At 42.1% G+C, this 72,089-nt stretch overlaps 3 protein-coding genes across 3 annotated transcripts; all 3 read right to left on the reverse strand.

Moving 5' to 3' along the window:
* Positions 1-21,029: 21,029 nt before the first annotated feature.
* Positions 21,030-22,823, reverse strand: LOC308299637 (bone morphogenetic protein 10-like; the record flags this gene model as incomplete). Its single annotated transcript, XM_080743431.1, has 2 exons — positions 21,030-22,081; positions 22,463-22,823. The coding sequence occupies 2 exons, from the start codon at positions 22,821-22,823 to the stop codon at positions 21,030-21,032; spliced, it is 1,413 nt and encodes a 470-aa protein (XP_080599557.1).
* Positions 22,824-25,811: 2,988 nt separating this feature from the next.
* Positions 25,812-60,666, reverse strand: LOC308299638 (splicing regulator ARVCF-like; the record flags this gene model as incomplete). The annotated part of the gene is made up of 16 exons (XM_080743432.1): positions 25,812-25,904; positions 26,484-26,551; positions 27,844-27,928; positions 28,485-28,596; positions 28,960-29,152; positions 29,347-29,497; positions 30,131-30,258; positions 34,445-34,516; positions 34,936-34,953; positions 35,894-36,065; positions 37,431-37,548; positions 38,458-38,641; positions 39,462-39,940; positions 44,567-45,234; positions 52,904-53,083; positions 60,646-60,666. 16 exons carry the CDS (start codon positions 60,664-60,666, stop codon positions 25,812-25,814), a joined length of 2,742 nt encoding a protein of 913 aa, XP_080599558.1.
* On the reverse strand, positions 48,326-49,933 carry LOC308299060 (chloride channel CLIC-like protein 1; the record flags this gene model as incomplete). The annotated part of the gene is made up of 1 exon (XM_080742785.1): positions 48,326-49,933. One exon carries the CDS (start codon positions 49,931-49,933, stop codon positions 48,326-48,328), a length of 1,608 nt encoding a protein of 535 aa, XP_080598911.1.
* Positions 60,667-72,089: the final 11,423 nt, after the last annotated feature.

Below are 72,089 nucleotides of genomic sequence, written 5' to 3' on the forward strand. Positions count from 1 at the left end.
AGTCTCTGCTAAGGCTTCTGCTATCTCTCGCTCACTCTGTAGTGCTGAAAACTGAGCCGCTATATGTGCCTTTCTGATTGTCATATCAGCTGTTGCTTGTGCCTCTTGTGCCTTTAATTCAATCTCTTGCTGAAGGTAGGCAGCACGCGCTTTAGCAACCTCAAGTTTAGCACGGGCCTTGGCTGCCCTCCCACTGGCTGTGGTTGAGCCCGAACTGACACTGTCTTTATCATCACCTGTTGGAGGTGGTTGTTTCATGGCTGGCTCCCCTTTAGCTGACATGGTGATTGTCTCTGGAGGGTGGTCGTGGGGGAATGATGCAGACCAGAGCAGTGCTTCAGTATCCTGTTTTCTTTCGATGTAGCGTGCCCGCTGTGAAGACGTCTTTTTACTGTTCTGTCCTCAATGTGTGTGGAGGAGACACAAATAGACAGACAGCTAACAGTTGGCATGAAGAGATGGTCGGAGGCAGAGTAAAGTGTAGTTTCTTTTACTTCTCCAAACAAGAGTCAAGCCAGTTTGTAAAACTGCAAAATACAATAAAACAAAGGAAGCACCAATTAAAGAATGCTGACTGTATAAGGCATACATCCAACAAAACAAAAACAGCATGAACAAAGGCTACAAGCAGCATACATGTACCAGTGTAAATCACCCTTTTTAAATGACATGAAATGACCATACTGTAAATAGAATGTAAGTAGCCTGTAGGCTTCTTAATTGTTTTTAACCTATTTAAATGATACTGCACACTCAGGCAATATGAATGAATTGAACCATGAATTACAATGAAATATAATAATGAATTATGCTGCTGTCTGAATTGTTATGAAATTATGAATGATCAAACATGAGATACAATTATGAATTACTGTACCACACATGAATTGACACAATGCCAAAATGTTTCTCTAGTGGTTGCATGAAGCTAGTAATGTTGACCAACAACAGTGAAACTGTCACATATCAATGCACAAGGTGAATGGAACTAGCTTTAGCTTAGCAACAAACAATCCAGGAGGCTAGCATTATCAGCTCAGTACCACATTAGTTAAGGGGAAAGAAAGATAACCATGTGGTTACAAAATGCACAATACACCTTTGAAATGATTGCAATTATGATACTCACAGACGATACTTTCCAAGGCATACACATAAAGAGCTAAGGACTACTGTAGCTAAGCAGTGCTCTGTGTACCGCATGGTCTGAGCTTCACTTGAGAATGAAACCTAACTGCTAGGAAAACCCAATAAACCAGTGCCCACTAGAGGGCGCAAAAACACAAACAAAAGTTCAGTTCTGAATGGAACATGACAATGCATGATAATCATGTTTTAGGGGGGTAAAAAATCATGGCACTTAATCTTTGAAGAAGAGAGAACATTGATTCTCAGCCATTTTAATTTCAAGGTCAAGGATTCACAGTTTGATATTCATTAGGCTACGGATGCACATTTAATGCCATTTCTATGACTCCAATTTATCTTTTTCCTTTTATAGAAATGGCTAATCTCTCAGTCACAGTGGACGACTACAGGTTCCACCTGAATAATTATCACAATGCCACATACCAGGGCTCCACCTGGACAGCAGTTCCCATCCCTGCAAACGGCTACCCCTTCGTCCAAACATGGTCCCAGCTGATGAACTGGATCGACCAGGCGGCTGGTCGCCCTCCCTGGATGGCGCAAGATCCTCTCAAGATCCAAGGGGTGAGGGGTATTTAATTCAGGGTTCCCACAGTCATGAAATTCCTGGAAATATTTTGAAATTAGAAAAATATTTTTCCAGTACTGGAAGAGTTTTGGAATTTATCATGGGTCCTGGAAGAAAATAGCTATGCGTTGTCTTTGGTTATTGATTTTGTTAATACCTCTGAAATGACAAATTAAACATGGGCCAAATTGCATGTCTAATATATAAATGCCTTAATGGTCTGGCTCCCCCTCCTCTTATGGAATTTATCCATAAGAAGAGGGACATTGGACGCATTACTAGGTCAACATCCAGGCCAGGGGAGACTGTGAAATTGATTTTAGAGGAACTACCTTTAGTAAAAACGTTCTCTCCATAAATAGTTGCCAATATTGGAACCAATTAGAGAGATCCCCAAAGTCGGTGCTTTTAAAGGGCAGTTGAAGCAATGGCTAAAATGCTCACAAACATGTTAACACCTATAAGAAATTATTTGATGCCTGTACGAATTACTCCGCCAGGTTAGTCTCTCCTATGTGGTTTTTAAACTTACTTCTGGCACTAGGCACCGTGTCGCACTAGGCAAGCGGTTGCGCCAAGCACCTTGTTTTTGTTGTGCTGTTGTTCACCCTTTACTGTTCTGTTCTTGTTTTTGTTATTTCTGTTTTGTTTCTTGTTTTATGTCCTGAGGACAACGGATGAAATGTAGCTTTAAGCTAACTCTGGCTGGTTTACACTAGGATTTTTGTATGTTGTATTGTGCAATGTATCATTATCTCTGTGTTCATGAATTGGTGCTGTCCCGTCCAAATAAACAATAAACTAAACTAAATTGTCAAATATTAGAGGCAGAAATTGAAAATAGCCGATCTACATGCTCACAACAAGGCGTTGTCAGCATGTGCCGATCTACATGCTCACAACAAGGCGTTGTCAGCATGTAGATCAAGATCTGCTATTTTCACAATAGAACCGTGTTATACAAAATTCCTCAACTCTTAGTGCTCGTCAGGTTGGGGGGTCCCCAGTTAAAATATGATTATTTTGGGGGTCACAGCCTGAAAAGGTTTAGAACTACCTGTCTTTGGGCATTGCTCATAGGAGTAAGCGACTTGTTATTGAGCTGAATTATTGTTATATAGTCCTGGAAATTGGGTTAAATATTCTGGAAAAGTTTTGGAAATGAATTGGTAAAAATCTTTGGGAACCCTGTTAATTTCATTTTAGCTAACTTTGATGACGGTGAGGAAATCAATCATGTAAAAACCTTAAATTCTTTTTTTATATACTTTTTTTTTAACTTAAGACTGGCCTATTTGTGTGTCTGTCTCTGTGCTCTTAGGCGTCTAACTTGTCTATATGCTCTTGACAGTTTCTTGTTCCAGGAACAGCAGTTCCACATCTCTATGGCGTGGACTTATTCAACCAAAATGTTGTGGCGTCCATCTATCGCCAGCTGCAAGTCCCGCCTGCTCAAGCTGCGCAAGCAGATCCGCCCGGACTTTCTGTTGCAAATCTGGTAGCAATCCCGAATCAGACGCTGCATTTCACGCTCATAAGAGCCAGTTTTCAGCAGGTAAAAGTTTTGATAAAGTCTTGGAAATTCATTGGTTAAAATGTGTCAGGGGTCTTCAACAGGGCGTCCAGGACCCCCAGGGGGTCCCCAGAGTTACTACAAGGGGTCCGCCAAATATTTGTGATAGGATAATTATTTTAAATGAACAACTTTAACCCTCACATCCCTATTCTGAGGAGAACCTTAGCTAAAAATAGCAGGTCTACAAGCTCTCAACTCCGCGAGGCGTTGAGAGCTTGTGGATAGATTTTTTGGCAAATAGGTTTAGTTTAGAGGTAAAAAAAAAGAAAAGAAAACAAAGCAGACCAAGTACATAGTGAAAGGTCAAATTAACTAAAAACACGAATCCAACATAGACTGATGACAGGGCTGTCAAACATTTATACAATATGTAGTGGGGGTCCCTGCTTCATCTCTCAGCTAAGGGGTCCTTGGCCTGAAAACGTTGAAGACCCCTGCTGTATGTTATTTGTGCAGCATGGCAAAAAGCCCAGTTTTAAATCTTTCCCTGCTTTCCTGTGTTCCAGGGGCAGTTTCCTCCACCACCACCACGTGTGAACAAGTGAGCATATTATGCTCAAGGTTTTGGCCAAAACCACCCCCTAAGTTGACCAAATATTTTGATTCACCCACATAAAATGTTACTTTTGACATCTTAATGGTTTCTAACCCAGAGACACTATTGGTGGTAAAGTTATATTATTCAATGTTAAATGGTATGACTCCCTCGCATAGAGAAAATGACTGTATGCACACTTAAAGGTAGTGTTAAAAATGCCACATTTCAGTATCTTATTATTGCCTTTGGCAGTAATTGCACGTTGCCTTTGGCAGTAAATACACATTGTGTATGGAATAGTCATAATGACCTTACAAGCTTATGCGATGAGCATTGTGACCAGTTGTTAGCTTGTAGATCGCAATGCAACTTTTTTTTTGAAGACTTTATTAGAAGTTTGCATAGGAAAAGGTACAGTTTCATGACGGTACAGTTCACTGGTACAAGGTCTACTAAAAGGAGATCCATTGAAAGCCTAAGCTTATTTCCACTGGAAACCATTGAAGTATCTCATATAACATTGAATGACAGACAAATAGAACACAGTACTATGCAGTAGATATGTAAAAAAAAAAAAAAAAAAAAGAAGACAGTAAGTCTAAACAAAACAGTATATACACAAAAAAGGGGCAGGGGAGGGTAGGGTTGGGCTAGGTTCATTTTTTACCAGTTGCGAACGGTTGCTGCCTGTAAGTGGTTTTTCAGGGCAATTTTAAAGGATGCTAGTGATCCACACTCCTTTATGGCCTTCGGTAAGGCGTTCCACATTTTGGTGGTATAGCAGAAAAAAGAGTTTGACCCTTTGTTGGTTTTGACTCTGGGTTGAAAGTGATCTGTGGCGCTGCCTCTGGTGTTGTAATTATGGACATCCTTAATGTTTATAAAGTATTTTGACAGGTACTTGGGTATCATAGTGGTGTAGTGTATCTTGTACACCAGGCCCATTGCAAGTTGCTGTACTCTGTCATCTACTCTGAGCCACCCCACTCTTAGCTGGTGAGTAGCGGTGAGATGAGTCTGATAGGGAAGTTTAAGCAGGACCCTAATTAGTTTATTTTGGGCTGTTTGGAGTTTAGTTTTCAGGGCTTGTGGGGCGTCACGATACCATACGTGGACTCCGTAGTCAAAGAGGGGCTGGATTATTGCACCAGCTATGGTCTTCAGTGTGTTGAAGTTGACCATCGGGGCGATCCTCTGTAGGAAACGAGTTTGTTGATTGATTTTATTTATTACTTTAGAAGTCATCTTTTCACTGGAAAGATTAGCTTCAAGGATGCATCCTAAGTAAGAGATTTCGTTTTTTCGTGTTATGACCTTGTCACCCACTTTGATTGTGAAGTTATCGACTTTTTTGAGGTTATGATTTGATCCAAAGAGGATGGACTCCGTTTTTCCCAGGTGAATTGATAATTTGTTGTCGTTAAGCCATGTGCAGATCTTACTTAGTTCAGAGTTAAGTGTCTTTTTGACCTGCAAGTGGTCCCTGCCTGAGACTAGGAGTCATCCGCGAACAGGAACAGGTTGCAGTCGCAAGCAGATGCCATGTCGTTCACGTATATTAGGAACAACAGAGGTCCCAGTATGCTACCTTGAGGAACACCACAGCTTACTGGGAGGGGGGGGGGACAGGGTACCGTTAATCTCCACCACCTGTTCCCTCCCCACCAGGTAAGACTGCATCCAACTCACTGCTGCGCTGTCAAGACCGATGGCTTTTAGTTTCTCAATCAGAATAGAATGATTTACGGTGTCAAATGCCTTCTGGAGGTCCATCATGACCATGCCGCTATATTTGCCGTCATCCGCTTCGCGTTTGATTTGGTCGGTCAAATAGAGAAGGCATGTGTCGGTGGAATGAGATTTTCTGAATCCAGATTGGAACTCGTAAATCAGATTATTCTCATCGAGATATCCTGCAATCTGTTCGTAGACTATTTTCTCCATGACTTTGGATATGGAGCTAAGAATGGAAACGGGACGGTAGTTTCCAGGGTCTAGTTTGCTACCTTTTTTATGCAGGGGGGTTACTTTTGCTAGTTTGAAGTCCTGTGGGACATGACCCTGTTCGATGGAAAGGTTAATTATGTGGGTAATGATTGGAGCAATGGTGGCGGCTGAATCTCTGAGAAATCTAGCTGGAATTTTATCAAGGCCAGTGCAGTGGCCTTGTGTTGAGGTAGGGCGCTCAGTTTTTTAAACACTTGTCACTGTGGCAAGTTTAAAACTGTCTTTTCTGACGCCTAGTTTATTGTAGAATTTTTTAACAAATTTTACACCATACCGCCCAGATGGGGCGACCAGTCTTTCAACCAGTGAATGGGCCATGGTGGTAAAGGTTTTGTTAAGATGGGTAGCCACTTCACATTTGTCAGAAATGAGAGCAGCATCTGTTTTGATGTTTATGCTGTGGCCTATGGTTTTAGGTTTTAAGCCTAATGTGTTGTTAAGCAACTTCCATAGGTCTCGTGGTTTGTTTTTGTATTCGTCAATTTTGTCGTCGAGGTAGTCTTTTTTGGCGGATCTAATTAGGGCGATTGTCTGGTTTCTGAGTTTCTTGCACTGAGCAGTAAGATGTTTGATTTGGGTATTGAGGTCAGGGCTGAATTTTTTTCTAAGCTTTTTGCAGCACTTACGTTTTTCATCGTACTTTTTGTCTCTGAGTTTAGCTGATTCGGAAATATCTGAGTTATACCATGGCTCTTGGCGGGCTTTAACCCTGGTGGTATTCAAGGGGGCCACGATGTCTAGAGCATCGGTCAATTTGGTTTTAAAACCACACCATGCTCCTTCGACATTTGTACACTGCAGTTCAGTGGAAAAGTCTGTATTCGCTAATGTGTGATTTAAAGCCTCACTGGAGTAGTTTTTAAGGCTTCTAGCTACAACTGTTTTATGGCCACTAGCCTTGGGTTTGTGTATTTTACGCGTACAGTAGATCATGTAATGATCGCTAAGACCGCATACAATAGCCCCGCTAGCGGTGACTTTGGATTTGTCGGTGGTTACAATGAGATCTATGAGGGTTTGGGAATGCTCCGTCACCCTAGTGGGCACAGTAACAAGCTGAGTGAGGCCATATTGATTACATAACCCATTAAAGGACTTGAACAGGGGTGCTTCTTTACGTAAAGCATCAACATTCCAGTCGCCCAAAGCGTAGTACTCAATACCGTCCACCTTAGCTAAGCTCTCTTCAAACAGCTCAAAGAAATCATTCTGGTCAGGGGGTCTATAGACAGCGCATATTAGTATATTTTTAGCATGTTCAAAAATTATCTCGACCCATACAGTTTCAAGAGAGCTGTGGTGTAGGTCTGGGCGAATGATAAAATTTAAATCATTGTGAATATACATGCAAACACCACCTCCTTTCCTGTTCCTATCATTCCTAATGACAGTGTAATTGGCTATTTCAATGCTAGCATCTGAGAATGAGTCATCGAGTTTAGTTTCTGAGAAGGTTAAAATTTGGACCTTACCATCAAAAAACATAGCTTTGATTTGTTCCAGTTTGGGCTTCAAACTGTTGACGTTGAGATGGATCATTTTCAGTCCTCTTTTCACAAAAGTTGGCCATGTTGGTAATCTCACTGGTCGACAATGGTGATGATGAGTCGACCGTGGAGAGACCATCCGCGGCTGCGAGAACGGCGGCAAGTCTGCGAGACATCTGTCGAGTTGTAATCGGGCCTGGGTTCGTCTGTATATCTCCACAGAGAAGCAGCAAAAAGTAAATACAGGACCTTCTATCCATATTACTGCCAACTGGGGGTTTGTTCTTTGTTGAGATCAGCGTACCGAAGACAGTCATTCTCCCGTAGCCAAGGTGTTTGGACTCCGAGCCACCGTGAAGATAAAAATCGTTGTGTGATTCCTCTCTGTCCTGCACATAATCCATCTTATCCAAGTTATGTGGGATCCACGGTGAACTCAAGCATGAGTCGGTAAACCACACAAGAAACGTTAGAAAAGATAAAAATATCCATCCCTTTGTCCCTGGTGAGTAGCTTACTGGCGCTCGGCGATTCCGGCGGCGGCGGCGACTTGTGGAGCGTGAAAAAAAAACACGTCCGACCTGCATGGCTGCTGAACTGAGACTGCAACGTGCACTACTATTATTAGTATATTCCCCCCTCTAATGGATAACTTAGCCAGCCAAGTTCAGGCATTGTAATATTTCTACTGGGCAGATGTAACTCATGTAAGTGCTACAGATATTGATGATATTGATTGATATATTTGTTTGTGAACAGATGTAAAATGTGGGTGTTTTCTACAAATGCTTTTTTTTTTTTTTTTACCCCATGATTCCCCAGTCCCTCCCTTTAACTGTTTGGGGGGTTTGTTTGGGGGTGGTTTTGTGAAAATGTGATTGGATATGTATGGATAAAGTTTAATTGAAAAACCTTTAGCACGTTTATTTTTATTTCTGTTATAGTCTTTCAGAAAGAATCCACCACCATTCCTGAATGCCCGGGAATATCAGGCGCATGCTGATGGCTCCCTTCGCAAATACGGAAAACTTTGAATGGGAAGCAGACTTTACCCAATGGGCCGGGGCGTGGCAGGCTGGTGGGGCAGACCTGAACGTCACCCTGATCCGCCTCAATCAACCTGATCCTCAGGTAAAAATAAGATTTATCTAAATTATTATTATTAAATATTTGTTATTTGGAGGTGGAGACAGGGTTCCCACGGTCATGAAATTCCTGGAAATATTTTGAAATTAGAAAGATATTTTTCCAGTACTGGAAAAGTTTTGGGAATGATCAAGGGTCCTGGAAGTTCCTGGAAAACATAACTATGCATTGTCTTTTGTTATTGATTTTGTTAATTCTGAAATGACAAATTAAACATTGGCCAAATTGTCAAATATCTGTTAACCATGTTTGTTTAAAAAAAAAGTTCTATGTAGGCTGAGTGCCTTGATTTTATTGATTTCTTTTTTATATTTTGGAGGCTTGGGGTGAAATCAATCTGAGTAAATGTAATCTGAGTATTTCTGACATTTTCGAGTGATCATATTTTCTTTTACTCAAAACGGCCGGTAGAGAAGGGCTCATTTTAAACATGAACGTGATCTGGAGTTAGATCAGACGTGTCAACATTAAAGAGTTTGACATACGCACATGCCATGGGCATCCAGGATGTTAACATCAACTCTACCCAACGTGGGGTTCAAACTCACAACCATCCGAATATCAGGCACAGGCACTGACCACTACACTACGGCAGTCACACATAACAGACCTGTCATTTAAAAAAAAAAAAAAAGAAAAAAAAAAGTTTCATGTAATGTACTTGATGCCTTCTTTCAAAATGATATAGCGCCCCCCTTTGGCCAATTGGGGCAAGATTGGTTTCAGTGATATTTGGACTAACCCTCTATAGTAGTTCATCATGAAATTTTACTTTGCATGTATGTTTTAGAGGCAGAAGAATAATTTGCATAAGACTTGCAATGTTGATTGAATTATTAAAAAAGCACGTTTCAATAAAAAAAAAACGATCTGACAGATCTTTAGATATTGGTCCAAAGTTCATGTAAAAAAAGTTCTGTGCACGTGACGCGAAAGTTCCGGAATAAAAGCGGGTTTAAGTGTTTTACAAACTGCTCAAAATTGCGGAAAATCTAAGGGCGGAGCTTACTTAACAAAGACACAGATGTCTTCCGCTTGAGTCAAGGCACGCGTGTAAGCAAGTTGCATGTCTTCAAACGAAACGAGGCATGACTTATGCCCCTTTAAAGTTTGAGTTTTCAAACGCTTCGCATAGCGCCCCCCTTTGGCCAATTGGAGTAAGATTGCTTTCAGTGATATTTGGACTAACCCTCTACATATTTGCCAAATGCTATGAACGTGTCACTTTGCATGTATGATTTAGAGGCAGAAGAATAATTTGCATAAAACTGCAACATTGAGTGAATTATTAAAAAATAATGTTTCGCTTTAAAGAAAATCCGGCCGCTGTGCGATGACCGTGTTGGTCCAAAGTTCATGTAAAAAAAGTTTCGCGCACGTTACGCGAAAATCCCAGGAGGAGATAGATTTTGATTGTTTTTCATATAATTCAAAATTGTGGGAGAGGTAAAGGTCAGAGGTCAAAAGTCAGAGCGTAAAAGTTGTTCGGCATGAGGAGACGCATACGTGTATACAGGTTTCATTGCTGTACCTGAAACAGGGCATGAGCTACACCAGTTCAAAGTTTGCACTTTCGAAGGCTTCCTACAGCGCCACCCTTTGGCTGATTGTTGCGAGCTTCGCGTTTTAGCCGTTTGGCATAGTCCTCTGCCATACTGCCATGAACGTGTCACTTTGCATGTATGATTTAGAGGCAGAAGAATAATTTGCATGAAACTGCATTATACAGTGAATTATTAAAAAATAATGTTTCGCTTTAAAGAAAATCCGGCCACTGTGCGATGACCGTGTTGGTCCAAAGTTCATGTAAAAAAAGTTTCGCGCACGTTACGCGAAAATCCCAGGAGGAGATAGATTTTGACTGTTTTTCATATAATTCAAAATTGTGGGAGAGGTAAAGGTCAGAGGTCAAAAGTCAGAGCGTAAAAGTTGTTCGGCATGAGGAGACGCATAAGTGTATACAGGTTTCATTGCTGTACCTGAAACAGGGCGTGAGCTACACCAGTTCAAAGTTTGCACTTTCGAAGGCTTCCTACAGCGCCACCCTTTGGCCGATTGTTGCGAGCTTCGCGTTTTAGCCGTTTGGCATAGTCCTCTGCCATACTGCCGAGTTTCGTAAAAAGCGACTGCACGGTCTAGCCGCTAGAGAAAAAGTGGCGGAAGAATAATAATGGGAAAGTCCAATATCAATGAGTGGCCATTTGCCACTTCGTGGCCTTGGCCACTAATTAGGTTCTTATGTGGCCACACCCACCAGTTCATTAAAGTATGCCTGGTTGTCATGGTGGTGGGTGCTGGGTGGTGACCCACCATTTTGGGTGAATGGTTGATTCTATGATGATTCTACCCACAAGGTGGCTGCCTCCAGGGGGAAAAAAACTAAAGGGAATACACAATTGCACAACCACACCAGGGGTCTAATGAAGTACTGTCAACCTCATAGACACATGAAAAACAGAAAAAGTACAAAACTATGGCACCGCCTCTTTAATAATAAGGGTAATAATAATAATAATAATAATAATATGTAAGAAAAACAGGAAAACAGCATCCTCCTCAGACAATCAAACAATGTGTGCATGCTTGTGTGTGACTGTGTGTGTGTGCGTGCATGAGTGAGTGAGTTCAATTCAACATTGGAGAGAAAAATATGCTCTAATATATTTGTCTATAGGATGGAATTTGTGTATTCTCCTGTGATTTTCATAGAGCTCTGTGAATAGTAACCTTTCAATCCTTGCTATGTTTCTTGGAATTATGGCCATCTATATTCTCTAGAAAGATTCTCTAGATAGTAAGAGCTGTAGGCTATAGGCCGGACCTGGGCATTGTGCGGCCCGAGGGCCGTATGCGACCCCTTGGTTCACTCTGACCGGCCCGTGTAGGCTTAATGGCAAATTACAAAATAAACACATTTTCTAATTTTACTAAAGCTGCATTGCTTTTATTTTGTTCATTTTCTGCCTTACTGATCGATATATTATTATTAAACAACAACACCTTCTTATTCCCATATGAGATACAATAATCCATCACACAGAAATAAGACAGGAGAGTGATCAGAGTGAGAATGGTATGTTTACTATGGAGAGAGAGTATTCAAGACAGGTACAGTACAGAATAATCAATGGTTCGTGCTCTCTCTGACAAATTATGTTTTGACATGAGTATAAGTATGGTCATTTCATCAGTCAATGGATGACGTTTCAACACAAGACAAAGAGTCCATATACAGGGTTCCTGGGAGGAGAGATGTCCTTGCTCGTGTCTGGATGACACTGAGCCTTATAAACCAAAACAATTCTCATTGTTTTCGGTACAGGCTCCAGGCAGTTGATAAGGTCTGATTTCAACCAGACGGAGACCTTGTGTTGTACTGTACATGACATTTTATGACACAGTCACTGTGCCTTCAACTTCAGGTGGTCATCAATATGTATTGATAAAAAGATGATATGAACCATAACAAAATACCTATCAATTCCACCGGCTGGTTAATATTGATCTTTTTATCAAATAGATCAACAAAAGAAAACAAAATAGGCACACAGTGGGATGAAAAATGGTTAGGGTTAGGGTTAGGGTTAAAACATTTCTTCAATAGTAAAAGGACTGTAATTATCGTTAGGGTTAGAGTTGACATGACATTAATGACAAAAATGTTATCATGTTTACACATAAATGAAATAACCCCTTGTAATCAGATTGATACGTCAAGATTAGTTGATCAGTCTTCCCCTGCAACCTGTCAGGACAGAATAAAAATAAAAAGGGGTCCATAAGTCCATAAGTCCTCGATATGATGAGGGCTAGAGACAGAGCAAAGTCCAGGGATCGAGTTGAGGTCGGAGATGGGTTGTAGATGGGCGGAGACGGGTCGGAGATGGGTTGTAGAAGGGCGGAGACGGGTCGAAGAGTGGAAGTGGGTTCTTTAGGTGGGTTTCAGACAGCTCCTATGGACAGAAGCTTGCGGCAGTTCACTAATATCGATACAATGGATTCTTCAGTCATAATTATAGCGGCTTAATTCTTCGACAGTGCGATTTCAGAATACTCACAGGCCCGGGAGGCTGCAATAGCCCCCCGCTGTGATGATGGCGCGTTCGCACTGCCCTCTGGCCTCTGGTGGTTCCTTGGCACCGCCTGGCGTCCATCGGGCCTAGAGGATGACAGTGCTTGGCGGCAGATCACTTGTATTTCAACAATTTACAATCATAATTTCTCCACCTAAATGTTTTTCTTCACAGTGCATTTCCGTTACCCACCGACAACCAGAGCATAGCTCTGGTCCTGCGGTTGATTGGCTCATGCACTGGTGGCCCATCGTCTGTTGGTGGTGCCCCTTTTACTCTCCGCCCTCTGTCTTTTTGTCTCCGCTGTGGTGTTGTCATGATTAGCCCTTATAGGTGTTGAGTGGCTGTAAGCCATTCTGATAGTCTGTTTGTGTTGGGCAGAAGGATTAATGCACACAACACAAACATACTCAAAACATACTAAGTTTTAAAATCAAAAGTTTCAAAATCAAAATTAAACGTGAAAATCAAAGCATAAGCATACAGTAAAATTCAAAGCATATTCCAAACAATCAAGCATACTTCCCCCTCTTGACACAAGGTGTGTCAAAAATGATGTTGTTGATGTTTGGGGCTAAATGGTTAAAATAATAAAAATAAAAATACATTTTCAAACTACAGATTTACAATCTGTTCACAGTTCTTCAATTATTCTCCAACCTTCAAAACAAATTAAAAATGACTTAAAATCAGTAAGACGCCCCAAAGAGGAATTGGCCGTCCTCCTCAGGAGTGGGATGACAAGACATTGAAGGTTGTTAATTCTTAGTGTACAGAATCAGGTCAAAACAAAGGGAATGTTGATGAAAATGAAAGATAGGAGAACAAAAACATCGAACACTTTCTCACACATAAAACCCATGGCCATGGCACACAGTCACACGCACGCTCACGCACGCAGAGGCAGAGAGGGAGTAAAGTGTCCGAGCCTCTTCTGTAACAAAGGCACCGTATAAACAGGGCCCCTTTGACATCAGAACACAGACAGAAGGTTTAAATACAAATAAAAGATAATAATAACAAAATAAATAAAATATAATTAAATGGACACCAGCCCCTAGGGAAGCAAAAACAAAATGAACGGCTCCACCGGACATGGTGCCCCTTTCTCAACAAGACAGGAGGACAGAGAAAAACGGACAAAATCAAATGTAAATAAAACATGAGGTCAAATCCGTCCAGTCCAACCAAAATAAATAAACCTGTCATAAACAAAATGAAATGAACAGTTGACATGAATTTATATAGTTACTGTAAGACATGATGTAATATCATGTCAAGTGGTCACCTCATGGGCTGGGTTGACCTTAATCAGTGGACAGAACACAACTGAGTTGTTGACATGATGGTGAATCTTGTTGTTGACAGCTCTTGCCGTCACCCCATGAGGATAAAGATTGTTTACTGAAATATGGTTTACCAGTGAAATATCAGACACTTGTTGCCCATTTTGAGAGAGAGAGATAGAGAAACAGTATGTAACAAGTCACTTGAAGTTTATAACGATCCCCACAGTTTCTCCAAATAAAATAAAACATAGGCAGAGCTAGCGCAAGCAGCAAGCGTAAAAGCAGCAAGCCTAAATGCGAGCCAGCGACTCACACATACCGTACAGTACTGCACGGCCGAACACACACATATGCACCACTGCTCATGTTCATACTGGGTTTGATTTTTTTTTTTCCTTTTCTTTCACTCAATTGACCAGGGGAGAAAAATAGGATTAAAACACACATACATACAGTACATGTATCCATGTAGACAATTTCTCATACATTTACACACATGGGTCAGTCAGTTTAGAGGTCATCATTCAGAAGGGGGCTTCTTAGTTCTCAACACCTCAGCTGGCCTGAGATGGAATTAAAAATAATAATAAGACTAAAACAAAGACATGTAAGCATAACATAACCATAACTTCTCTCAGTAATCTGGTTAAATAAGATAGCTGAAAACCAGCTGTGTCGGTCTTATGCACTGGCCAAAACTTCCTACAGAACCAGGAAACACAATGCTGGTCTGGCGGTGAAATCCTGACTTGACTTAATTCACAACAGAAGGAGTAAGAACAACTTCTGTTGGAGTGCAACTCAGGAGACTTGACTAACTTCAGGATGAATGCAAATCTTAATAAAATGAAGTTTTGTGCTGCCAACGTAAGACCCACAGTTCCGGACCAACGGCTGTGAGGTCTTCAAAAAGCGACGAAACAATAGACTAAAAACAACATTAAACAATAAAACTGCAGCTGTGTTGAGAGCTAGCTAGACTCTCAAGACAGCAGGTACAAATCTTTAAGTACTGGACACCTCTGTGGTTTACAGTCCAAAAAGGCATGAATAGCCTACAATCAAAACTGAGAAATAGATTTAGAAAGTTAAGGTGTAGAAAACCAACTTCAAAGACTTAAAAAGAATAACGCGACCGATTTAATGACCGTTTTTTTTTTAACAGGGCCACAGATAAAAAGTAATTTATAAGGCAAACCGGAACGCCGAAACAACGGAATTTGGAACACATTATTTAGGACGCAGGGGCCTCATGGACAAGGTTAAATCATGGAAACAGCAGATCAACTTAAACTTTTTTTTTTTTTTTTTTTTTTTTTCTGAGCCTTTGACTTCCTGGGCCATATTAACCTAGCGTGTGTGAGTTGTATTACCTAGGTGGTGTCCCGCTTGGCTCTGCTGTCGGCTTGCCCCTTTCCCAATTTGAGTGACCATGGTGGGGAGAAAAATATCCTGATCCCGATTGAACCGACAGCAGGTTCAATTATTAGAGGCATTCAAGCCAATTATTTCACCAGAACAGAAATGGTCAAAATACGGTCTAAGAAATAACATATTGCCTCTGACTCCCCCACTCTGCTTCGCGAGGGCAAGCGGGGGAGTGAGGAGGCGTAGAGTAAACGGAGCGAATTCGGTACCAAAACAGACTCAGCTGGCCTGAGACGGAAATTAAAAAATAAAATAAAATAAGACTGAGACGAAAACGAAGACATGTAAGCGTAAAGCATGAAGATTTCCGTCAGAACGTTCTGTTCTGGAACATAAAGGAAATCTACCAATTAAAATAACCACGCTATTTCTTATGTGATTAAGTGGCTCTAATCAGCCGTATTGGGTTATCGTACTGGCCGAAGAGACATTCCTTCAGAACAAAATATGTTTACGACGCGTGTCAAACCAAAACATAATTAGGAGTTATCTGACTCCGACGGGGAGAACAATAATTCATTATTAATTCAAAATTCAAAGACACGACACGTAAATGTTATAATTTAAAAGAATGTTATAAATCTGGTCCTACTGTATTTCCCCTATGTTGGGCTGGCACAGACAATAGCCTATGATAGGATGTGTCCGAGCAATTTATGTGTTAAAACAAGTGAAGGTAAAATAGACTGAGCGATAGGCTACTAAAACATTATTTAGCCTTGTCCGACTCCCTGAAATATCAAAAATCAAAACAATAATTCAAACTGAGAAGCGACTCATCGCGCACAGATAACTGAAGAAAACAGTATACTTATCTTAAAATATTATTCCGGTCACCAGTGGTGCATAAAGATCCGTCCTCGGACCGTGGAGCATGCAATCAGAAAACCATGTGTCCAGCGGTCCAGTGGCGGATGTCCAAGCAGGGAATGTTATAAAATAAATTGTACTGTTGTCAAAATAATAACCTTGTCTGAAAACACAGTAAACTTCCAAACTCACAGCTGGTTCTTTTATACGTGTTGTAACACCGACCCACCGGGGGAGAGAAAGTGCACCCACGGTCACTTGTCCATCCATCGGTCGGTCAAGATTACATCTGTATGCGGCGACGTAGGACCATTTTGATCGATATATTATTATTAAACAACAACACCTTCTTATTCCCATATGAGATACAATAATCCATCACACAGAAATAAGACAGGAGAGTGATCAGAGTGAGAATGGTATGTTTACTATGGAGAGAGAGTATTCAAGACAGGTACAGTACAGAATAATCAATGGTTCGTGCTCTCTCTCTGACAAATTATGTTTTGACATGAGTATAAGTATGGTCATTTCATCAGTCAATGGATGACGTTTCAACACAAGACAAAGAGTCCATATACAGGGTTCCTGGGAGGAGAGATGTCCTTGCTCGTGTCTGGATGACACTGAGCCTTATAAACCAAAACAATTCTCATTGTTTTCGGTACAGGCTCCAGGCAGTTGATAAGGTCTGATTTCAACCAGACGGAGACCTTGTGTTGTACTGTACATGCCATTTTATGACACAGTCACTGTGCCTTCAACTTCAGGTGGTCATCAATATGTATTGATAAAAAGATGATATGAACCATAACAAAATACCTATCACTTACCTTACCCATCAAAAATGGCTAAATTGGCACCAAAAAAAAGAAAGGTCGATGCCGAATGCCGGGTATTTATTTACTGAAGTCAGAGGTAAAGCCGTGTGTTTAGTTTGCAGGGGGGCACATCTTGCAGAGAGCACTGACTTTTGGCCCGGCCCTCCACAACATTTTCTGTTGTTCATGTGGCCCCATGGGAAAAATGTATTGCCCGCCCCTGCTATTGGCTATAAATGTGACATAATAGGGTTTTATTAATAAGTAGTAAAATGTGTCGCAAAATTGTTGCTAACAGATCCAGACATGAAATATGTCGTATATGGGGTGACTGGTGAAAGACACAACTTTAATACACATATTCTGTATTTATGACTTCATCATGCATTTCACATAGAATACAAGAAAACCACAGACTTTATAAATTACTACTTTATTTAAAGTCTAATTCAACATAACAGTATACTTGGAATGGGTAGATGATTAAAATGTATTCACAGCACTGTAATAATGATCAATCCATGCTATTTGTGCGTAAAGATTGCCTCTATAACCAGAGAACAGAGAAATAACAACAGCCTACAGCCTTTAAGTAATGTATGACCATAATCCATGAGGAAAGCAGCATTGAATTAATCGCTCTCAATTTGTCTCTTTTTGTCCATGTATTTATGTGTGTCTATTTTCAAAGTAGGCACTGACTGAAATGCAAAAAACAAGAAATATGACAAATACTCCTTACATAAAATTAGCATTAACTGTATAGAACTGGATATTTATAGGACATAACATTTTGGTGGAGCAAATATTGCGGAATCATATGATCATACAATAATGCCCCTGTTTAATTTAACTCTTGTTTTGTGTCACCATTCTGTTCTGTCTGTAGTTTCCCATCCATCTACATTCTTCATCTATTCTAAACTATGCATAAGTGCATTAAAAAAAATCCCCAAATTAATGGGATATATTCCCTAATGCAAGCTTTTTATTCTGTGTACATAGACTCAAATAAAAACATATTTCACTGATGTCGTGTTTACAGACAGAAATTCAATATATGTCTCTCTATAGTGCAATTCGGTCCAATGTCCAATGCCAAAACATTAATATTGCATCTGGTTACTTTGACAGCTGGCAGTGTTAGTTGTCATTTTAGCTCATTTGTAAAGAGCTGTAAATCTACCTGCGTAATAATATTTTCTCCTGTTCTGATCTGTCTGCATTTCCTTTACTGTTCTGTTCATCACCTATGGAGAACTGCTTTCTTAATGTACCTTCTTTAATACTCTGCAATATTTGTACGTACTTCCAGGTCACAACTCATCTCAAACATGAATCACGCTCCTGCCACAGTCATGGCAGAATGATATACAGGTATGATACCGTTACTACACACAACCTACAGTACCACTGTGAACCGGTTTTAAAAGAAAACAGTAGGAACCTGATTGAGCATTTATTAAAATGATATATATATATATATATATATATATATATATATATATATATATATACTGTATATATGATAGTCGGTAGGCCTATTGCCAAGCTGTCTGCTGAACTGCAGATACTATAACATGGATAACCTCAGACTTTAAGCATAAGGCACAAAATGTTAACATTGGCCTATATTACCAGAACTATTTGATTGCACAATGCATAATTGTGTTGTTAAATTAAAAATATATTATATATTAATCAACATTTTCTCCTCCATCTTTAAAAAAAATTACATTTGAAATACAAGTGTGTCATATTTGAATTCGAAAAGTAATGCAGTTTAGACTCAGCAAATATCTGTGAGTGACCTCCAATGAAATGAGTATCTTACTGAGTTAGGAGGTTCCACAACGGGTCCATAGCTGTTATCTACTTCCCACTGTTGACAGCAGACGTTAGGTGATGATGTGACATGATTTTCTTTCCATTTGTTGTGTTGCTATGGCCTTGATAAGGCTCTGGAGTGTGCCTATGTTAGAAAAGGGAAGTGGGAGGGATCCACTGGCAGCAAGTAAACCTAACCTAACCTAACGCAGTGGTGTAAAGTAACTATAAGTACATTTACTTTAGAACAGTTTTGAGGTACTTTTACTTTACTGGAGTATTTCCAATGAATGTTCAATACTTTTACTTCTACTCCACTACATTTCAGAGGCAACTATTGTACTTTGACTCCACTAGAATTATTTGAAAACTTTAGTTACTAGTTTCATAAAACATTTGGCCCTATTTTATAACTAGGCTATTTGAAAATAGCCAATCTACAAGCTCACAACGTGTTGCGATGCATTGTGAGCTTGCAGATCTGCTATTTTCAAACAATTTGTACTTTAAGTATATTTTGATACCAATACTTTCATACTTTTACTCTTGTACATTTTGAAGTATGGACTTTTACTTGCAAGGCTGCACCCACACCAAACTACCTATGAGGGTGGATTCCCCATTCCGCCAAAGCGTTTAAATGAGAATGGAGCGGGTTTCATGCCAGTAGAGGATTTTAACCGCTCCATCCTCATTGAAATGCATTGGCGGAACGGGGAATCCACCCTCATGGGTACTTTGGTGTGGCTGCTGCTTACAGCATATTTCTATATTGCAGTATTGATACTTTTACTTAAGTAAAAAATGTTAGTACTTTTTCCACCACTGCCTTAACGGCTGGTCTGCGTTGGAGACCAGGAATCTGACACCACCCACTTGGAGTGGCGTCTCATCCTGAGTGATGGTCTGCAAGACTCCAGGCTCCCAACACCTTGTTATCACCATGGCATGGACGAGTGCAGAGCGTGGCTCGCCTGGCATGTGACGATAGGAAGATGAGGGTGCCAGGGTGGGCTTATGAGGGGAGCATGAATTGGCATTGTGATTATCCCTTAATATTTATACAAAAATAGATCTCTTAAATGTGTGAAATGAAATCTTTCATAGGCCTACAGGCCCATTCCCACTGGGCCAGATAACAGATAAAAAAATCTCTTTCTGCAGATATTTTTTCATTCAAGTGGATGGTAGATACAGATAAAAAAAAATGTTTTTTATCTGTATCTACCATCCACTTGAATGGAAAAATATCTGGAGAAAGAGATTTTTTTATCTGTTATCTGGCCCAGTGGGAATGGGCCTTTAAACTTAAATGATAAATGAAGCAGGACACTATTGAACCAAATATAGACCAATGGATGTGGTAAATTGTGTTTTCTGGCACATTTACTTAGCTTTTTTTCAGGGAAACTCCCATTTTTATAGGTTCAGCATTCACAAGAGGAGGGAGGTGAAGCTATAGAGATAGAGTAAATGTGGCATGTGTATACTGGAATTGGATGATTTAGCAGTTCCTTTCAACTACAAAATTAAATTGACCTAAAGCGTTATAATCCTGTCCTGAAGGAATATCTGCAAGTGAAATACATTTTCCAACTGCATACAAGCTTTTTTTTACATGGATTAACAGTAGATAACAACATATTTTGATAGGTTCTCATTTTGTTATTACTTTTGCAAAACAGACATAATCACTAAAGATATTTTAAGTGGACTATATTACATTAGTTGGCAGTTGACAGACCTTACCTCACCCCTAATTACATTGGACATTGCCTAAGGAGCAGCTGTCCAATCATGTACTACTTTACTATCTGGTAAGATTTTATATACTGTAAATAATGATCACAACATGGAAGCGATTCTCATCCTACTACTATGAGCTATTAATAACATTAAGAAATTGCTTTATAATGCTTTAGAATGTATCATCTCAAGCAGCCGTCAGCAAAATGCAATGGAGATATACTTACTATACAAATATACAGCACAGCCGTTTCATGTCTCATTTCCTGTACAATAGAATCCTGACCCACGTTTTTTTACATGACTATACCTTGAATAGATAGACAGACAGACAGACAGACAGACAGACAGACAGACAGACAGACAGACAGACAGACAGACAGACAGACAAACAGTTTGATTTAAATTAGACTATATGCAAGTGATTAAGCACAGGATTATGGTGTTGATTCGTTTGCTATTGGAATTAGAATTTTCTTCTCAGGTGGAGCTGTTTGAAATACCAGTAATTCTCTCAGTGTTCATCAGTCCACAGTCTCTAAGTCTGCAGTATCAGTTTCACGACTATCGACAGCCACATTCTGCTACCATCATGCCCTCATACTTGTGGTTGAAAGTGACCACTCCGTTATCTTTATAAAGGAGTGTGATGGGCTCCAGTTTAGTGGGGACACAGCAGGCACGCGAAGCTCTCTTGGGACTCTTAACACTCAGCAGAGTCTGGACTATGGCATGTTTGGTAGGTGAGACCTCGGAGGTCATGGGAGGGTTGCACACACCATTGCATTCATAAGCATCATAACCCTGAGGCTGGATCACCCATGAATCCCAGCCAATATCTTTAAAATCCACCCAGAGTGAGGTCCTCTTGCATGGCTCACTCTTAACATTGCGACGGACGCGGGGAGGTGTGTCAAAGATAAGGTTGGATTGCAATTGTGTGAGAGACTGTTTGCCCATCTCCTTTTGGCTGGCATGACCATTGTTGTGATTGTCACGACCCCGGAAAGTCTGTTGGTTCTGCTCTAGATTTACAGGAAGGTCATTCTCATGTTCAATCATCTGGTCGAGTTCTCGCTCGTCCTGCTTATGGTCTCTGCTCTGATCATCCGAAAACACAATCATCACTGCATTGTGTTTCCCCTCCAAGAGTCTGTAAATATCAACGTGAACCAACTGTCCGTCTGTAATCTCTAATGGGGTCCCATCCTCTTCTGATCCACAGTTAGCAACGTGAACCTCCAATCTGTGTGCTGCACAGCCTGATCTTTGCCAGAGTTTGATCACGTGGGTCAGGTCAAATGAGATCCACTCGTTATCTCTGACACGGATGTGCTTTGTCACCAGTTCCTCCAAGTCCTTCATCTCCGCCACCTCTTCCTTATCCGTTCTTCTCCTTCTTTCTGTCCCCACCTCATTTGTCCAAAGAATACCCTCATGTATTCTGTAGATAGTAACCTTGCAGTCAAGGCCAGCATATGGTCTTTGGGTGTTCTTGAGTGTAGTGTAAAGGCGGAGCTCAGCTGTTGCTATGTGTTCGTGGCGGGGGGTGGAGAAGTTGAATAGCAAGGGGTGTATCCTCACCCCCCTGGCTGTCATACTGTAGGGGGAGGAATCTGAAATTAAAATATCAATAAGGGTGTCTCAGTTGGATCTTTATATTAGTTTGGGCAAAGCGCATATATTTTCATCAGTTTGGCTTTTTGGTGGTACACATTTGCAATTATCAGTACAAGGCATGGTCAAACTGTCTTTACAATTGATTAAAGTGCAGTTTTGTAAACTAGCAACTTATATACGGTAGAAATTTCTCCTGTATGTATATAATGTATTTAAATACATGGCTCTCATTTCTTTCTCCATAAAATGTCAGTGAAACATTCCCTTAAAATATCATTATTGACAGCTTCCTTCTGATGTTACGTGGTATCATTTCCATCAACGGTAAACTTCCTGTACAAATCAAAGTATACATTCAGACCAAAAAAAACAAGTACCTTCATTCTTGAAACTGCGTACAATGTTGGCCGAGGGAACGGCAGTGCGGTCATGGGCAAATCGCTTGTAAAGTTCCAGCATGTACTCCGGTGGTTCCTTACGGGCAGAGTGGCTCGCAGGTCGGGGCCCCTGTTCTGTGAGATTTAGTGTGGACAGGAACTGTCTCAAGAGGTCCTGCGTATCCAAGTCATCATTCTGTCCCAACAGAGTGTTGTCAAGAGCACCATCACTGGCAGAAGATGCCCTGTGATGGCTCTCAGTAGACATGATGGGACTGCTCTGACTCTGGTCAGTCGACAACAGAAGCAGGACACTCAGAGTGCAGATACGCCCGAGTCTGGAGAAAACTGAAGCAGTCATGGTTAAGCCAAGGACGCGATCCAACGATTTAAGTATCAAGTATGGAGATATGGCTGGATCCTCAGAAGAGGACACATGTAAATCGTGCCACCCTATCCAGGGTAGATTCTTTCCTTGAGGGACAACAGGTTGGCGTTGGGGGCAGAGAGAAAACAGCTTTGTCCTTGTTGATCTTGTGATTGGGTGCAGAGGGCAGGGCTGTGTTGTCCAATGTGCTGTGCTGACATGTTGGGAGCTCTCTCTAAGGCCCTGCTCGGCCCACCTCTTCTCTCTCTTTTCCAGAGACTTACACTACACTATGCTAAACCACAACCTCTCCTCATCTTTTGTCTGCTTTCATCAGCTCCTTTTACTGCATGGTACAGTGTCGTGCGACAAGTGGAAATAACTACTCTTAAAGTCAAAATTCCCCACTGAAGTCAAAGTACCAGTAAGACTCCCTAATCGGGAGATAAGCGACCGTCAGGTCGCAGCGTGATTTTAGGCCAAAATGTGTAGGAGCAGTGTCCAAAAATGTGTTTGAAAAGATCGGCCTGATGGTGGCGCTATATGGGACAGATCCATGTTGATGAGATGAGTGTAGACATACTGTGTACCGATTTGCGTGATTTTAGGGCAAAATCTGTAGGAGTAGTGTCCAAAAATGTGTTTTAAAATATCGTCCTGAAGGTGGCGCTAAATGGGACAGATCCATGTTGATGACATGATTGTAGACTAAGTGTGTACCGATTTGTGTGATTTTAAGGCAAAACTTTTAGGAGCAGTGTCCAAAAATGTGTTTTGCAAGAATCGGCCTCATGGTGGCGCTAGAAGAGGGCCGTGTGAGAATTGATGGATGGTTGTGGTTTGGCATGCAAGGAGTGTGTGTGCAAAATTTGGCATGGATCGGGGCAACGGTTGCGGAGATATGAGCAGGGCAAAAGTGTGACGTGTGACGTGTGACAGACTGACAGACTGACTGACGGACAGCTGGTCGAGGTTTTATGCGACCTGACGGTCGCAATAACATAATTATTACACGGCTTGGTTGAATGCTTGATTCTGATTGGTCAATCGCTGAAATCAACAGTGTGTTATTTCTGGATAGCATACCGCTCCGCTCTGTAAGATGCCTAATCAAAGACTCGAAGCACATGCTGCGCTGCTTGAACTTCATGCCATATCCAACATGACAGCCATGTAAACAAACACACAGTGTCATTTACACCTAAAAGTTGCTTTCAAGAATGTTTAAAAAAAATATTTGACGCGAGAAATAGACGATACATTAACATAAAATGGATAGGATTCTATTTGATCAACTTTCTTGGGTTTTCCGAGGCGACCGTGTTGCGCTGGGTGGACGCCCAGTGCAGCACTTGTGGAATACTTTCACTTCTGTAAGCAAGGAAATACTTTGTTTTTAGTTTTTAGTCAAATTATACATGTATTATTTATTAAGTAGCTGTATAATAAGCCCTTCAGGATGATAAATGCCCTTCAGGCTGATCAGCCTGTCGGGATTTTATTTCTCGTTAACGACCACTGAGCCAGACGTTATCCCTTACCTTATGGGGCTAAGAAATAAGAAAAACAATGTTGATTTGATTATATGAAATGCATTATTGTAATTTACACTATGTACTTGTACTCTGCACATTTATAGCTGTCATTGTCAATATGTTTGGACTCATACCACACAAGCTCCACAAGAGGTCAGGGTTTTCTTAATATCTACAGCTTGTCTTGAAATGGACATTACAGTATATTTGTGTTGTCATGAAAGATAAAACGAAACAAGAATTAGAAACTATGGATTTGATTTATTTCCATTTTCCATTCAATATCGCAATGCAAAAAGAGGACCACTGCAAAGCAAAATTGTGGCAATATTATGGCACTACTGAATGTAGGATAGCCTAACGATGTTAGCTAATACACTGCTTTTTGCTTACAAGGTAATAACATTCACAATTGTTAATAAATAACATGAGTATTACAATAAATATTACAATATAAATACCTTCATTTAGAATAATAACAATCTTTTATTACACATTTACAATGCCATTTGCCTCAATTTATTCATAAAACAAAACCAAGCACCTGCTGAAAAAAAACATTGCAATCTAATAAGGTAAATTGTCAATTCCAATTAGCCTGGATGTGTGTGATGAGAGGCTATTAATCCTACATCTACATTGGATATGGATATATCTTCGATTCCATTTCTTCAGTCATTCTTACATTTCTTCAGCTCAAGACTTACTGTAGGTCAGCATTCATCACAAGGACACAAACTCATAGTTTAAGAAAGTATGTATTATATAAATCCACTCATTCATATGTAGGGCTAAAAAAATTACATACATTACATTGTTTTCAGTTAGCATACTGTATACTACTTTAATATATTTAAGATGTAGATAGGGCCAGTTACAGTCCTACATGATTCACTATGACTTTCAGAAGAATATAATCATCTTGGTTAATATCTATTCAAATTACCCCCAGTTAATCTTCACATTCATGTTCGACAGCAAACACATTTCCTGCAAACAAAACAGAGCAATTTGAGACAACATTTCCATTTAATCCGTGCAAGAATGGTACAATGCATAAAATTCATATCGTCAATGTCGGGCAGAAACCTTGTATGTCCAAGTTTCAAATTTATACGTTTTTCGTAAAAAAATAAAAATAAATAAAAAAGAATATTAATTAAAAAAAACGTGTACTTTTTTTTTACTTTTTCGGAAAGTAAAGCCCTGCCTCATCATATAAGTACTGTTGCACAAAACTAGTGACAATACCAGATCTAAAAGCACACAACACCTCTCACCGCGAGGCGTTGTGTTTAGTTCAGTTATTTTCACTACCGGTACTTTAAATCATTTTAAAAATAATAGCTACAAAACGAACAGTTTTGGACACACAAGGTTTCCACCCGACAACAACGATATGCACCAATAGTGGAATGTGGATGTGTGATCTTGCCTGACCCTGCTGTTAGACCCAGGAGTCAAGAGGTGGAGGTTTGCTTTCCACCAAGCCCACTGCAGGCCTCCCCGCTCTGATGAAGTGTTTTCTCTCAGGGATAGCCTGGATAAATAACACACGCAAAAACAGGGAAGCGTTCCAGGAAAGTTCCATTTCATCGCTGTCGGGCAGAAACCTTTTATATCATGTCATCTTTTTATGTATTTTATTTTTCATAAATCAATGTCCCATTTTATACTTCATCGAATGACGGTGTCTGGCGAAAGTAGCGAAAATAGCAGATCTACAAGCACATAAACGCATTGCATTGCCATGCGCTGTGAGCTTGTAGATCTGCTATGCTGTCTATTTAAGGATGTCTGCCTATGACATGCCCAAAACAAACTCTCTCTGGGTTTTTGAGCGGTGCTAACCACTCCTACGTCTGGCATTGTGTGTATGCGCACGAAACTCCTTGTATGGAGATACAGTAACTGACGTCACGGACAGAACGGCCCATACAAGGAGATATGCACGTGCGTCGTGAGAAAAGTAGTGATCATGCAGGTCAAAACTTTAAAGGCAATTACCGGTATTATTATTATTGTTACGATTGAAACAAATCAAATACAGCTACCGTAATCTGTCAGACCAGATCAGTCTAAAAAAAGGTATATATAAAACCTTGAGAAGATTACCTACCTGGATAGGTTCTCTCTCCATCATGTGCCCTTTTCCATCCCCACTCTGTTCTAAGGTGGAGTAGCCATCTGGTAAATTAGAAAATACATACAGAGTGCAATTACAGATGGCAAACAGCAGGAACTAAGACAATGCGAGACATAGAAATTGTTGCATAAATGAATACCCTATTTATTTTTTATAATAATTCGTCATTCATTCATTCATAATTAGCAAAAATAGATGTCCGTATGGAGATAGCTGACGTCATGGACAGAACGGCATTATAATGACATGCCCGAAAATAGGGACACCAAGTTGAAAATATCGGTCAGTAGGTTTTATGAATATTGATCCAATGTAAATAAAGTATTAATTAACAAGGACTCATAATTAAATAATAACTACATTGGATCCATTAGAACACAGGCTCCTTTTTTCCATTTCAGAGATGCATTAACATCATAGTTGTCCCAGTGAGTGATGACAACATGCCACACTACTGTATCTTTACATCTGCTCACTGTGAGCAGATTTGTCTCCATAGCCTGTCTACTCTTTATTATACCCATAATATACCCCCATTCATTGCCTCATGCCATGTTTCATACTCGCACACAACCCCAACACATTGTTATCACACGCCCCAGACAGACAGAAAGATGGAGAGAGATACAGTAGGGCAGAGATTTGTGCTCTGCTGAGCACACCTTTCTAGTTTATTTTTCTTTGGAGATGAATATCTCAACCTGGTACAAGATTCATGCCACAAACAACACACTTTGCTTGAAGTGGCAGCACTCACTCAAAGTGAGATCCAAGAGAGCTAAAGGGCAATGCAAAATATGTTCTTCATGCAAAGTAGAGCACTGTTATGCTCACCCCAAAGTTCATACATCATTCATATCCTGTTTTCCAAAAAAGTGGTATGAAACATTTCATTCTTTAAAACTCTATGCAGCTACAGTAGGCACAGACCACGGCTGGATGATTCTCTTGGATTGTTCCATGTGGGAGTATGGTTCCATTTGGGATGCACTCCCATCCACCAAGTCATCAGTGTGATATCAGTGTGATGTAAAATGGATTATGTGCCCATATATGGAGATCTCTGTATCTCTCAGTCCTTGTCCCTTTTTATGGGCATATTGGTTGGATCGGCGGTTCTACTGAAATTCTTTGTTTTATACAACTATACATCATGCAAGTACAGTAACGGCAGGGATTAGTAGTTGGGATAATATAAATCCTGGTGGTTTGTGTGGCAGCATAAACTTAAATCCATATCATTGGTTTATAGTTGGTCTGTGATTCAAGACTCAATTGAGTCAACTGCTTTTGTCACAACATGATGAATATTTCAATGCTGTGATTTGCTTACCTTGGTTTTTCTCCATGAGAGGTAGGGTGATGTCATCATTGCCTTGTTTTCCACTCTTTGATTTTTTAGTTCCTCCTGTAGTTGGCTGTGGGGTTACATCATAACATCTTTAACATTATTATGCTTTGGTGTTTGTGGTTCTCAAAGTGAGGTCTGGGGACCCCCAGGTCATTGAGGGGGTTCCTGGGGGTCCCCAGCCCAGCTAACTTAGTTTATATAGTATCAATTAACCACTTTAACCCTAGAGGTTCACATCGAGAGTTCGGGCGGCCCTCACACCTACTACGTTGTACCGCCAATCCAACCGATAAGTCTATGTCATAGCAATCTGGCTAGCCATCGTCAAATAAAAGGGAAAAACAGCGTCCTCTCTGTTTTGTTCCTTTAGAGAGTCTGTTCTTGAGAGAATAATTTCATATTAATCTCTCAAGACCAGAACTTCCCACTAGCATGTAGAGCTGCTATTTCCAAAAGAATAAATGTGAACAGATTTGGAATATTTCTGAAGCACAGATCTTGTATGGGGTCCCTGGCACAAAATATTTCCAGACAGTGGTCCACGGTCAAATACATATTAATTTGGGGGTCCTTGAACCATTGTGTTAGACTGATTAACAGCAAGGGGATAGATTGGGACTTACCTTGAAGTGGCTCTTGTTCCAACCTGCCTTACAAAGACTACTCCTCAGGTCCTTGTAGGCCCATATTGTCTGAAGCACATGGGATGCTGCCTTGGTCTCACGCAAAGATTGGCTGGGAAGAAGTAGACGTGTATGAGATCATGTGCAGAAAACAATAATTCACCTCTCGCCTGTCTAAGGGAGAAGTGATAACTACCTCTCCCTTTGGCCTCCTGAAAGGTGACATTTCAGGGCTGTTTTAAAGGATGCCTGTGAACTACTGTACAAGGGAGGGAGTCAGGGCCAAGAAGTCTGTGTTAATGAATGTCTCCAATGATCAATTAGAGGTGAACAATGGAATGTTTGGCAACTGCCCCTGTCTACAGATAAGTGACAAGTCGAGATGTAAACAAAACCATGTTTGTAAAATTGGAAAGTTCCATTGTTCACCTTTTAAATTGATTGGTTTTGAAAATCTTAGTTGAAAGACACAAACCTTGTCTTGTTGATGGCTACCAATTTCTGCACAGTGTGGCCCTGTATGAGAGCCCGCGCGTTCTCTGGGCTATCAGAAATGATCTCATGGATTGTGTTCAGAATAGACACCACTGTGTCTGACTCAAGATTCTTTGCTGGGTGTTGCTGGCCACATGGCAGGTTATTGACCAGGTCCCTCATAGCATAGCTTCCTATAATGAGACAAAAGCAACATACATAATCAAGTACTTATTTAAGTAAGTGTGTGTGTGTGTGTGTGTGTGTGTGTGTGTGTGTGTGTGTGTGTGTGTGTGTGTGTGTGTGTGTGTGTGTGTGTGTGTGTGTGTGTGTGTGTGTGTGTGTGTGCGCGTGTGTTGATTAATAGTAAAGAGCTAGACCCCCATACCTATTAAGTCTTTATTCCGTCGATCTATGGCCAAGTTGCGAAGTGCAATAGCCACAGCCCGCACCACTTTGTCAGCATCAGAACGCAACAACTCCACCAACACTGGAAGACCTTTCTCCTTTCTTACTGTTGCACGGATATAGCTGGACCACTATGAGCCGAAACATAGAAGAAGAGTGTTACTCATAATATTTTTTAGATCCGTTAAAAAAAAACATAGCCGTTGACCAGAGTCCCCAAGGGCTCTATACTCGTCCCTCTACACCAAATCTCCAAACAGCCGATCTACAAGCTCACAACGCGCTGCGGCGGCCCTGTTGTGAGCTTGTACATTTTCAGCAAATCTTCCCCAAAGAATAGGGATGCTCAGGCTAAACATAACAGAACTGACAGATGTTTCATCACACCTACTGTATACCAGCTCGTATGATTTCTGGCCGGTGTGTGTACAAACAGGGAAGCTGTGTTGTTAAGCTTTAATAAAATCGTAGATGTTTTACATATAGGCATATACTCATACCATCAATAAGCATTAGTCAAAATAGAAGATAAAATATCAAAGAAGCACGCATACATTACACACACAAACGCACGTGTGTGCGCACACAAATACACATACACAATTACACATACGCAGTTACGCACACACTCAGATGTTTCTTTCCATTGCTGATGAGACAGCCACGTATTTTGTAGGATCTTATTTTGCATTACATTGATATGATTGAGACAAATGCACGCACGCACACACACAGCAGTGTAGCATCTGTTCCATCTCACTCACAGCCCAGTGTCCTGCAGCGAGGTTCTGCAGAGCCCCAGCAGCTGCTTCAAGGGTGTTGTGGTTCTGACTGCGAGTGAGGAGAGAAAGGTACAGCCTCACCACCTCTGGTTGGTACAGTAGCTCCAGTCCTTTAGAGACAAAAAAGTGTGCGTGTGTGTTTGCGTGTGTGCGTGTGTATGTGTGTGTGCGTGTGTGTACGTGCATGTGCATGTGCGTGTGTGTGAAGAGAGACACAGGGTGGTGAGATAAGCTTAAATCATCCTAACATATTGTTAGAAACAGCAGAATACTCCCACACCAGATTGAGAATTAACCAGCAGTATGCGCACACACACAGTGGCTCATAAGATACAGTATGTACCCCCAGATCAACACTGTTCTGCCTGTTATACTTGATGGATGCACAGCAAATTATATTATGTTTTTGGCTGGACCAGCGGGTAAGCCTAATAGACTCACATCGCTGGCTGACTGACTGACCGACTGACTGACTCAGGCATGTGCACACATAGTCATCAAAGGGGGCTTGAGCTCCTGCCCTTTTAGCCGTCTGTAAAAAGTGCCCTCTCCAGACCATGAATGCAGTTTTTACTGTGCTGAAAGAAATGCAAATGCCCTCTTTCCATGCCATAACTGAAGGCAGCATTCAAGAGAATTGCCTTGTCCAAATTCTCCTGAACTTGAATGCAGCATCTTATGTTGAAAGAATTGCCCTTTCTGTATAGAAATCCATGCTCTACGCCACATCTCCAGTATTAGCCCTATTCACGGCCCGCCCACTCAGCTTCAACTTCCTGGTGCTGACATCACGCTTTGAAGGGGAAACCCTACTAAAAGCCCATAGAGTTAACACAGAAATCGCAAATTTAATGCAATTTCCGAATAGTAAAGTATAAAATACGGCTAGCATGATCAAGAACACAAGATAGTAAAAGACACAAAGCATTATAATTTACTTTACCGTTCGAAATAATGATTTGTTGGCTTTAAGTCCAGCGATTTCTGTGTTAAAATAGCAGGGTTTACCCTTCAAAGCTGACGTCAGCACCAGGAAGTTGCTGAGAATAGGGCGTGAATAGGGCTTATTGACTTGATTATGCTTAGTTCAGTGTGGTATCAAGCAAGCGTCGATAATTTCACCAAAAGGCCCTTTTAGGAGTTTCAGCCCCTGCCTCTCTAACATTCTCTGCACGTCCCCCTGACTGACTGACTGACTGACTGACTGACTGACTGACTGACTGACAGATTCATCGTCCATCCAGGTTGTGGGATGTACCGGTATAGTCTATCCTTGGTTGGCCTGCCCATCGGAGATCAATCGTCCCTTCAGGCCAAGGGATGTAGTGGGTGGATTTTGAATCACGGGTGACTTTCCTCACCTATAGAGTCGGATCTGCAGACTACCTGAGATAAGAGCTCAGAGGCAGATAGAAGTGCTGCAGAAAGATGATGTATGTTTGAGGTGGTTTTAAAACCAACTGAGGTCCCTCTCAGTCGGCCTGGCACTGCCACAACAACCATGAGGTCGTGCTTTGCCCAGCAGGCAGGCAGAATTCGGCTTAACACCTGGCCGTGTAGACAGATATTAGAGTATCTCCAGATGTATTTTTTACTGGACTTTTTGTTTGCGGGTTGCTTCTCCTTTTAGATCAGCCTTTGCATTCAAAAACATACTCTGTCACTAACTGCTTGCCGGAAAAGTGCATGTACAGTACACATACAAGTAGTACAAGCACATACTTAGCAAATTGTCAAGTATAGTATATAGCAGGGGTCAGCGACCTTTTTGGACTATGTGTTTATTTTCTAGATGGTCATGGTGTGCCATGTCAATGTCAACATACATTTTAATGACACGTCATCAAACACTAACATATTTTGATTGGCAGGACATTGTTATAATGACACGTCATCAAACACTAACATATTTTGATTGGCAGGACATTGTTATAACAAGTTCAGAGTTCAGAGTTTTAATGTAGCATTATGTGCAGGATGTAATTTGCTGTAAATCAGATGACTTAATTTAAAATATATATTTGAATTTTGAAAATAAAAATCCTCTCTCTCGCACTTATGCCAGTGTGCCAGTGATCACCCTCCCCTGTGCCAATGTTGGCACCCGTGCCTAAGGTTGGCTACCCCTGGTATATAGTATATACAAATACAAACCAAAACATTTAGCTTTTTCTCTGTTGGAAAATACACAGTATATAAACAACAGATGAGTGACAGTCAGAATAGTGGTTGTATTCCATTGGATGTCCTACTCCTTTTCCTGTCACAGCAGCTCATGAATCCAAGTCGCTGTTTCCACACAGCTGTACTTCCTCTAACAGATATGGGTCTGGTGTATTTGTGTTGCGGGCCGCATGATGCACACATACTGTACTGTGTGTGTCACAATATATTTGTGTATGTGTGTGTGGGGGGGAGGGGGGTGCATGAACGTTCATTCATCATACTGACACATTGTGTTGGTTGATTCGTGCATCATAGCTAATCTCGTGTTGGTCGATTTGTGTGTCTGTCCTGAGTATACTCCGGAGGGATGATGGGCAGGGGTAACATTGTATCATTCACGGATTCAAAACATATTCGGGGAGTGTCTTGGTACTGGCAACGTGCGCAAAATGTTTGTTGATTGGTATCAATGATTTGCGAGTTTAGTTTCGGACTCATGCACACATGCACACACTCACAAACAGACAGGGGCACACATAATCTCCACCTGGCCGTTACTTTGAGGCCTGGCCTTTGCGTTATGTCAGAGATAATAAGGCTATGTGTATACTGTATGTCTTTCTGTCTACAAATCTGTCCACCAGAGGATGGTGTGCTTATATTTCATTGCTGTAATGGATCAAATACAATGACCTACAGTACAGTGGAAAATATAGGCCAGAACTCCAGTTCCCATGAGCCTGTTCACTGACCCTTTTGTACCCGTTCCCACTCCAACACACCTGCTCACATTTAAATACGGTACCGTAGACTAAATGAATCATTCTACCTGTCTACCCCTTTTCATTTATAGCCACACATTTTCCATCCTGTATTCCTCAGTTTTAATAAATGCGGATGCATCTATGCATTTTTGTTTGCAGTACATTACAGTACATTATTTGGTTGATTTTGGCCTATAGTGACATGCCCAAGATAGGGATGTCAAGTTCTTTCAATGAGAAAGGAAGGCCTCTGCTTTGTTCTGTTCTGACAGTTGTTCTGACAGCATAATTAGAGGATTGTTTGTCTAGTCCACCGCAACTCACCTTCACACATTTTGGTCATTTTGTACCACTTTCCCCCATACCAAGTACAAACACTTTAGTTGTGTTTCACTGTGCAAACTGGTAGTCAACAAAATTCAACATTGCTGCTTCAGGCCATATGACAGATTAAGAAAACGTGTATTAGTTGTTGACACGCTCTTTCAATAATGCATCACTCCTCAAGGAGTATATGTGCTGACTGCTAGGCCTAGAATTATTGAATGCTTTAACCAGTGAAAAATAGCAGATATACAAGCTCACAGCGCTGCACCGAGTGCCGCACTGCGAGCTTGTAGATCTGCTATTTTTGAAAAAGTTGTGAAAATGTGTGCAAATCTTTGAATGTATTTTCAAAGCGAACGTTTGTAACTCAAATTTTGCTTCTGGGTGGTCCCTGGAACTAAATATTTTGAGATGGTGGGTCCGTGGCCAAATAAATATCATTTTGGGGGTCCTTAACATGAAAAGGTTTGAGAACCACTGACATAGTAGTCTCTCAAGAACAGATTAACTGAGCTCCAGTTACGTGAAAAGGACCTTTTCTTTGACGATGGCTAGCCATATTGCTGACATAGAAACATAGGGTTTTTCAAAAAATCTTAGAAGGATTCAAAAGACAATTATAGAATCGGGTCAAAATTCTAATTTTCACGATTTTTCAAAAATAGCAGATCTACAAGCTCGCAGCGCTGTGAGCTTGTATATCTGCTATTTTTCAATAGTTAAAGCATAAAATAATGATACACAATAATGTGTACCCGTTCTAAAAGGGTTACATTAAATAGGCTCTGTTTTAGTCATTTGGATTGCAACATTTGCACTGTAGAGTGCATTTGCCATGGGCTGTAAAGCAGAGAGCCACATGGTGGTGCTCTGGTGCAGCAATTAGGGTAATCGGTCTGATAGGCTGTCAGGCTTTTAAAGATGGTCATATTTTCAAATATGGCCCTCTTTGGAAAAAGGCTGTGCATGAGAATTTGGGATTCAGGATTCTTTTACTGGCATATTTTAAGTCAAATGAACTAATCAAGATTATCATTACCTTTCATTGGTTCTGTACGCTTTGGTAAATCCAATGTACCATATTTTCTGTCCATAAATCCATTTTTCCAACCTGCACAAAGCATGTGCACACATGCACAGACACACACATGCATGCGCACGCACACACACACAAGCACACACACGCACGCACACGCACGCACGCACGCACGCACGCACGCACACACACACACACACACACACACACACACACACACACACGCAGGCACAAGCACACACACACACACACACACACACACACAGACACAAGCACACACACACACACACGCGCACACGCAAACACAAGCACACACACACACACACACACACACACACACACACACACACACACACACACACACACGCCAATGTTCACAATAATACACGAATATACATGAATGAATACTGTATGTCTTTGTATATTCAATACAATGCAAACAGATATAAAAACTGTGAAGACAATGTGTATTTTGAACCAATAAGCAGACTGACCTTGACTGAACCAATCCTCTGATGAATAGTTAAAGCACAAACAAAACAGAGTACAGAGCATTAAGGTTAGATTTTGCTGCAGCAGCCCACGACAGTCGATATAGGCTTCAGTAGCATATTCCTCCTCATGGATAAACTAATTGTAAGCCTGATTTATGCACACAGAAAATACCTGCTACACAAGCTACAAGCTTATTTATGTTTGGCACGTGTATATGTAGATCAGTGTTTCTCAAACTTTTACATTTCAAGGTTCCCCTTAACTCTGACAGTGTACAAATGGAACCAAATGGATCTGTTAGGGTCCATTTGGTTCCATTTGTACACTGTCAGAGTTACATACTTGTATGGGTCAATTTAGCTGACCACCCGAAAGGAACCCAGAGAGTCCCTGGAATCAACTTTGAGAAACACTGATGTAGATAATTGTTGTTGCATAGAAGCATGCGTTAACTTGTCACGTTTATCAGGCTCAAAGCTACATTCTTATATTTTGTAACTGGCCCAACCGGCACACTAAGAACGTGGCTTGGCAATCGTTGTTAAACAGATAGGATGATAATGCATCTTATACTAAATAAATGAAATGAGTAAGTACATTAAAGGGCCACTTCACCTCTGGGACAACCCTATCTTATTTTATTGTTGTTTGGGACACGATCAACACAATCCTGAGTTATTTCTTTGTGTTCAATCTGTGTTTTTAGATATTTTAGTATTTCAGCATGACTGGTGATGCATTTTGCATCATCAGTGATGCTTTTTGCATCATATGATGCAAAACGCATCACTAGTACATGCTGAAATACTAAAATATCTCAAAAAACAGATTGAACACAAGAAATAACTCAGGATTGTGTTGATCGTGTCCCAAACAACAATAAAATAAGCTTGGGTTGTCCCAGAGGTGAAGTTGCCCTTTAACTTGTTCATGTATGACTTATCATGTTCTACCCACCTTTGGTTCGTTTCCCTCCAAAACAGTCAGCCTCGTTCTTTTTCTTTTGATGCCCTCCTCCTGACTTTGGTAAATGATTGGAGAAGGGCTCTTGAAATCGCTCTGCCCCTGGTATTTCTTTGTGAACATGATAGGATAGATTTCGCAGGATGCACACACAGTTCTCTACTGACTGAAAGACATTAAGAATGACATCACATTTTGATTAAATCAAGACCACAGAAGGTTTCATAAGTACAGGATACAGGCACATCCTAATTCACTTAATGATAATCACAGAAAGTCAAACAAAACTGTTGACAGACAGTAAACATTTTGTTTTTTTGCAAACAATATGCTCCACTTGGATGCATAGGCATATGAATTGAAAACAACAGGGCTAATGGTTTTCACTTTTCAGCTGTGTTACAGTAGTTGACAACTATGAAACAAATGCACAAATGTAAACAAATATTGTGACAGAATTGTCTTTTTTAAGAAACAAGAAGATATCAGATTAACTACACAGAGGAGCAGGTTTTAATCTTATGTGTGTACTCTCTTTAGGTTATGGGATTGCATTACCACAACTACAGTATCAAACAATCATGCAATGTAATATTTGTGCTAGTGTATACCGGTAGGATAATGTGTTTTAGAATGGGACTGCTTCTCAAAAGGAAAAACAATCATTTGTTTGTTTTTGTGTGCCAAGTCAGATGATATCTATTGTATTGCTTTAATAGTTTCAATTTCCAGGATTCAGTTTCTCCTGCCTTTCTGTGCCAACATAAATTAAATATCGTGCTCCCACATCATGACATCTCATCAGTGGCTAAAATCAAGTCTCTGTGGAAATAGCAAAAAATGCTTAGCAGCGGTATTTCTCTCTATAATACCAGATTGATATATTCTCAAATTGGTCTTGGGTAGACTTTTCCTATAGATCAGTGGTTCTCAACCTGTGGGTCGGGACCCCCAGGGGGGGTCCCCAAATTATTTTTGGGGGTCCCCTGATGATTAACTTAATGTGCAACATTGTTTTCTCACAAACCAACATAAAGTGTAGGCGTATAGAGGGAATCTGCACATTTCTAAAGTGACACTTTAAGGACATTTACTAAAATGACAAATTAAACATCGTCCAAATTGTCTAATATTAGAGGCAGAAATTGTGAAAATCTCCGATCTACATGCTCACAACGCCTCGCAATGCGAGGCGTTGGCGGTGGCGGGCGTTGTGAGCATGTAGATCTGCTATTTTCACAATAGAATTGTTTTATACAAAATGTAATGCCTCAACTCTTAGAGCTCGTCAGGGTGGGGGGTCCCCTGTTAAAATATGATTATTTTGGGGGTCACGGCCTGAAAAGGTTGAGGACTACTGCTGTAGATAAGATGAATATAGTGTGTGTGTGTGTGTGTGTGTGTGTGTGTGTGTGTGTGTGTGTGTGTGTGTGTGTGTGTGTGTGTGTGTGTGTGTGTGTGTGTGTGTGTGTGTGTGTGTGTGTGTGTGTGTGTGTGTGTGTGTGTGTGTGTGTGTGTGTGCCTCAGTTACCTTGTTGTCAGTCTCCTTGTTGATCACAGCTGAGTGTAGTGCGTGAAGGAGAGCATCCACCAGACCCTCACACTGCCTCAGCCTCTGTCGAGCTTCTGCCCCATCTGAGCTCACGTTCCTGGGGAAACCAGTTCTGTTAGCAAGCTGAGAGAACAGGACCATGCAATATCGATGTATTAAAAATGTATAATGAAAACTAAAAATACTGTTCCTACAAAACGGTGTGTGCTCGCCGCTCGCATGGAACGCCATGTACGGGCATAAAGATCTACCCAATGGACACTCCAACATGAACACCATATGGGCATAAAGATCTGCCCAACGGATACTCCAACATTACTTGTGAGACTCCTACATTGAATCCCTCAGATACTGAGGATTGAAAGGGTCTCTTCCTCTCTCTACTGTGTTGAGGAGAATAACCTTACTATATAAAGAATTGGGAGAGCATACTGGTCTCGCTTTCAGCGAGCCCACAATTATTATCTGTCGAGACAGATCTTGAGCTGCTGCACAAGTAAAAACAAAAAATCACACCCAATGTGAAGTGAGCGGTGTCGGTCGTGCTTGCATAACGTCATCAGACTAGGATTTGAGTCTAGTATGTACAGGGTATGCTATACACACACGTTTTGCTATGGCAAAACGCTGAGGAAAAAGGCTACAGACACACGACGATGACATCACTAGACAAACATGATGCTATGTACACACATTTTACTATGGCAAAACGCTGAGGAAAAAGGCTACAGACACACGTACAGCCACGTATAGGAGCGGTTTACCACCGCTCAAAAATAGGTAGAAAAGGGGCACACTAGAAAGGTTTAAAAGAAGGCTAAAGGCGAAGAGTAAAAAGTACAAAGAGAATTAAAACAAGGGTCGGCCACTATAAAAAAGAATAAAGCTTAAAGCTAGGCTTGCTGATGAAAGAGGGTAAAAGCTTGCAGATAAAAGAGGGGTTTAATACAATCTGACACAAAAAAGACAGCCGTTGCAGTTCTATTGTGTGGTGTTTCTTGGTCACCTCAGACACCCAGAGGTGTTCTTAAAGACGGTGGTCCACTCAGTGTCCTGGAGTCGACAGTGTTCAGTAGGATCTCTCCTCCAGCCCGACTGCGGGATGACCACTTCATCAGTCAGCGTCTGAAGACCATGGTTGATGACGCTCATTTTCAGAGGCTCGTGAGAAGAAAGATTCCACAGCGTCCCTGTAAAGAAATGCCATTTCATTTCCAAATCTTTTTTTATGCTCCAGGGGCACTGAAGTTACCCTCATTTACAGTGACAACAAGCGAACAATAATAACACAAACAACACTAATTATACTAAAAACTGCAAAAATATCAGTAAAACTATGAAAATATAACACTAACATAACCAGACAGTAAAAAAAAAAAAATTATAAAACTACAAAAAAAAGAACATTACAGACAGATACACAATGGTGTGAGGACGTGTGTATATAAATGTGTGTGTGTGCGCTGTGCGTGCATACAGTAAAAGTGTTGATAGGTAGCCTGCTTCCAGAACTCTCAGAGTGGACTCTTTCTCTGGTCTGGAGCTGAGTACATGAATCGGGATTTATTTTCGGCTCGCCAATGAGCGCGGGGGGTGGGGGTGGGTCTAACGAATATCCAATCCGCGCAGCAGTTGAAACGATTCAAACAAAGTTCACACACACACAGGCAGGCTGAGGAAGGCACACACACACACGCTCGCGCGCTGATTTCACCAAGCTGTTAATGTTGATTACATGTTTCTGGTCGCAGTTCTGTGTGGAAGCAGTCACTGGCACAGACAGAGACACACACACAATCACACACACACTCCGCGACCGTGCATCGCGTCCACCGTGCGTCTCGATCACTGTGCGTCGCGATCTCGATCACTGTGCGTCTCACTTGCGCGCGGACGCCAAAAAGTCCCTCCCCCGTAAATCGCTCAGAATAGGCACAGTTTCAGACTACTGCGTGAGCTGAGTCTGAGATCAGGCTAGTTGATAGGTACACAGCGACATGTGTTCTGTACCTGTGACCAACTCTCTGACCTCCATGCTGCTGGACTTCCTGAGCAGTCGCACCAGGGCCGGGATGCCCTCGCAGACCTTGATGGCCACCTTGTTGTTGTGGTCCTTGCCGTAGGAGATGTTGCGCAGGGCACCGCAGGCCTTGCGGTGCACCTCGGGCTTGGGGTGGTCCAGGAGCTCCACCAGTATCGGCACCCCCATCAGCTGCCGGACCTCCTGCTTGATGCGGTCGTTCTCGTAGCACAGGTGCTGCAGGTAGGCGGCCGCGTTGGACTTGACCGGGTCCATGGGGTGGCTGAGCATGGATATCACCTCCCGCAGGTTGGGGTCTCGCCACCGGGGGTCCCGGCGAATGCTGTCCAGGCTGACCATGCTGCTGCGCTTGTGGGGGAACTGCAGGGTCTGGGCCCGGGACGCGGTCTGGTAGAACGGGTTTGAGTTGGCGTCCACCTGGGGCATGATGGCGTCTTCATAGCCACCCCTGGAGAGACAGAGAGAGGAGCGTGTGTGTCAGAGAGACAGACGGGGAAGAGAGAGAAAGTGAGGGTGGAGTGTACTGGAGATTAATGTTGACATTAGCACAAACACAAACCCTCCGTTCAAGAAAGTAGCTGTATCTCAAGATAGTAGCTGTTTCTCAAACAAGGTGTCCCCTTAACTCTTGACAGTGTACAAATGGAACCATTTAGACCCCCCCTAAAGGAACCCACAGAGTACCTGGAATCCACTTTGAGAAACACAATTCCACAGATACATGCCTCATCTATTTGAATGATTACATCAAACGTGAAATTCACGATGGCAAATATTGCGGCATGGTCATGCTGGACCTCCAGAAGGCATTTGACACCGTCGATCATTCTATTCTGATTGAAAAACTCAAAGCTATTGGTCTTGATAGCACAGCAGTGAGATGGATGCACTCTTACTTGGTGGGGAGGGAACAGATGGTGGAAGTCAACGGAACCCTGTCCCCCCCCCCTCCCAGTAAACTGTGGAGTACCTCAAGGGAGTATACTAGGACCACTGTTGTTCTTAATATACGTAAACGACATGTCATCTGCTTGTGACTGCAATCTGTTTCTGTTCGCGGATGACTCGGCTCTCCTAGTCTCAGGCAGAGACATATTGCAGGTTGAAAAGGCCCTTAACTGTGAACTTAACAAGATCTGCACCTGGCTCAATGACAACAGACTCTCAATTCACCTAGGCAAAACTGAATGTATCCTCTTTGGATCTAGTCAGAAACTTAGCCTAGAGGCTAACCTTTTTCACTGGAGGCTAACCTATCCAGTGAAAAAATGACCGCAAGGTAATCAATAAAGTCAACCAACGAATTCGCTTCTTGCAAAGGGTTGCCCCGCTGATCAATATTAAATCCCGAAAGACACTAGGAGGTGCTCTTATTGGGCCCCTCATTGATTACGGAGTCCTTGTCTGGTATCGCGACGCCCCAGCTGCCTTAAAGTTAAAGCTCCAACAGCCCAAAACAAACTAATTAGGGTTGTGCTTGGTCTCCCTCCTCAGACCCACCTTACCGATCATCACCACGAAAGCGTGGGGTGGCTCAAAGTAGCTGATAGAGTACAGCATCTTGCAATGGGCCTGGTGTACAAGATACTACACCTCCAAGATTCCCATGTACCTGACAAACTACTTCTTAAAGGTCAAGGATGTTCACGATCACAACACCAGAGGCAGCTCCACTAATCATCATCAACGTAGATTTAACACTAAACAAGGCGCTAACTCGTTCTCCTGCTACACCATCAACATGTGGAACGCCCTTCCACAAGCCCTAAAGGAGAGCAAATCCCTAGCCTCCTTCAAAATTGGTATGAAAAGTCACCTTCAGACAGCTGCTACCCGTGACTTGTAAATAGACTAAGCCCCCATGCTCCCCCCCCCCTTTTCTTTTTTTCTGCCTTTGTATTTGATGTTATGCTTTTGAAACTGATATTATCCTAGATAAAGTACTATGTTCTATCCGTCTGTCTTTCAATGTTATATGAGATACTTAAAGTATGGTTCCTGTGGAAATAAGCCTCGGCTTTCTAGGATCTCCTTTTAGTTGACCTTGTACCAGTGATTTGTACTGTCATGAAACTGTACTTTTTTCTATTGCAAACATCTAATAAATTCTTCAATCAATCAATCAATGATTTAAGACATTAAATGAAACATCTCAATTAAAGAAGAAGGCCCAGGCAATTAAACTGTATCCCATTCCCAAAGTGGGCAATTAGCCTAATTCACGGCCCGCCCACTAAGCATCCCACGGGTGCTGAAGTCACATTTTGAAGGGGTAAATCCTACCATAGCCTATGGAGTTAGCACAGAAATCGCAAATTTAATGCAATTTCCGAATAGTAAAGTATAAAATACGGCTAGCATGATCAAGAACACAAGATACTAAACGGCACAAAGCACTATAATTTACTTTACTGTTAGAAATAATGATTTGTTGGCTTTAAGTCCAGTATAGTTTCCCCTTCTAAATTGAAGTCAGCACCCGGGGAAAACTGAGAAAGGGAAGTAGGTGGGCGGGCCGTGAATAAGGCTAATATCCTTTGTGAACAGTCCTGTCACTTTACTGTATATGGGTTGAGGAAAGAGCGTCTGGCATGCAGTAACAAGTGAAACCTCCTTATTTATCGACTTTACGACAGACTGTCATCTCTGATTGATAGCACCTGCTCCTAAACTTCAGCCCATCTGTCTCTCCTGCCCACTAGGCTGGCTGCATGGATGGGACAAACTAAAGATGTCTGTTGGGCTATGGAGCATAAAGGCCCATTCCCACTGGGCCAGATAAAAGATATCTGGAGAAATATCTCCAGATATCTTTTATCTGGCCCAGTGGGAATGGGCCTTAAGCCTGATATATACTTCACCGCATGGTGGTTTCCCGCTTCGGAAATAGCCAATCTAAAAGCGCAAAGCATCTTGTATCCGTGATACGCTATGTTGGCTATTTCTGGCGCGCAACACTGCCATACAGTGGAGTATAAAGTAAGCATAATATTTATAATTATCACTGCGGGTCCTTGCAGCAAAATGTTGATAGAATATTAATGTGTATGTTATTTGGATGACTTAATTGCTACTAAAGAAAATTGCTTCAGGAGATTTTCTTTTTCATTTTTTTCTTTTTCTTTTTACAATTTACACATTGGCACACATGCTTACACGTGCAGATGCATGCATGTACACATACAGTATGCACACACAAATACACAACAAACACATACTGTACTACTACCATGTCCTGTAATTTTAGTTTCTTCTTTAGAGCTATTTAAATTTCTATCATTCCCTACGTGGTGATAAACTGGACCAAGCAAATGCAATTTGCATTTGCATGGTCTAATTGAAAGACATAATTCCTCACAGCCTTCTCATCATCTCTAAACAATGTGAGGATGGTGATTGTAAGCACTGAACATTTCTGTACGAAGATGCTTCCAGTACTCAGACGGCTTCCTACACACATCAAAAATCAATGGGCTGTAAAGTGCAAACCATTAGCCTTTGTTAAAGGTAACCCCATTATAGGGAGAGCCTATTAATATTTCAGTGACAGTGTGACACAAATTGAATGTCCTAAACTGCTTTAATGAGAAGCAAATGCTTGACCAAAACACCTACCACAGAGAAGTTAACACGGCCACTGCATTGTTTCATTAACCCGTTAAAAACTGGGAAAGCATCTGTGTAGTTTTAGCTTTCAGCGTTGGCTATTCAAGTATAGCAGATGTACAAGCTCACAGCGCGGCACAAAGTATAGCAGATGTACAAGCTCACAGTGTGTCACTTCATGCCGCGCTGCAGGCTTGTACAGGTGCTATTTTTTTAACATTTTTGAAAAATCTTGAAAGTGTGAGAATGCATTATGAGAATCGGCTGATAGCTGAAAGATCTGTTTCTCATCTTGACATCTATACTATAATTTTGCGAATGTCTGTCTGAGTGAGTGAGTGAGTGAGTGTCTGTCTGTCTGAAACAGCGTTTCTCCTCGGTGGCTGGAGCAATTGATCTGAAATCGCATCACCATCAGCATATGAACACACCTGACATAACTGTGAAGCCCGTTTGTCACTTTCACAAATCGTATGCTGTATATTAGCATTTTTATGGTGTATCTATATCTATTTAGCCTACAGTACCTTTTGTGACCACACATGTTAAGGGAGGGGCGCTGTTGTTCAGGCCATGCACAATCACACACAAACCCACACACACACACAGTTACAGATGTTGTCCAAAAATCATGCAGATCGGTACACAGTATCTCTGTAGCCGTTAAATGGAACGGGTATTTCTTACATTGATGCTCCTACATATTAGCATGCAAGCACCAGTTAAAGTTACTTTCCATCCCTCATATACTGTGTGCACAGTGCACATCCCATAACCCACACACTGCACATCATTTCGGAGCTCATATCTTTGAACGGGTAAGGGCTAGTGTAATAAAAATAAAAAAAGCAACTCTTGCCACTGTGTGCGATCCATTCTCCTATGAATACATGTTGATCTAAAAGGACACCGCACCAGTCAAGTCAGAGCGCGGTGGTAACCAAAAAGTTTATGCCATAGTTTTGTACCTTTTCTGTGTCTATGGAGTTAACATTACTCTAATAGAGCCCCAGGTGTACGTGGTTATAACATACAAATATGTCTTCCCTGTGTATTTTTGGTTAATTCCTGAAAGCTGAAAGCCTCTGAGTCAAAAGGCCCAATTGAAATACATGGATATAATCACATCACAATATCATCCCTCCCCTTTTTTACCATTCAACAACAGCTGTGGGTGTGGCTAACTTCAGCTGGGCCACCACCCACCTCACAACCAGGCATACTTAATGAGCAGGTGGGTGTGGCCACATAAAAACATAATTTTAACACTTTCTGACTGTACACTTTTTTGGGAAAAATTCTTCCAAGTACAATCCTAATACCTGATGATTATGTTGTAGGGAGGAACCCCATCGGCACTCCATCTTTAAAGATATAAGTCAAATCTCTGTCCATATGATAATTGAACTTTGGGTAATGTAAAAAGTTCTACTGGCTGTTTTACCGTGGGTAAGGGTTTGTTAATTACCTGGTGCGGGACGGTTCCCTGAGGAGCTCCAAGGTGGTGATGGGTCTGAACTGGTGGATGCCTCCCAGTGTTGCGTACGTGGCAGCCGGGTGGTCAGTCTTAACATCCTGGGCATCGATGCCTCGCTCCCCATGGTCTTCGCCTTCAGCCTGACTGCTGAGGCCCATGGGACCATAGTTGTCCCTGGGAGGAAGGGGCAGGGTGTAGTGAGACCCAGGCTGGAAGTTTCTTGAGGGCCAGTAGCTAGGGAGACCACTTCGGGACAGGCTTCCATACCCTGCACATATGTCCCCTCCAAGGCCACTAAAGCTGTCAGGAACGTTGTAGTGGCTGCTCTGGCCCTCCGTGTTCAAAGGCTGCGCCTCAACTGGCCAAGTGAGCGTAGTGACAGTGGTACTACTGGTTGATATTGTAGGTGCAAGGGACTCTGCGATTTGGCTGTTTGCTGCAGATGTGGACTGCTCGGGTGGGATTTCTGGAACAAATTGAGAGGGTGGCTGACATATGTCAGGTGTGTCAGGTGTGTCAGGTGCATCGGGTGTATCAGGTGTGTCAGGTGTTTCAGGAGTTTCAGGGGTTTCAGGCATGTCAGAGTCTTCGAGGTTGAGTGGCCCAGCGGTGTCCGGAGTATCTACCTGCTCGCACTCCTGCTCGACTGCTTTGGAGTCCTAGAATGAGTAATAAATCACAGGTACATGGCAAAAGCGTTAATTTGAGTGTAAAAATGTATCATAATGGTCCACTTCCCATTGCGCACCAGACAGACAGACAGACAGACAGACAGACAGACAGGTCGGTAGGTAGGTACTGTAGGTAGGTACGTAGGTAGTTTTTTAATTGATCCCTACCTCCCTAAAAATTGCAAAAAGAGTGGGAAGGCAACAGTAGTCCGGGGCAGAGAAGAAATGACACCAAGTCCCACCATTGCGTGCCGCATGTGTGTATACCATTTCAGCAGCTCGTATTAGACTGAGCTCCTTTAATATAATCAAAAACCCTTTTCTATTAAAAATCCTTTATTCCCATTTACTTTGTAATATAATCTGATTTGCAGAAATATTTAGTATTTAGTATAATCACAGTATGAACTTATGATATACACACCATTACATGTCTCATAATTCAATCCCTGGCCCCTCTAATATCAAAACAATTATGTAAAGCCATAAATCTCTCTGCTTCTATACAAATAAACTTGCCTTGGCTACTGCAATACTAAACTGGTAAACCATCCCAGTAGCGTGAATTCACATTCATCATGTAAGACACGTGATAATGTGAATTCACACAAGCCGTTATGGTTTACCAGGCTACTGTAATACACCCATGAATGAACAAGTCTTTAATTAATGTGGTTGCCCTCACAGGGAAACCACATCTTTACAGATACTCTTTATTTGTCACGCTACTCCTCCCACAGTTTTAGGCACACACTTGGGCCATCTATACTATAATTTTGCAAATGTCTGTCTGTCTGTCCCAGCGTTTCTCCTCGGTGGCTGGAGCAATTGATCTGAAATCGCATCACCATCAGCATATGAACACACCTGACATAACTGTGAAGGCCGTTTGTCACTTTCACAAATCGTATGCTGTATATTAGCATTTTTATGCTGTATCTACTATCTATTCTGCATCTAGCATGAGGCACATCTATTCTGCATCTAGCTTGAGGCAAAATGTTTAACCAGCTCTGTGTGTGTGTGTGTGTGTGTGTGTGTGTGTGTGTGTGTGTGTGTGTGTGTGTGTGTGTGTGTGTGTGTGTGTGTGCAGGCAGGCGGGTGTGTGTGCAGGCGGGTGGGCGGGCGGGCTGGGGGGGGGGGAACAGTATCTCTGTAGCCATTAAACGAAACGGGTTTCTTACATTGATGCTCCTACATCATGCAAGCACCAGTTAAAGTTACTTTCCATCCCTCATATACTGTGTGCACAGTGCACATCCCATAACCCACACACTGCACATCATTTTGGAGCTCATATCTTTGAACGGGTAAGGGCTAGTATGTCAAATCGACCATCTTCCTCTGGACAAGTCTATATATAGTATATAGGCCTATATTAATTTACCAGTAAGACTCCCTAATCGGGAGATAAGCGCACAAATAGGCCAAAAGTTTGTTTTACCAATTATTACACTCTATGTGAACATTTACATCAACAAATCCCAAGTACTATGCAGAACGACCCATTTCAAGTTTTTAATGTACAACAATATTTAGAAAATAGGTCTACAAGCTGACAGTCCTCGTCCCTTATATTCCCATAGGTTATATGGAGATCTCAGTGTTTGTCAGTCCTTGTTCATTTATGCCCATATATGGACATCTCTATATCTACTGTAACAGTCCTTGTCCCTTTATGCCCATATATGGAGATCTCTTAACTGTAAGTCCTTGTCCCTTTTATGCCCATATATGGATATTCCTGATGTCATCAGTATATGAACATATATGGGCTTTCTGATATGCCCATATATAGAGATCTCTTAACTGTAAGCCCTTGTCCCTTTTATGCCCATATATGGATATCCCTGATGTCATCCGTATATGCCCATATATGGGCTTTCTAATATGCCCATATATGGAGATCTCTGTATCTCCATATATGGGTATAAAAGGATACTTCAGGTCTGACATCAGGTTTGTTTATATTGGGTTGCTAGGTTTGACATCACAAACTCTATGGGCCATCTGACCTAGAAATCTATATTTGGGCATAGATGACTCATCGTGACCTCATCACACGTCGACCGCACGTGTGACGTGCGGTCGACCGCACGTGTGACCGACGGACGGCCGGTGGAGGTTTTCATACTAAACTGTGACCTTACGGTCGCAATTAGTGAATACATTTTCTCCATTGACCTGAATGGGAAAATGCAAAAATGTAACTTTTCCCAAATATGGAGATGACTTGAAAGAGTCATCTCCATCTCCATACTCTTAAATCTAATGTTATTGATGCCTCATTCACATACAGAAAAGCCAGGCTAATGGTTTGCTTGGTAATTCAATGTATTCTCTATGCAAACCAGCTTTTAAAATTTCCAAGCTGGAAAAAAAGCTTGGAATCTTTTAAAGCTGGTTTGCATAGAGAATACATTGAATTACCAAGCAAACCATTAGCTTGGCTTCTCCCAGTGTGAATGCAGCATCAAGAGTAAGACGGAAATCATTTGCAAGTGTGACTCGCGTCACAGCAACCACACTTTCCTCTAGAGTTATACTAGTAAGACACCTCAGGGAAACATGACAATTTTCTTGCTATCTGGCCAGTGATGTATATCGGACCAGTTACCCAATCTCAACAGTGCCTGTTGAGATTGGCAGAACATGCCCATATATGGGCATTCACAAATATGGGCATTCCCAGATATACCCTTAATATTGATGACATCGGGACAGGGATTTCCATATATGGGCATAGAACGGACAAGGACGTAATTAATTTGCAAGTGTGATCTGGGAATGCCAGATATGCCCTTAATATTGATGACACTTTGAGATAAGTTTGGTTTTTTTCGTCTTTTTTAGATTTGTTTTGGGGTTTTTATACCTTTATTGATAGGACAGTAAACTGACAGGAAATGGGGGAGAGTTGGGGAATGACACGTAGATCGGGAATGGATCAGGAATCAAACCGGCGGCGACACCGCCAGGCATCCATGCCTATATGGCGATGCCTAAGTGGTATGTGCCTGGACCAGTAGGCCAGCGGGCGCCCCCAAAATAAGTTTGATTTTGACACCACTGGTTCATCTTAAGCTGGGGAGGATTTAGCTTTCGCATCAGGCATCTTGACTTGCACATCATCCATTATGTTGCTATTGCTAGCTCCTTCCACCTCCTCCCATGTTTCCTCCTGATCAGACTCAGATTCTTCCTCAGTTTGAGAGTCAGTGACTGAAGACTCCCATGTTTCCTCCTGATCGGAGTCCTCCTCAGTTTGAGATTCAGTGACTGAAGAACCTCCCTTGGGCTGCTTTGCATCAGGAGGACACTCCATCTTCCCCAAATTCATCGCGTCCTCGCTGAAGGCCTGGTCAGCCCAGTGCAGATTCTCCACAAGCTCCTCTGCCGGCTGCTCCCTCACTCTATTGGGCTTCATCTGGAGTACATGGGCCCTGTTCAGTCTGCTGTAATTGGCCTGCCGTCTTGGGATATGCTGAGGTTGTTCCACATCTCTCAGCTGGGACTGTTCTACAGCCAGGGAAGGGGGATCCCTTTGATGCTGGCGCAGTGGTGCAGTGATGCCATACCGGAAAGCCCCCTGAACACAACCATACAGAAACACCAGGATGGAGAGTACAACAGCGAGGAGGACAGGAATCTGAAAGGTCACAGGTAGGTCCTTGAGGAGCGCCCTGAGAAATTCATTGATCCCCTGGCCAACATGCTTCAGAGGCTCTGTGATGAAGGTGGTTATGGTGAACGATATGGCCTTGGTAGGAGGTACCAACATGATTGGGTTGACAATGACACCTTCATAGTATCTCTTACAGGGGTCGTCTTGAAGAGTCCATGTAGTTCTGAACCACTCCCGCAGGCTGTCGCTCCAGCCAATCTCCTTCATCCCAGTGCATTTGTCACTGACACTGGACATTTTCACAATGTTGTTTTGGTGCTCAGCAAAAGCAATCTTGTAGAGGTAGAACCAGTTCCAGAAGATACTGATAAAGAAGCAGATAGCAAACATTTTCTTGAATTGGACAAACCAGGAGACCCCCGACCACAACTGAGTGCAAATGGTGGTGACTATGACCATCACGCACAGGGACACCCTTAAGACAGTGTTGAGATCCACACCAAAGGTGTCCTCAAAGTGCCACTTCCAAGGTGTGTAGTCATGCGGTTTGAGATCAATGAATATTTGGCTGATAGCATTGTCCAGCGCCCCTGTTATTCTGCTCTCCTCACCCTCAAGAAGCATCCGAATCTCCACCATAGCTTGCGGGGACAGTTTCACTTTGGCATTATAAAAGATGTCCCCAGGGTCACTGGGCACACCGATTCTGTCTATTTCCCTCAGGAGCCTGGTGAGAAATCGTTTGAACACTGGCGTGCACGTGGGCTGATCTTGAAGAAATGCAATCTTCTTGTTCTGATCTTCAACTTGTCTTTGCAACACTTCTACTTTGTGGTTACAAACTGGCAGCTCATCTTTGGAGTCCTGAGTGTATTCTCTTCTTTCTATTGGCAGACTCGGATAGTTTGATGGCTCTACGGGTTTTCTCATGGTTTTGGTGGTGGGATCATAGTTGAGCATATCATATGGGTCAATCCAGTCGTCGTGTTGTCCCATCACACCATGCAGTGACATGCTGCATACCAGCAGCACAATGATCAGTATGCTAGCACAGGAAGTCATTTTTCCCAAGCTGACCAGCTAGTTCTCAGGCAACTCAGGATCCTTTTATGTGGTGTTTCACTATGCGGAGAGTCTCTTTATAGTTTATACCCTTCCTCTGAGCTGGTCGAGTCATCCTGGTGATGTCAGAATGAGTAAGCCATAGCCATATGGAGATCCGGGTCATGTCTGATGATGTCAGTGTTTGTCTCTACTCCATATATGGAGATCTATGTGATGATCCAGTCAGCTCCATATATGGAGATTTGTGTTGTACCAACTTGGAAGGTAACAATTAAGATGATGTGAAAAGCCTTCTTAACAGTCACCATGTCACTTTGAGCCAACCATGTCCATATACTGTATAGAGGTCCAGGTCAGGTCCAAGATGTCAGTCATAGATGAGTCAGACAGGACCATGGAATTGCAGGTCGGCGATGCCCAAATATGGAGTCCATGATGTCATACTCCAGTCTCCAAGTATTCTGACTAGCAACAATGTTAACCGTAACAACCTGAACTCACCCACACATGTTGACTAACAATAACAATCATCTGACATCAAAGTGATTATATAATTTGTCATTAACAAATATGGGCTTAATATTGATGACATCAGGGATCTCCATATATGAGCACACTGTAAAAAATTAAAAGTTGGGAAAACTCAAAATTTTAAGGCAACAAACTTCAGAAAACCTTTGAGTTTAGGGCAACTTAGAATTTTAAGTTAAGCAAAAATTATAAAAGCTGAGGCAACTTAAAATGTTAAGATACACCAACTAAACCAATTTAAGCAAAACTTAAAGTTTTATGTTTGATTGTCTAACTTAAAAGTTTTCTGAAGTTTGTTGCCTTAAAATGTTGAGTTTTCTCAACTTTTATTTTTTACACAGCATAAAAGAGATTTGGTTCCCCTGGCATCAGAGGGATCTCCATATGGCAATAAAAGGGATTTGGTTCTCCTGACATCACAGTGATTATATATTGGCATTCACAAATATGGGCTTAATATTGATGACATCTGGATCTCCATATATGGGCATAAAAGGGATTTGGTTCCCCTGGCATCACAGGGATCTCCATATGGCAATAAAAGGGATTGAAATCACATTGAGAGATGGGCGCTACTCGAGGTGAGTCATATATCGAATCATATATCCTGGCTGGTGATATAACTTTAACTGACACAAAGTATTTATAAAAAGTCTAGAGTGAAATCCTGGTCGGGGCGCCTTAGCTCTGTGCTGCGAGGCGCAATATGTGGCGTGTGGCCCCAATGGGAGACAGGTTTGCAATGAGTTTTCAGGAGTGGGTCGGCGCTCACAAACCGTAGACGAACTAAGCATGTTGACGTAATTACTGCACGTACTCTCTCACCCAAAATGTACACAAAATCAAACATACAGAACTATAAATGGCCCTTGAGACAGTTGTTGGTTTGCTTGGAGAGAGAAAACATGCGTTTGTTATCTATGTAAAGGACACCGAACTCCCAGGTGTCCTACAGTAGGAATAATCTGTCCTCATTCTAGCATATTCCAGGCTTTGTAGTCTGCCAGTAAATAATGAATTGTTTTCACCTGCCAATGAATAATGAGTTATTTTGAAAATGAGTTTAGATTGGACCCTGATGAGACAAGCTGAGGTCCAGCTATTGTTGAGCAAATTGCACTCAAAACCATTCAATGGTTTTGTTTGAGTTAAAGGATTTTGACATAACTCTCTGAACAAAACCGATTGATTCCCATAAAAAACAAACAATAACAATAATCAGGTGATTTAAATTAGTTGTATGAAATACAGTATAATGACGTTTCACATTCTGCCCACATAGCGCACTCTGGCAATCAATCAGTTTAAGTAAAAATAAAAATAAATAAATAAACGTCTTGTTACCGATGGGACTTAGTACTCTTCTGTTGAAGAGCAACTTATCTTTAATGGATGTTTGATATTAAAAGCATATAATGGCTCATAAATCCTGGCGAGAAGAATAAACCCTACAAAATACATTACTGTTATCTCTTTAGACATAAAGCACAGACACTGTTGTGCATGCATCAGGAAATAGATAAGATAATAATAAGATAAGCCAATATGTGCTGTTTCCATTTGGGCTGAGAACAGACATACTATACACCCCTGGCTGTACATACAGCCAGGGGTGTATAGAATCTGAAGGTGTTTTATGATGTGTTTAATGTAGGTTTCCTAAAATAATGGTAAAGAGTTTTTATTTTTAGGGAAGGGGTTGGCCTTGTAAAACAGCCTTGTAAAACATTACAAGAGTGATAGGAAGCACATTGTCCTCTGTGAGATTCGAACTAATAATGTTGGGCTTGAAAGTCTAACCCAGGGGTCTTCAACGTTTTCAGGCCAAGGAACCCTTTGTTGAGAGAGAGAGATGAAGCAGGGACTCCCACATCCTGTTCATAGATTCCATATAGTTTCATCGTTTGGCAACACAATCATCAGTGTATTTTGGGTTCATGTCAATTTGTGTTTTCAGATATTTAACCACTTGAACCGTCAATACTTAATAAACTTGACCTTTCACTCTGTACTTAGTCTGCTCTTTTTCCCCTCTACACCAAACCTCTTTGCCAATAATAGCCGATCTACAAGCTCACAACGCTTCGCAGCACGAAGAGTTGTGAGCTTGTAGATCTGCTATTTTTGGCTACAGTTCTCAGAATATGGACACTAGAGTTCAAGTTGTTAATATAAAAAGGATTGGAAGATTTGGAGGACCCCCTGTAGTAACTCTGAGGACCCCCTAGAGGTCCCGGACCCCCTGTTGAAGACCCCTGGTCTAACCAACGCAGCATCAAGGTTACTGGTGGAACGGAAGTTAATTGAATCTGATCCTGCCCCCTTTTTTGGCAGAAAGGGGAGGGGGGTTCTGCCATTCAGCGAATCAGAAGAGAGAGAAAGGAATTCTGCGAACAGCGATATTAGCTATGCATTCAATCTGATAAAGTCGTAAACCTCTGTGTCTGTCTGCTGTGGTGTGTCTGTCTCTGTTGAGCTGTCATTGGCAGAGGTCACCATGGAGATGTTGGAGGTGGGCGTGTCCAGATCTTCATTGGTGGATGGGTGGTCCTGAGCTGCCTCTTTAGAGTCTTGGGGTAAGGGCAGAGGCAAGGAGGGCCCCTCCGAGCCATGCTCCTAAATAACACACACATGCACGTACGCACACACGCACGCACGCACACACACACACACACACACACACACACACACACACACACACACACACACACACACACACACACACACACACACACACACACACACACACACACACCTAATTAAGCACATGCACATACAGTATAATGACATAAATGATACCTGCACCTCCAAAAAAATACTTTTCACCCATGGATAAACAATTGTTAAAATCATCATCCATCATAAAGCAGAACGAAAATGGAAGGACACTCATAATGTCAATTAAAAGTATTTAGCTGAGACTATTGATACAAAAAACACCAGAGTGCTCTTTGATATTATTGGCCACACTACAGATGCCCACAATGTGAAACAGATTCCCACAATGTGATTGAGAACTCCACAGAGATATGTGAGGATTTTCTCTTTCTTTTCCAATAAAGTCATCACAAAAATAAATTGAATTATACCCTAACCTCGCGTCACCAGGCTTTCCGCTGGGGGAAAGCCTGGTCTTCGTTTACTAAACGGGTCGTTTGATCCGGTCTAGACCGGATGGCATCCTACGTCATTTTGTATTCAAAACGGACTACACTTTGGCAGGAAACACCAAACCGGAAACAGTTTCAACCCAGTTAGCGCATGCGCAAGTAGTTAGCGCATGCACAAGTAGGGGTTAAAACTGTTTCCGGTGAATACAGTTTACAAATAGTACAAGAAGAAATCAACACTAGTAGCAATGCGCGTACATGTACAGAAAACAATTTTTATAGGACTGGCACTAAATCTTATGGGAACTGCACTGCCTCCTCGACCACAAAGCACCACAGAGGGTGGTGCTTTGTCCCATCACATCCTCAGAGATGAGCTTCACTCCCTACAGGGAACACTCAAATATCAATACGAGGAACATGTTGTCATTGTCGGGCAGAAACCTTGTATCTCTAAGTTTCAAATGTGTATGTTTTTTGGTAAAGTAAAGCCCTGCTTCATTATACACGACTTTCGCACAAGACTAGTGAAAATATAGCTATCGACAAGCACACAACGCCTGGCGATGCGAGGCGTTGTGTGCTTGTAGATTGACTATTTTCAATCTTTTTCAATATAACAAAAATAGGAAGGTTTTGGACAAACAAGGTTTCCACCCGACAACGACGATGTGTAACACAGGCTGAGCAGATCATCAAGTACTGCATGGGGCAATCAAGTCATTGCCCCATGCAGCCACAAACAGTTCACAGCACTGCTGTGCGGCCAGGCAAACAATACCTGTGTATCAGAAGCCATTCCATCAGTCTTCAGAACATTGTAATAATATACTGTACCTGCTGCTTTTGTATACTATTATGCTGAGAGTTTTTCACTGCACAAGAAGCACTTTTCTGCCTCCCCATGTGCTATTTATAATTTTTTTATTTAAATCATGCAACTTATTTATATTGGACTTGTATGTTTGATTTTCCCTGTGCCCACCTGTTACTTCAACCATTTTCGACTATCTTCATATCATTGGTCCTCACTAATACCGATACTGATTATAATAATAATGTTATAATAATTTGGTTCCCACTCCTCTGGGATATTTCTGTCACCGTATATATATATACACATATATATGTGTCTTCTTTATTTACCCATCCTACAAGGAGCAGTGAGTGCTATGAGCACAGCGCTCATGGGGAGTAGTTAAGTATCCTGCTCAGAGACCCTTTCGACACATAGGATGGGGCCAGGGCACGGACCGGGGTACTTCTGTTTCCCAGATGGCCTCTATAACCACTCAGCTATGGCCACCCAAGATGGCATCATTTATGTCTGTGTACTCAGTCTTCTATGTCTTGGAGGAGGGCTGTGGACACTTCAAAAACCTGCCTGCCAGTGACATCAACAGTATTTTGGTCATTTCAAACTTTTCTTAAATTTTATTAATGGAAGAACAATGGTGGCTTATATTTCAGCATATCTTTACAGGAAGAGATAGACTGTATTTCCCATTAGCTTGAAATCCCCATCCATGATGTCATTGGTGGACAGGTTTCTGAACTGTCCAGAGCCCACCAATGAGATGCAGAGCAGTGAGTTGAATGACATTGTGCCATTCTATATTAAATCTAATGTATACCATGGCACAGGACCAATTATATGAAATATCAGGTTGAAAATGATGCTACCTCTTCCTTTAACTAAAAATGGAACATTATTATAACGTTTCTCCCGACAATTCACCCTTTGTTAGCCTTCTGGTTGGTCCCTGACTGACCAGCCAACAGGCTCTATTTGCCTTGTCCTGCCCTATTTCCGCCTTTTTTATGTTGAATTTGGTAAAACACAGTTTTTGTAGAAATACAAACATTTAAAAACATGCTAGTCACTATAGTGCCACTGCCATTTTACTGAAACCAAGTTTGAAATTAGAATTGAACACACAGAATAATAATACGAAGCAACTGAATTAAAATGGTAGAGTGTCCCACCGAGTGTCCCACCCAGACACAGCAACCAATGGGTGTGAAGAGGGGCGGGACTTGACAAAGTGTGAATTCAGTCCCTGCATGCCCGATTTGTGGTTAAGTCACGGTAGCACGCTGGGTGCTACTGTGGGTTCTTGCCAACACAACACGATTGATGAAAAACGTTTTGTAATTAAAGTTTCTCGTGCTTTATTGTCTACACACATGCACATGAACAACAACACAGAATTATATCGGTGCGCCAAGTCTATATACTGTAGCCCAGCCTTGCTGGGTCTGCTGCTTGCTATGCATTTAAATCAAAGTCCTTTATAACATTGCACCATTGAGCCAGCTCTCTCTCTCTCTCCCCTCTCTCTCTCTCTCTCTCTCTCTCTCTCTCTCTCTCTCTCTCTCTCTCTCTCTCTCTGCTGGCTTTTCTCTGGTGTGTGTGTGTGTGTGTGTGTGTGTGTGTGTGTGTGTGTGTGTGTGTGTGCGTGTGTGCGTGCGTGCGTGCGTGCGTGCGTGCGTACGTGCTAGATCTGAACCTATATTGTAGGTCCAACATGCTACAATGAATAGGTACAATAGGAAACACCTGACCATCAATTAACCACTGCTCCCTTGAGTCACTCCCATTCCCCCCCCCCCCCCCCCGGAAATGGGGGCAGCTGTCTTGGTTGGCCACAGATGGGGGGGGGGGGGGGGGGAATGGGTGCCTACTAACCATGATGAAGTTACCGTTACTGAAATGTCTGTTTCTTAAGCCTTTGCACACATTGGTATCAGGTATATACTATAGATTTGTAGTATTAACAATTGCACACAGTCATGATTTAAATATTAATTGAATACATTTTACTAAACATTTGAACTTTGTGTTCTTTGTGTTTATCCTTCTGGATTGGCCACTCAGCGGCGCTGGACAACAAGTTCCATTCTATACATCAGCTGGGGGTGAGAGAGAGAGACATACTAGAATCATACATGGGCAACTGGCGGCCCGGGGGCCACATGCGGCCCCCACTGGCCCGCAGGTAAATACCAGAATACTGATAGTATATTAAATTGATTTCAGCTGTTACAATTCCAAACATAACCTGCTTTAATTCCATCAGTCTATTTTAGTACTAGCATAGTAGTACTAAAATGTATTTTTTTTATGTCCAATTTATTTGTATTTAGGTTCATAAAGTTAACATGAGTATATAACTAAATGCGTTTGAAATGAAATCAAAATGTTACATTTCAGGATTCCAATTAAAAAATAACAAAAAATTATTCAGGATTCCAATTCAAAAGAAGCAAAAATAGCCGATCTACAAGCTCAAAACGCATCACGCTGCGTTTTGAGCTTGTAGATCTGCTATTTTTGCTTCTTTTGTATGAGATACTAGAATGACAAAGTAGGACTTGCAATATGCAATGTGGCCCCCTTGAGTGAAGGTGGAAATATAGTGGCCCTCGACATCATCAAAGATGCCCACTCCTGTACTAGATGATAGTCCTTGTATGTTTTTGCTTTGGTCCGTTCTTAATCAGCATGTCAGCTGTAGGGTGTCAAAGATTCCACTTAAGTCTTAAGTCCAGTATAGGTCACTTGCTGTCATATTATAGCTGTTTCTTTCCATTGTTATGCAGATCAGACAGCCACGCATATTATAGGATCTTATTTTGCATTGCATTGATATGATTGAGACAATATAAAGGGACCACACACACTCGCACGCGCGTGCACGCACGCACGCGCGTGCACGCACGCACGCACACACACACACACACACACACACACACACACACACACACACACACACACACACACACACACACACACACACACACACACACACACACACACACACACACACACACACACACTGGTGGCATATCTAGCATTGTGGATGATCATGAGCCCAGTAGAGATTAGGATAACCACTGATTGAAAATGGTACTGTGCTATATGTGAGGGTGGTCCAGCTTTTTGTTTTGTTTTGTAGCTATTTTCACATACCATGTTTAGGCTTATACTGGCTTTTTATTTTGTTTTGTAGCTATTTTGACATACCATGTTTAGGCATCCAAGAGCACCATTCCTAAATTAGCTGAACTTACTCGAAACTCTTCAAGAAGCAAATATGCTCTACAGTTGTGTGACAACGTATACAGTACGTTTAAAGACGTTAGTCTTAGGAGAAAATTGGCTTTTAGTTTTTTTGCCACTTTTTCTCCCCAATTTCTCGTTAATGCCAATTGATTCATCCCCACACACACTTGTATTTTATCCTACTCACTCACTTAACCGTGACTGTGAGGACCCCCCCACCGGAAGACACGGGCTGACAGGTGCCACCACAGCCCGTAGGAATACATGCAGTGACAAAGTGACACCTCCCCCTCACTGTCGGGCAGAAACCTCGTATCTCCAAGTGATCGTCGCACAAAACTAGTGAAAACAGCAGATCTACAAGCACACAACGCCTCGCGATGCGAGGCGTTGTGTGCTTGTAGATCGGCTGTTTTCACTAGTTTAGTATATTTTTTAGATGATAAATACAAAATGAACGGTTTTGAACATACAAGGTTTCCACCCGATAACGACAATATACTAGTGTTGTTGCTGCTCTTATATTACCATTATTACTGGGGTTGGTGGGGGCAAGACAGTAGCCCCCCGCGGGCCGCAAATGGCCCGCGGGCCACCTATTGGGGAACCCTGCCTTAGATGCTCAACAAAGCTGGATGCACCTCGATGGATTGGAACACAACCTCTGCGGTGGTGGGAAGCCACTTCACCACTGTGCCACTCGAGCATTGGCATGTACCGGTAGTTTTGAATGTGGTTTGACGCGCACGTCACTCTGCTGTAACCAGACTTGATTTCGCTTTTTGTTTCGATTATCTTTTCAGTGGATTTGATCGTATCCACTACTGACAGGATTGTCAGAACTAGAAGTCTTTCATATTCCATTAACTTACTGAGTTGTTAAACTGACTCCCCGCAATTGTCCGCCAGTAAATGTATTTTTAGACTTTTATCAAAACTAAATATAGAAAATACGTTATTCTTTGGGTGTTTTAAATGTATAATTTGTGCTGCAGCTGTTCTATTAACTCTAAATTCCCATTTTGAAGGCAGACGCATTAAACACTGCAGTCATTGCAATTTTTGTAATTAAGTAAGTCAGGAGCCAAAGAGCATCCGGCTCATTAGCGCAAGAGCTTGATCACACAAAATCTAGATTTTTCAACCAGGCCACATTTCCATGCAATGAAATGTGTCAGAGGGAGGCAGAGAGGACAAGTGGAACACACAGAACACATCTAGAGAATCCTAACTTGAGCACTTATGGGTATATGATTGGAACCGTAGTCATGCGGGGCTAAAGTGACTATAAAGTGGCTAAAGTTGTCTTCTTGTAGATCTGCTATTTTCACTCGTTTTCTGCGACAGCCCTGTATGATGAAGCAGGCCTTTACATTACGTAAAAACATAGAAATCTGAAAATTGGAGATACAAGGTTACATGCCTGACAGTGACGATTTGTATTATTCTTCAGGACCACACAGCTTAATTAAGGGATTGGAGAACCATTGTAAGTTGGCTAAGAAACTGTTTTGCTGTCCTGCTCAAGCTCCAGGGAAGCCCAGGGCCTTATTTGAATAACGCACAACTCATTCACACTCACTCAGAGAGTGAACAGGTACTGTACATCTGGTTGTATATCTCTCTCCATTGACAGGCTGAGGCTCTCATAGCTGTTTCATCTGCAACAACACCAAACACCCCCACTGTCATGCTGCTGCTTTAGATTTACAAAATGTGTTGCAATGTATAGATGTTGGGGCACAGCGATGCAGAAGATTGCCTGTTCTAGTCAACTCTCCTGTTATGACCAATAGTGGTGCTTTATTTTGAAAGACTCACATATGGTACAGAGAGTGAGCCATCTCAAGGACATGAAATCACACTTAATGCTGGATGCGTAATGCTCCCCGTCGTAGAGGTAAGACAGAGCTGGAAGGTAAATCCGTTTCAGTCCAAGTTCAGAATAAATTAGCAGCAATAACACCCAATATAGCCTATGTGTGTTTCGAGCAGTGTGACCGAAACGGTAACGGCTCCATATCCACATAGGATGCTAAAACATGAAGTCATGCATCTGAAGTCAGAATACATTATTCACTAATCTGTCACAACAGACCGCAAACCCCCCCCCCCTCCCCCCACATCACCAGGGTATTGAATCGATACAGTAGGTGTCAATCTAGAGAAGATACTGTGCATTGCAACTGAAAATTCGAATTCACTGCCCATTTCAGACATTTGGGCTTAAAGCTGTAGGATTGCCTCCACACATACCGGTAGGTCGAATATACAGTACATCACAGGACAATTGATCTATTTCTTTTACTATTCAGCCTTTACTTGCATTATGGCCTGCCCAAAATCCATTAGACACACACATACACACATCCTGCGAGACCCTTCTTTCCCAAACTTCCAAATGGGAACCTGGACCTTCCTTTCTCTCTTTATGGCATTACGGTATGTTATAGCAGCCTCCGCTCCTCAAACAGTTAAATACTGCATGGTCAGATTTAATGTCTCTCTGACACACCAAGGCTATACGGTGAGCTGTGTGTGTTAGAGAGTATGCAGCACATTAACCTGTCTCACAGCCAATGCTTATAATGCAACCAATGATCAACACCCTCCTTAAAAGCTTATGGTGTTTAGACACACAAGCGCGCGCACACACACACACACACACACACACACACACACACACACACACACACACACACACACACACACACACACACACACACACACACACTCACACACGCACATGCACACGCACACGCACACGCACACGCACACGCACACGCATACATGAGCGCGTAAGAGATGTTATATGTGTCCCTGCGCACACACAAGGAGATTGCAGCGAACGGTGGTGAGGGAAGAGCAGTGCTGTGCCTTCATGCAGCATGATGACAGAGGTGGAATGCAAAGAGCTGCTGAGGGCTAGAGCTTTCTGTATAGGGCAAAAAGCAAAATATTAAAGGCATTCAAAGGTAGAAAATACACATGTATAGTCTTACCTCTTTCACGTCAGCAGGCATGGCTAGATCTGCTCTGATTATTACAACCCCTCCGCACACACAGATGACAAACAGGAATATTTAGTCCCCTCTGAGGTGCGAAAACTGCGTCTGTTTTTCCCCTCTCTCTCCCTGGCTGGGCTGGTTGCCTCCTTCACTTTCCCTCCCGAGTGTCAGTGCTGTTCAAACGTGAGTGGCCATCCCTCCACCCAGCGACTGCTAACGCACATCAGCAGCACACTCTCCCCCCTACTCACTCCCTCTCTCTCTCACTCTCTCCCCTTCCCTCTCTCTTTCTGTCTTCCCCTCCCTCACTCCATTCTCTCTCTCTCTCTCTCTCTCTCTCTCTCTCTCTCTATCTCTCTCTCTCTCTCTCTCTCTCTCTCTCTCTCTCTCTCTCTCATACACACTACATAGTACACACACCATTCACACGGGCACACATGCACATTCCCTCACACGTCCGCCGTCCACACACACAGTGAGCTGGGATGAATGCAGTACTTTGCCATCCTGAAAGAGATGCTGAATCAACAACTAAAATCAGGCAGCCTCATCACAACACTCAACCCTCTGATCTGTGTTGTCATAGCAACAGCAGCAGTTAACGTGCATGCATGCGCGTGCATGTGTGTCAGAGAGAGAGAGAGAGAGTGAGAGAGAGAGAGAGAGAGAGAGGGAGGGAGAGAGGGAGGGAGGGAGAGAGGGAGAGAGAGAGAGAGAGAGCTATTAGCGGGATGCTGAATCAAACTATCCAGTCGTTTTGGTACTGTAAGTGAGGAACCCTGCAAATCCTCACGCTGTCCCTATATTTCCTCGCACTTCGATCCATTCCCTCTGTACACAACAGACATAGTCAAATCTTCATTTGACTGTGCAAAGATTGACTTGTAAAGGGTCCATTTCTGCACCCTCAGAGTCTACTCAACACCCCCGGTTTTACGGCGCAGACTGAGAAAGGGGAACGTGCCCGCACTTTCCAGCTCCCTGTGGGCTCAGAAATAGACAGGGGTGTCACAAGGGGAGGGGGAAAGTGGGACTGAGTTACTAGGGCCCATGGTGGATGTGGCCTTAATTATTTTATACTTTAGCTATTGAAAAATAGCAGATACACAAGCTCACAGCGTGGCACTGCGAGCTTGTAGATCTGCTATTTTTGTAAAGTCGTGAAAATGTGTGCAAATCTTTGAATAATATGTATTTTTAAAGCTAACATTTGTAACTAAAATTTTGCTTTGGGGGGGGGGGGGGGGGGGGGGGGGTTCCATGGCTAAATACATATCATTTTGAGGGTCCTTCACATGAAAATGTTTGAGCACCACACTGACATAGAAACCCCCTCCCCCTATGAAGAACATTCATGGGGGGCCCGCAGTGAATCCTTGTACCCAGGGCCCAGAATTTGGTGCGACACCCCTGGAAATAGATGCAGCTGGAGCTGCATTGAGAAGCCCACACTTAGTTTAGTTCTGTCACCCACATTCAGGACAACAGGAGACTTAAGGAAAGAGGGATGGAAAAGTACAGAAATATACTGCACGAAGTACCAAGACAATTCATCATAGGCTACTGCACACAAACATATTAGGCTATCAAATAGTACCAGGGAAAAAAATATGTTATTCCCTGCGAGACACTCATCTTTGTCTTCATGAGACCTATTTAAACAAGAGGCTGACGCAAGGAACGGCTAATGCCACTTATGTTTGATTTATACTCCCATCGTACAACGGTGTTGCCGGCCGGAAATAGCAGATCTACTGTACAACCACATAACACAAAGTATAAATCAGCCTTAATGAGAGTGTTTGTAAAACAGACAAGCAAGAATAATGAGATATAAACCAGGAATAACCAGGAACCTTCTCCAAGCTAAAGCTCTCATCTGCCCTATAGAACCCATCCCAAAACTACTGGAAGAAATATTTCATGTCCTAGTTTGTCTCAAAATAATGTTATGTCTTCTCAAAATGGTAGTTTGTGTTCAAAATATGTTGTGCTGAAATGACCCCCACGTACAGTGTAGTACACACTTGAGCCACACATATGTACCACTGATAGACATTTCTAAGAACCAGTTGAACACTGATGCTAAATGGTACTAACTTGCTTGCACAAAAAGTAGAACATATAGTAAGATAGCAATCTTCATCAGATCCAGGTTCTGATGAAGATTGGGGGTCAGTATCATGTCAGTATAACGGTCAGTACCATGTCAGTATCATGTCAGTATCATATCAGTATCATGTCAGTATCATGGTCAGTATCATGTCATGTCAGTATCATGGTCAGTATCATGGTCAGTATCAAAGCAGTATAACGGTTATCATGTCAGTATCATATCAGTATCATGGTTATTCTTGGCCACTGGTCAGTATCATGTTTGTATCATGGAAAGTCTTCATCAGATCCAGGTTCTGGTGAAGACGTAGGGGTCATTATCATGTCAGTATCATGGTCAGTTTCATGGTCAGTATCATGGTCCGTATTAAAGCAGTATAACGGTTAGTACCATGTCAGTATCATGGTCAGTATCATGTCAGTATCATATCAGTATCATGTCAGTATCATGTCAGTAGTATCATGGTCAGTACCAAGTCAATATGTCATTATCATGGTCAGTATCATGGTCAGTACCAAGTCAATGTCAGTATTATGGTCAGTATCATGGTCAGTATCATGGTCAGTATCCTGGTCAGTATCATGTCAGTATCATGGTCAGTATCATGGTCAGTATGTCAGTATCATGGTCAGTATGTCAGTATCATGGTCAGTATCATGTCAGTATCATGGTAAGTATCATGTCAGTATCATGGCTATTAGTGGCCACTGGTCAGCATCATGTCAGTATCATGTCAATATCATGGTCAGTGTCATGGTCAGTATCATGTCAGTATCATGGTCAGTATCATGTCAGTATCATGGCTATTAGTGGCCACTGGTCAGTATCATGTTAGTATCATGTCAGTATCATGGTCAGTATCATGTCAGTATCATGGTCAGTATCATGTCAGTATCATGGCTATTAGTGGCCACTGGTCATTATCATGTTAGTATCATGGTCAGTATGTCTGTATGTCAGTCTAGGGGAGGAGTTTCTTGCATTGCACAAAAACAGACTATTTTTTTTTACTGGATTGCTTTTGCTACTAAAATTACATAATATATATATATATATATAATCTATCTATAAATGCGAGAAGTCTCTGCGTGTCTGCGTGTATGTAATCCGCGTATCTCGAGAACCGTTCGTCCCACCGGCTTCAGATTCGGCACGCGCGTTCCCCGCCGCGGCGCGGAGTGCAGTGCCGGGTCTCGACCCGACCCGACGCGCGGTTTTCCCGAACCGGCGCGAAACGTTCGGAATCTCCTTATGCGGGGTTGATTGTTGACATCAGGCTGTTCCGGAGGAAATCGGCGAAAGCTCTGACTCATTGTGACATCACTTCATAAAAGGCTCTGACATCACGTACGCCACATGAGAAATCTCTGTGAGTGTGTATGTATGTATGTAATCCGCGTATCTCGAGAACCGTTCGTCCCACGGGCACGCGCGTTCTCCATATATGGGCATAAAATGAATGCCCCCATATATGGGCATAAAATGGATTGCAGACAGACAGATACAGATATCTCCATATATGGACATAAATGGACAGAGGCAAACAGATGGTCAAAGATCTCCATATATGGGCATAAAATGGACGCAGACAGACAGATACAGATATTTCCATATATGGGCATAAATGGACACAGGCAAACAGATGTTCAAAACGGGTCCTATGACAACAGGTATAATGAGGTTTGCATTAAAGGGGGAACCGGCACTGTGTCTGCAACACAGTTGGAGGCACAGACAGATACTTCATATATGGGCATAAAATGGACACAGATAGACAGATATCTCCATATATGGGCATAAAATGGACCCAGAACTATAACTGCAGTGATCTCCATATATGGACATAAAATGGACGCCGACAGACAGATACAGATATCTCCATATATGGGCATAAATGGACACAGGCAGACAGATGGTCAAAATGGGTCCTATGAAAACAGGTATCTGCGTGTCTGTAATCCGCGTATCTCGAGAACCGTTCGTCCCACCGGCTTCAGATTCGGCACGCGCGTTCCCCGCCGCGGCACGGAGTGCAGTGCCGGGTCTCGACCCGACCCGACGTGCGGTTTTCCCGAACCGGCACGAAACGTTCGGAATCTCCTTATGCGGGGTTGATTGTTGACATCAGGCTGTTCCGGAGGAAATCGGCGAAAGCTCTGACTCATTGTGACATCACTTCATAAAAGGCTCTGACATCACGTACGCCACATGAGTCAACAAAAAATCTCTGTGAGTGTGTATGTATGTATGTAATCCGCGTATCTCGAGAACCGTTCGTCCCACGGGCACGCGCGTTCTCCATATATGGGCATAAAATGAATGCCCCCATATATGGGCATAAAATGGACGCCGACAGACAGACAGACAGCAGACAGATGGTCAAAACGGGTCCTATGAAAACAGGTATCTGCGTGTCTGTAATCCGCGTATCTCGAGAACCGTTCGTCCCACCGGCTTCAGATTCGGCACGCGCGTTCCCCGCCGCGGCACGGAGTGCAGTGCCGGGTCTCGACCCGACCCGACGTGCGGTTTTCCCGAACCGGCGCGAAACGTTCGGAATCTCCTTATGCGGGGTTGATTGTTGACATCAGGCTGTTCCGGAGGAAATCGGCGAAAGCTCTGACTCATTGTGACATCACTTCATAAAAGGCTCTGACATCACGTACGCCACATGAGTCAACAAAAAATCTCTGTGAGTGTGTATGTATGTATGTAATCCGCGTATCTCGAGAACCGTTCGTCCCACGGGCACGCGCGTTCTCCATATATGGGCATAAAATGAATGCCCCCATATATGGGCATAAAATGGACGCCGACAGACAGACAGACAGATACAGATATCTCCATATATGGGCATAAATGGACACAGGCAGACAGATGGTCAAAACGGGTCCTATGAAAACAGGTATAATGGGGTTTGCATTAAAGGGCGGGGCATTCATTCCCTATTTACATTGTTCCGAGTTGGCCAGGTCGCCGACTAGACGCTGGGCCGCCCGAAGGGCGGCCCAGCTTCTAGTTATTTAAATGATGTTATTATTGATTCACAAAAAAAAGAAAAGAAAAGTGGTTATCCACAACACAAGTCAATGATTCTGGGATACTATGCTGTTGCCCCATGTTGCAGTCAGAACTGTCTCACACCATTAGAATCGCTAAGGTCAGGTTATTTTTCTGCTGTGTTTATAAATAGTATGAATGCATAAAATAAACAACTATACTGCAGGTCAGTACGCCATTCTGTATGCTGATGAATTCAAATGTGCCTGCATGGTGACATTTTCTCCAACTACAGGCGTCAGCTCTTACCCCCCGGCTCCACCGGGCGCGTCGAGCGTCGCGTCAACGTCAACGCAGGGAACGCTCCCGTTTTAATCAATGAAGGGTGCTCCACTGCCGACGTCAACGTCCGCGTCGGACGCTCAAATTCGCCCCGGTTCATTTTTTGACGGCGTCCGATGCCGGCACGACGCCGTCATTTTGGTGGAGCCCTAGCCTTAGGCGGCAACACTGCTGTCTTGAAAATAGTGAGGCTTTGTGTTATATTCGCAGCCAGGATCTGAATATTAACCTCTAAGACTGACATATGGGATATATAATTAGGGGAATCTATAATCCATGTACAATGTTTCACATAGACTATGTGAGCAGCCACCCACACACAGCCACCCACACACGTACGCAGAAAGATCCATGTTACACCAGTAAGACTCCCTAATCGGGAGATAAGCGACCGTTGGTCGCTTATCTCCACAAATATCACAGCCTCCACCTCTCACGTCATACGGGCAGCCATAGTTACACCTGGAATGTTGAATCTCCATATATGGAGATAACCTACCCATCACACAAAGTCTGACCTCACCAGCCCATACCTGGGCATGGACGACTTATATCTCCATATACGGAGATGGCCATATATGGAGATACGATGACATCACAGAGTCCACAGCTGATGATGTGGCGTGATGTCATACAATACACAAACAAGCCCTATATAAAGGGGCAATTCTCACCAGGGAAGAGAGCATTCCCCACTAGCTGAGTATCTTAAGATGGTTGGATGTGATGATAAGCCACAAATAGGCCAAAAGTTTGTTTTACCAATTATCAAGACATATGGGCAGTTGACAGTTTGCCATTGTTACTCATTGAAGTTGAATCTCCATCTGAATCCCTTTTATGCCCATATATGGAGATCCCTGCTCTGAGTATCTGACATCACTAATCCCTTTTATGCCCATATATGGAGATCCCTGCTCTGAGTATCTGACATCACTAATCCCTTTTATGCCCATATACAGTATGGAGATCCCTAACAGAATCCATTTTATGCCCATATATGGAGATACCTGCTCTGAGTATCTGACATCACTGTGATGTCACCTGTTTATGCCTAAATATGGAGATCCCTGCTCTGAGTATCTGACATCACTGCGATCTCACCTGTGATGTCACAGTGACACATCACCTCAGTATCTGTGATGTCACAGTGACACATCACCTCAGTATCAGGCGTTACACGTATACATTGAGCAGGGCAAAGGTGTGACGTGTGTGACGGACGGACGGACGGACGAACGGACGGACGGACGGACGGACGGACGGACGGACGGACGGACGGTGGAGGTTTTCATACTAAACTGCGACCTTACGGTCGCAATTACACTGCCGCACAGTAGTAATTGTGTGTAGTAATTGTGATTAATAACTCCACATTCTTTTCATGCTCAGCATGGAATTTCACATCAATGCCCACAGACTGGCTCACACAGCAGCTCAGTGGAGTCAATGCAGGCCTTTCATCCATGGCCCCCACCCCTCTGTTGCCCACAGTGGTGGAAAGAAACTAAGTACATTTACCAAATACTTAAAGGAGTAGTTCACCCCCAAAATGATTTTTTTTCTATTGATTACTCATGCCATGGAGAGTAGAGTTCAATAATATTTTTGGGTTTTTGTCACATTCCTAAGACAAAAATGTGATTCGAGTAAATTTACCCCCATTGATTCCGGATGGGGACCCGTTTCGAAACGGGTCCCCATCCGGAACGAATGGGGGTAAATTTATTGTTATCATATTTTTGTCTTAGAAATGCGACAAAAAACTAAAAATATGATTGAACTCTAGTCTCCATGGCGTGACTAATCAATAGAAAAAAAGTCATTTTGGGGGTGAACTACTCCTTTAAGTGCACATTTGAAATATACTGTATATTTGATATATACTGTGTGTGTGTATATATATATATCATTTGTAGTTTACATATATATATATATATATATATATATATATATATATATATATATATATATATATACAATATATATATATATATATATACAGTATTCAGTACTGTTACTTAAAAAATAATAATAAATTCATATTGGTACTTTAAAAACACTGCAATCGTTTGAAAACCTAAGTTACTTTCTTTTGATTTGATATGACAAAACATACAGTACATTAGCCACTGCAGCCCTGTATATACTCCAGCCATTTGCTGATCTACAAGCTCACAACGAGTCACAAAGCGAGGCGTTGTGAGCTTGTAGATCTGCTATTTTCAAATGTTGAAATTTTTATACATGATTTGAAAACTTGTGAAATGGGACATTCCGCTTAATGAGTACTTTTACTTTTAGTACTGTAAGTATATTTTGATGCAAATATTTTGTACTTTTTGTGCGGAATAAAGTAAAATCTGAATACCGGACTTGTAAACGAGTATTTCTACATTGTGATATTGATGCTTTTACTTAAGTAAATTATGTATTTCTTTCCACCACTGGTTGCCCACCAGTCCTCTTACATTACTGTGTTACCTTAACTTTTCTTTCAAGGTTAAAATACTAAAGAATTAGTCAAGAGCAGTGGAAAAGGATCCAACAGAGCGATGGTCTAGTCTAGTGGTATAAAGATCAGACTCTCAGTGCAAAGGTCCCATGTTCAAATCTCAGTCCTCCCACATTGCTGTAATACATTTATTTTCAACATTAAAATACAAAAGAACTACTCAAAATATCTATTGGCATATGGTTTAGCTGACTGGTGATTGGACTCTCAGTTCAAAGGATCCATGTTCTAATCCGAGTCCTACTAGGAATAAAGTTAATACCTCTGATGAGAGATGGTCTACTCTAGTGGTCTAAAGATCAGCCTCTCAGTGCTGAGGTTCCAGGTTCAAAACTCAGTCCTCCTACATTGCTGTATTACTTGGACCTTTTTCAAGGCTAAAATACAAAAGAATTACTCAAAAGCACCAGAAGATATCTGCATTGAGAGATGGTGTAGTGGTGTAAAGATTAGACTCTCAGTGTAGAGCTTCTGTGTTCGAATGTCACTCCTCCTATGTTGCTGTTTTACTTTAACATTTCTTTCAAGGTTAAAATATAAAAGAGTTAGTCAAAAGCACTGGAAAATGCGTCTAGTGGTCTAAAGATAAACCCTCAGTTCAGAGGTCTTATTTTCAAATCCGAGTTCTCGTATAGATCATTGTTACTTTTCAAGGTTAAAATACAAAAGAAGTATTCAAAGCACCAGTTAAAGTCTGCTGTGAGAGATGGTGTAGTGGTTTAAACACCAGACTCCAAATGCAGAGGTCATATGTTCAAATCCATTCCAGGAGTGCTTTGACCTTTTCAAGGCTAAAATAGAAGAGAAAACTCAAAAGCACCAGGAGAAACCTGTTGAGGGCCCAAAGGTGCCTTGGCTCAATGGTATGGTCGCTTGATCGGTTGTCCCTGTTTCAGGCAGGTTTCAGACAGGTTCAAGTCCCATGCCCAAGGTACATGGAGGACCATCGTGGAATTTCAGCCCCAAAAGCCTTTTCTTTATATGTTTTCTACATAGCCTTGACAGGGCTGTATTTCCCGGCAAAATGATGTCATCTCCCACATGATACACTACCGGCCAATCACAGCGCAGATCATACACCACCGGTCCCTTCAGGAATTAGCTTCCCTCAGCAACTGTGTTTACAGTACATTGGTGAAGGAATCTTGATTGCTACTCCCTCAATCCTGGTCTAAAAATGATGGGAGACGGCTCTACGGACGCGTATCGGCGAGGCGGAGGTGGTCGCGGCGGCCGCGGTGGTCCGCGGACCCCCGTTCTGGTGGTCCGCGGCGACTCCGGGCGAAAAACGGGCGGAAAAAAGCAATACCGCTACTGACCACTAGTTGAGCAGCTTCCACAGTACAGCTTTAACTTTACCAACTCAAAGCTAACATACTAAAGAACACTTCAACATTACTAAGAGATGCCTGCTACGAACAGACAGACATAGCATGCATGCACCGTTCAAACATTATGTCACGTCAGAAAAAAGGCGAAATACCTAGAAAAAGGTGAGTCCCAAAATCAAATACCCAAATTTCCTTGTCTGCGGACAACATCGATGCTGATTGGCCGCTTCTTTCCTTGATTCCTCGATTCCTCCTCGATTTGATTGTTCTTTTTGTTGAAAGGTGTGAGATCTAGCTCTCTCTCTCTCTAAAATCAAGGCGAAACACCTGAAAAAAGTGAGTCCCATCAAGGCGAAACACCCGGAGGGAAAAAAAACTCATGCAAATGAGGTCCATCCTGTCAGCCTAGAATCTCTGACTTGGAATTCATTTGCATGAGTTATTTTTTTCCTCCGGGTGTTTCGCCTTGATGGGACTCACTTTTCTCCGTGTGTTTCACCTTGATGGGACTCACTTTTCTCCGGGTGTTTCACCTTGATGGGACTCACTTTTCTCTGGGTGTTTCGTCTTGATGGGATGGGACTCACTTTTCTCCGGGTGTTTCGTCTTGATGGGGGACTCACTATTTTCCAGGTGTTCCGCCTTGATTTTGGGACTCACTTTTTGGGTATTTTGGGGTATTTTGGGACTCACTTTTCTCCGGGTGTTTCGCCTTGATGGGACTCACTTTTCTCCAGGTGTTTCGTCTTGATGGGACTCACTTTTCTCCGGGTGTTTCGTCTTGATGGGGGACTCACTATTTTCCAGGTGTTCCGCCTTGATTTTGGGACTCACTTTTTGGGTATTTTGGGGTATTTTGGGACTCACTTTTCTCCGGGTGTTTCGCCTTGATGGGACTAACTTTTTTCCAGGTGTTTCGCCTTGATTTTGGGACTCACTTTTTGGGGAATTTTTGGGGATTTTGGGACTCACTTTTCTCCGGGTGTTTCGCCTTGATGGGACTCACTTTTTTCCAGGTGTTTGGCCTTGATTTTGGGACTCACTTTTTGGGGAATTTTTGGGGATTTTGGGACTCACTTTTCTCCGGGTGTTTCACCTTGATGGGACTCGCTTTTCTCCAGGTGTTTCACCTTGATGGGACTCACTTTTTTCCAGTTTTTTCGCCTTGATTTTGGGACATACTTTAAGTGCACATTTGAAATATACTGTATATTTGATATATACTGTGTGTGTGTATATATATATATCATTTGTAGTTTACATATATATATATATATATATATATATATATATATATATATATATATATATATACAATATATATATATATATATATACAGTATTCAGTACTGTTACTTAAAAAATAATAATAAATTCATATTGGTACTTTAAAAACACTGCAATCGTTTGAAAACCTAAGTTACTTTCTTTTGATTTGATATGACAAAACATACAGTACATTAGCCACTGCAGCCCTGTATATACTCCAGCCATTTGCTGATCTACAAGCTCACAACGAGTCACAAAGCGAGGCGTTGTGAGCTTGTAGATCTGCTATTTTCAAATGTTGAAATTTTTATACATGATTTGAAAACTTGTGAAATGGGACATTCCGCTTAATGAGTACTTTTACTTTTAGTACTGTAAGTATATTTTGATGCAAATATTTTGTACTTTTTGTGCGGAATAAAGTAAAATCTGAATACCGGACTTGTAAACGAGTATTTCTACATTGTGATATTGATGCTTTTACTTAAGTAAATTATGTATTTCTTTCCACCACTGGTTGCCCACCAGTCCTCTTACATTACTGTGTTACCTTAACTTTTCTTTCAAGGTTAAAATACTAAAGAATTAGTCAAGAGCAGTGGAAAAGGATCCAACAGAGCGATGGTCTAGTCTAGTGGTATAAAGATCAGACTCTCAGTGCAAAGGTCCCATGTTCAAATCTCAGTCCTCCCACATTGCTGTAATACATTTATTTTCAACATTAAAATACAAAAGAACTACTCAAAATATCTATTGGCATATGGTTTAGCTGACTGGTGATTGGACTCTCAGTTCAAAGGATCCATGTTCTAATCCGAGTCCTACTAGGAATAAAGTTAATACCTCTGATGAGAGATGGTCTACT

The sequence above is a fragment of the Nannobrachium achirus genome (genome assembly GCF_963921795.1).
Source record: "Nannobrachium achirus genome assembly, chromosome: 15".
In the NCBI taxonomy this organism is placed as follows: Eukaryota; Metazoa; Chordata; class Actinopteri; order Myctophiformes; family Myctophidae; genus Nannobrachium; species Nannobrachium achirus.